Source organism: Dendrobates tinctorius, unplaced genomic scaffold (assembly GCF_039654945.1).
Source record: "Dendrobates tinctorius isolate UK_male_01 unplaced genomic scaffold, ASM3965494v1 ptg000011l, whole genome shotgun sequence".
Lineage (NCBI taxonomy): Eukaryota > Metazoa > Chordata > Amphibia > Anura > Dendrobatidae > Dendrobates > Dendrobates tinctorius.
The window spans coordinates 31,609,009-31,681,097 of NW_027361679.1; positions in this window are offsets into that span (position 1 = coordinate 31,609,009).

Consider the following 72,089-nt stretch of genomic DNA (forward strand, 5'->3'; position numbering starts at 1 on the left):
GTAAAAAAATGTCTCTTAACTGTTAATAATCGCAAAAAACGATTAACATCACATAATATCTGAAACAGGTCTCCTCTGCATGTTGGAACAAAGGAAAGTCCCCTCTTCAAAACACTCAGTTGAGCTTCGCTCAGAATAGTAGCTGAAATGTTAATAACTGTAAACTCATCAGAAGCAATAATGTTACCGCCTATTTCCTCCAACGATTCGTGTTCTGCAGACCATATTAATGTTTTCTTCTTACGTCGACGTCCTCCTCTCCTTTTTTTCTTTGATCGTTTTTTGCATACAATGTTTGTTAAGGGGAGAATATATGGCACATGAATATATACAAGAATCAAAACTGTACCACTATATAGTGGCTTTGCTGAATAATAGGACCATGTTGCTTTAAGATACTTCTGATTTTCTGCTGAATTATTTCTGTGCATGACCCACCTAGGCTTCATGTAAAACCGCAATACTGGGTGGATCGGGCTAAAGAACAATACTTATGTACACGGTGATTATGTAGCATATGAGAACAGTAAACAGTAACTCAGAAACGCACATAGTGATATGTAGCGACATGGGAACAAAGTAAATAGTAACTTGGAAATGCACTGTTGATGTAACACAATGAGATAGCATAATTTCTGTTATAAAAGCTGCGCACTCTGAATTAAAGACAGAGAAGAATCATACTGACACGATACATCTTGTCTTGTGTATTCTTTTCTATGTGCACGTACAATCTCTACCAAAGATCCAATTTGGCCACAGACAATTAAGACGGGCCACACCCTAGTGCGGCAGAATCAACAGTTGGCGCCCAACGTGGGGCTCAGGACGATACCAGATGATCACAGCCGCAGCAAAATCTCCCCCCAGGGCGGACGTCTTTCCAGCGGGACGAGGCTGCAGCTCGAGACCTGGTGAGAAAATATATCATCTTACCTAACCTTCTGTATTCACGTCCGGCTGGGAGGAGATAGTTGGCTGTCTTCTCTGAACCCTTAAACTGACCACGTTTGAAAGTCCTGAGCCTACGGACCCGGTCAGGTATATAATTCCTTAATTGTCTGTGTGTATTGTCCGGTCTATCCAATTCAGAGGGTGTGTCTAGAATCTGTCAAGTATCTGATAAAAACTATTTCATACTGCACTAGCGCTACTAGAAACAAAACAGAGCAGAGTACAAAGGGGGTGTTCACACTGGGTTATCACCCTGGTTCCGACCTTAGAAGGTCGAAGAAGTTAAGGAAAGAGGTGATTACTAAATTTTCCCCCCTCTGCTGAAATATCAACCACCTATCTAGAGGTGATTACCACTATTTACTATACCTAAAGTGACAAAAAGCCCAGCCCTAGTTGCCTTGGTAACAAAAGAACAGTGAAAGGGATAAGGAATACATTCATAATATTTTTTTTTTTTATGTTTGAAGTATTGATGCATTGTTGTGACACGCCTGTCCGCAGCTCTCATATTGAATATACTGCCATACTGGTTAGACTGCTATTTCAGCTGCATTTCCTGAATGCAAAGTGTTTAACAATCACGCTACATTATCTGTATTCAGTCCGGAGGATATAAAATATAGAGTGTAATAAGTTGTTTTATAGTATACACACAGTAACCCTTCAAGCATATTTATAATTACGGTAATCTAAAAGTTTAATTGTCTGCCTTATCTGCTTTGCCTGTCTGCTTTGCTGTTTTGGTTGTTTGCATACGTGATTGTTACCTCAGCCAGCCTGAAAAGGAAAAAAAAAAAAAAAATATAGATAGGGAGACGTACTGAGCAAATTCACTGTCACTCTGGTTCCGGTCCTGCTCTCGGCTTGACCGATGATCGCAGAAGTCTGAACTGTGTCTCTCCCAGTGGGCAAGTGGGAGTAGGGGCTTGATTACTCTCAGTGATTTTCCAACCTCTAAGTGGTTGGTGACTTCTTGCGGGGTTCCCACCGGACATCACCTGGCTAAGGTGATGGTGTTTTAGCTGCAGCATAGGTTCATAAGTTATATGGGTGGAAGGGTAATTTCAATTACCGTGTTGATGTGACTGAGTGATTGCTCTCTCCCTGAAAAGTATGGTTTGTCCAGGTGTAGATTTTTCACCTCTACAAATCAGGCTGGCATATGGATAGGTAAATTGTGAATTGTTTTGGTGTCAAGGATTCACAGTATTTGATGTCAGTACCAGTTTTAAATTCATTGTCTTTTGTCTTTTGTAGTGTGTATAATTTGCAGGAGGCGTACTAGCATGTGGTTAAAAATTTTTTAATACATTCTATGTGTGTATACATATATATGTTGTGAAATTAGAGAATTGGATAAACTAGTTTTGTTCTGCATACTATAATTATAAGGTTCGTTGTTAAAAAAAATTTGTTCAGGTAGAAAGAGAATTACTTGAATGGTAATTGCTTGATTTGTACAGATATCTCTGTGAGATCCGAGGTCTATTGTTACTTTTTAGTTATTGTTTTACTAATGTCACTACATTTCTCTGTGAGATGTTTTCTTTGCAATGTTTTACAGCGAAAGTTTTGAGGAAACAGAAATTTTAACAATTTATAAGGTATTTTTATACTACGCAGTTTCTGGATACACAAGATTTGTGAAATACTCTGGTGTTAGTTGTTGGTTAATTCCCTATATTACTGTGTTCAAGATAGCTATACATCACTATGTTCACTGACGACCCCTTTACTCGGACATAAGGAGTACATACAGCTTTTACAGTAACATATCCAACTGTTCATAACCCCGTGAGAATTTGTTTTAAGACGCACACATACACATGTTTTTCAGATATACTCAGAATTCAGATGATAGAATGGGTGGGAGCAGTCAGTCAATATCTATAAGACAGATATGACCCATAGTGGAGTGAGAAAGAAAATGTACGTTAAGAAACCCTCCGATCACGAGGGGAGGAGCATTAGATAAGAAGGGATGGAAGAATGTGTTAATGAGTGGAGAGCAGCGTCCCAGCCTCAGGTATTATGAGGTGTTACAGGACCCTGAAGCATTTTATAAGATGGCAGAGGAAGTTAGGAAAAAAGGGCATGAGGAGAGGAATATAACAAGATTGCTGAATTTTGTGCAAAACAAATATTTACACAGGAAGATGTGTCAGTTGCAATATCTGCATTACATTCATTTATACTTATATACATTCCCGATGACTGGACGTGTGCCAGCTGTCAAACGCAGAATGCAGAATATCGTGAGACTTGTTCTGACTGTCAGATGAGCAACCCAAAGAGCCGTACCTTCTTTCCAACTATTTATATAGACGGCACGTCTTATGCTACATCCTGTCCAGCATCCATTATAGTTTTATTAATTAATGTAATTTATGAAAAGAATAATGAAGAAAAAGATGAATATGACATGGAGGTATATAATTAAACAGAACAGGAGGAGACAGGAAATAAATAGCTCAGACTGATAATCTACAGTATTTATCGTTATATGGTGAGGGGACATAATTATCATCATCTTTTAAGCCTCAAAGCTCATACTTTTATACACAATCTACTACATGCAAGGACTCCTGGAAATGCCAGGAGACAGATACCCTAGTAAGCAGCTTGCCAGACCCCCATTCTCCAGGATGTCATGCAGGGAAAAGGAGAACCTGTGGATAGTTTCTTCCACCGATGTAACAAAAAGTTTCTGGATCTCAGATTTGAAATGCAAATTAGTTCCAAGTTGGAAGAAGCTTGACACCCACCAACATCGAGCTCCAGATTTTAATAGGGTATTGGCATACTGATTCCACAACCCATGAAAGTACGTATACTCTTGCAGCCCCCCCCACAAAAATACAGTAGAGAAACAACATCTCTCACCCAGACAGAGGTTGAGGATACTCCTCTCAAATTCCTGGTGGGTCCCGATGCAATCAGAAGAGTAATCAGGGATATTGATCTACTTGCTGAAGAAGTATGTAGTCTTTTCTTTTTTACAAAACACATCTGTAGATCATGTGGGCGTTGAACTAATGGCACTGATCCCAGACTCAATATTGGCAGGCTGAAAATCCAGTTTGTAAAGGTGGGGCCGAAGCCAGTAGCCCTGCTGCCAAGGAAATTGCAATATTCATCCTATTTCACCCTCCATTTCATAATTTGCAATTATTTCTATGAAGTTATGGATAATACATGACTTATGTGCTGTCAATGAAGTTATAGTACTGAACACATCTATGGTATCAAACCCACACACTATGTTTTGTTTTTATCAATTCTATTTATTTTTCTATGGTTCACGGTGATTGACCTGGCCAATGCTTTCTTCAGTTTATTTCTACATGCTGCAAGCCAGTACCTGCTTGTTTTCACACGAGGGCCAGCAATATATTTGGACTATGATGCCTCAAGGGGCACAGTATAGCCTCTCTATGTTCACCCGAGCCATGACCACGGTCCTGGAGCCCTAGAAGAGGATACATCCCACAGCCACTTTTTTTTTTACAATACATATGGATGACCTCCGACCCTGACTGAAGACAGCCAAGACAATACTGCTCTTCTACACATGCAACCTTTTTATAATTATTTCAAGACTTTCCAAGAAGGTATCAATGCGTTTTATATGCTAAATTGCAATCACATTTTCACAGCTCTAGGACTGCCACGCTATACTGAACTGTTTTGTCTGTTTGTCATGAAGAAGCCTGACCATGTAAATGGAGTCCTAACACAGCTTCACGGAGGAAGACAATGCCCTCCTGGCTTCTACTCTCCAAAACCTGACCAAGTGACTCGTGAAGTCCAAACCTGCATGAGAACCGTGTTTGCAACCCACCTGTGCTGGATAAAGCTTCTGATATTTCTGTCTGCAATGCCCTACTCTGCTCCCGGACAACGTCACCATCTCCAGATGTGCTGTCCATAATCCAGCTACTCTTCTACCTCTGCCAAAGGGGGGAGGAAGATGGAGGATGAAAACAACATCTCTGACACATTAGTGGAAGAGGTAGTCGACTCTGAAATGGCTGAACGCGATTGTCTTGCTGTCATGAGGCAAGAGAACACCTGGAAGATCCTGACCTGATGCTCTTTGTGGCTAGACCAAGGTATGCAGACCAAGAAGGCCGTTCGCACACTGGTATAGCAGTAGCCACAGAAGTAACTTGCTGCCAGCAAAACCACTGCCTACATCCAAAGGCAGGACTGCGGGCCTTGACAGAAGCATACGAGAGGTCCACTCAACATGAAGCTGTCAAAATCAATCTGGAGTACATTCATAATATTTGTTTTTTTTATGTTTGAAGTATTGATGCATTGTTGTGACACGCCTGTCCGCAGCTCTCATATTGAATATACTGCCATACTGGTTAGACTGCTATTTCAGCTGCATTTCCTGAATGCAAAGTGTTTAACAATCACGCTACATTATCTGTATTCAGTCCGGAGGATATAAAATATAGAGTGTAATAAGTTGTTTTATAGTATACACACAGTAACCCTTCAAGCATATTTATAATTACGGTAATCTAAAAGTTTAATTGTCTGCCTTATCTGCTTTGCCTGTCTGCTTTGCTGTTTTGGTTGTTTGCATACGTGATTGTTACCTCAGCCAGCCTGAAAAGGAAAAAAAAAAAAAAATATAGATAGGGAGACGTACTGAGCAAAGGCAGGACTGCGGGCCTTGACAGAAGCATACGAGAGGTCCACTCAACATGAAGCTGTCAAGATCAATCTGGAGGGAAAGAGGCTTCATCATGGCTAACGGAACGCCAGTCTGACACCACAAAGCCATACAAGAATTAATGGAGTCCTTGTTGATGCCAGGAAGAGTTGCGGTGGTAAAAGTAAAAGCACACACACTGGAGACACTTCAAGGGAAGCAGTGGGCAACAGACTAGCTGAAGTAACAGCAAAAGAAGCAGCAGTAATACCGGTTGACACGGAAACAGAGGAAAAGGAATAACACTCCAGAAACAAGTATCCAAGGAAGAAAAGAAGAAATGGACCTAAGATGAAGTTATACAGGATGAAATACGCCTAAGGATGAACAAGGAAAATTTAAGGCCTCGAACAGAACTCTACATACTTGATGCTATACAGGAAACAGGGGTCATAGCATAAGAGTTTAGTCTTTCCCTTGGGTCACATACACGCACAAGTATAATTGCCTATATGTAGACTAAGTTTAAAAACATGTGACTAAAATGCATTTTCGAGTCTTTTCATCCATCCCAGATCCTGAGGACATAGGAGCCCACCAGATGGTAGCACCTGGTTGGAATCCATTGAGCCCTCAGATGTGGTAGGTGAGTTAAATGACTGTTCACATGAGGAAAAACTGGCATTATTACTGCGGAGTGACCTCTTTTAAGAATAGATCTAGGCTTATAAGGAGTGAATTGCTTCCAAGCATAAACCATGTTAGAGTCATAGTCCCTGCGATCACGCAAGAACTTGTTCTTCTTAGATTTAGTAATGCCACTTTCCAGATTATCAATATTAGCATGTAATCGTTTGTAGCTTTTTGCAAATGTCACATGATTAGAAAATTTTTCCAAAGCTGACTCCAAATCCTTAATGGAAGCTTCAATATTAGTCAATTTGACAGATTCTTCTTCCACAATGAGAGACATTAATTTCAAAGAACATTCGCTCAGAATGTCATTCCATTTCTGTAAGAAAGTGTCATTATAAATCACAGTCAGTACCTTCTTTAATCTTAGACCTCGCGGTATCATTTTGTGACTAATGTATTTCTCAAGAGTCACTGAGTCCCACCAGGTCTTAAGGTGGGAGGTCATCTTTCTCTCCAACTCAGAAAAAAGTGAATTCATGTCCATACTGTTCTTATCCCCATTGACAGAAACAATGCCAAATAATTCATCAGCTTTTTGTCTTCTTAACAAGCAAGTTGCTGTAATATTTTTAGTCCGGGCTTCCATAATAATAAATACACGGCTTATTGGGAGCACAATAAGTCAGTATAAACTTGAAAAAATGGGAAAAGGGAAATGGATTTGTGCTCACCAAAAATAGTCCTGTAAGACGGTCGTGCCTATGGATCAAATGGCTGACAACCATTTGTAGCAAATGTAAGAAGAGAAGGAAGATCCGGCACTGAAGACTTCATAAAATCCACAGGAAACTTTATTCACATATTTTCATAATAAAAACAGAAAAGGGAATGAAATCATATCTATGTTATCAGATGCTAATACGTATCGTCCCCTGAGTAGTGATCCTACCAGCTGTGTTCAGCAAGGTTTATCTGTGGTTTTGCAAGAGAGTCTTGCGTTGGGGATATTGGACAAACGTATGGCAGATTTTTTATACGTGGATAAACCAGTGTGTCCTGTGTTCCACGTCTTGCCTAAAACTCACAAGAGCGTGTTCCCTCCACCCTTTAGGCCCATAGTGACTGGCATTGGAGGGGTTAATGAAAGATAAAAAAATACAACCTTTGGTTTTGAGAACACCAGGTCACATTAGAGATACTAAACAGCTACTGCAGGCACTTCAGGAGGTCACATGGGGGCCACATCATACATGGATAACATGTGATGTTGTTGCTTTATATTCATGTATATCTCACGATTTGGCATCATCTGCTGTCTCCACTATTATGACTGAGAGAAGCAATTTCAGTTCTGATCTTAAAAGAGTCATTATCATGGCATTGCAACATCATTTGAGCACAATTTTTTTTAAATTTGATACTCAGTACTATCTACAGGTGTGTGGTTGCCCGATGGGGTCTAAATTTTCTCCTACTTTAGCCAATATATGTCCTTTTGGGAAAATAAATATATATACTACAGATAATCCCTTTTTGGATAATGTATTGTGGTGGGGGAGATACATTGATGACGTGATCCTGTTATGGTTCGGTTGCAGCGATGTATCTCCCTCTCCTGGCATGCTTGATTTTTTCAGATACATTAGAAATAATTCCTTGAATATCAGGTTCACCTATGAAATACACGGTGCTTGTGCCACATTTCTTGATGTTAAACTTACAGGAGATGTTAATACGGGGAATTTACATACTTCCATATTCAGAAAAGAAATTAGTGGCAATGCCATATTGCATGCGGATAATTGTCATCCGCCACATGTGATACATAATTTACCGTTGGGTGAACTAATCTGTGCCAAGAGAATGTGTTCTAAAGATGCTCTTTATAAATCTGAAAGTCGCAATATTTGCACCAGGTTATCAAAAAGGGGTTATAAGGACTGGATGTTGAACAGAGCCATTAAGAAAGTGGATAGTAAAACTAGGAATAGTTTTTTGCAAAGTAATACATCACATATTAATCAAAACAAAAATATTCCCACTTTCTCAACCGCTTTTAGTTCAGACTACAAAGGTGTTATTAAAATTTTACATAAACATCATCCCCTGTTGCACCAAGATCCGGATTTATCGCCAATATTAGCTGGAGGATATGGGTGTGTTCCAAAGAGGTCTAAAAATTTAAGTCATTTTTTGTCCCCCTCGTTGTATTTGTCTGATCGCACTAAACCCACATGGTTAAATTATTTGGGTAATTATAAGCGTGGCGAGAAATTGTGCGGCTTGTGCCGTTATATGGATATCACAGATAGATTTGTTAATCATAGCACACAACAATCCTATAAAATTAAAACCTATATGAACTGCAATACCACTCATTTAGTGTACATGGCAGAGTGCACAGTGTGCGGTATTTATTATATTGGTTGTACCACACGCTTGAAGAGGAGATTAAGTGAGCACATTACTGCCTCTAATCCAGAGTCCATGTCCAGTCGCCAGAATGTGTCTGGTTTATCTAAACATTTTCTAGAAATACATGGGGGCAATTTATGTAGTCTCAAAGTAAAGGGAATAGAACGGGTAGCGAAACCCCCTAGAGGGGGTGACTGGGAACATTTACTACATTGTTGGGAAGCGTTCAGGATACTTGCGCTTGATGCACGGTACCCGCAAGGTTTAAATTATGAATGATCTCAAGTATTTTTATTGAGCACTGAGGTTTTTTCTTTTTTTCTCTTTCTCTTTTGAGGATTGTGGATTTCTATGTATTATGAATAAGATTAATAAGTTATTTATAATTTGTCATGTATTTGCATATTTATACGTATGTAATGCATACATATTATTGTACATTTTATGTGTTTTGTCAATTGGTGTTCAGGTGTTTTTTCAAGCAAGGGAGTGACTTCACCGGTAATCTGAGGGCTTAATTGCCTGCCTCCTTGATTATACACATGTGTGAAGTCTCTCGGTTGGTTGAGAATGTTTATAACTAGTTTGCAATTTATTTTGTTTTATGCCTCTGAAGAAGAACCTGTTGTGGGGTTCGAAACGCGTAAGGCATGGGGGTCCTCTTCCCCTTTCTGTTTTTATTCTGAAAATATGTGAATAAAGTTTCCTGTGGATTTTATGAAGTCTTCAGTGCCGGATCTTCCTTCTCTTCTTACAACGACCTTAAACACACCAGTAAATGAATAAAATTTTGGTTCCAGTTCAACAAAATTGAAGTTATAATGGTAATGGTAATAATGGTATATGGTATGATAATGTATATAGTTATTTCAACTCACCCTACTTGTCCCCTTATGCTATTGAGTTCAAGTAACTTTTCAAAGTGGTTTGTGATCCATGTAGGCCTGGACACTTGTTTATCTGCTAAATACATTTATTGTGCCCTGCTGTCCTAACTTAGTTTGATTGATTGCTAACGAGCTAGGAGGGAAAAAAAAAAGAAAGATCTTAAAACTGGCCTTCTATAAATTCAGAGCTAGCCTGGGGAAAGCATTTATGCAGGGGGGCATTTATGCACATGTAATCGAAGTACATGTTTCAAAGTACGCTAGCAGTTATAACATGGCAGTTAGACAGGGCAGGAGACAGGTAAGACAAATAAATAAATCTATTCTCTGTACATTTGGACTACCACAAATATTTACCATATGCATTTGTATAATTTATATCCTGGCCACTGCATTTACACACATCCACCGCCCTGGTGTTAACTCTCTACACTCCATCCATATTGGCCCCTTACTCCTTTCCTCTCCTATGTATAGCACTCACGCTCTTTTCACATTGCTACACAGCACAGATCCATTCAGTCCCACCATTCAACATCAGAGACGCTCTCACAAATCACTTAACCATCTGCTCACTCTTTCTATCCTCCTTCTCCTAGTCGCAGGAGACATTGCTCCCAACCCTGGTCCCCCATGTTATAGAAAGTCAACCCCTCCAACTGCTACACTCAGAAACTCCTCTAATCTTATTAATATTCCCTGCCTGCCATCTGTCTCTCTTAATTGTGCCCTTTGGAATTCTCGCTCAGTGTGTAACAAACTCTCCTTCATTCATGACTTTTTCCTTTCTAATTCTCTAAACCTTCTGGCTTTTACTGAAACCTGGATCCAGCAGTCAGACACTACCACTGCTGCTGCTCTTTCATATGGTGGACTACACTTCTCCATACCCCAAATTAGACAATAGAGCAGGTGGAGGCGTTGGTCTGGTCCTATCACCAAAATGTACCTTTCAGGTTATCCCTCAAGTACCCTCACTTGTCTTCCCTTCTTTTGAGGTCCATGCTGTCAGACTCTACACCCCCTTCTCCATGCGAGTGGCGGTGGTATATCGTCCTCCTGGCCCCTCCCATCAGTTCCTGGATCATTTTGCCACTTGGCTTCCATATTTTCTCTCCTGTGACATCCCTACCCTCATCACGGGCGATTTTAACATCCCCATTGCTCTTTGCTCTTCCCCTCTCCCCATCTGCTACTCACCTTTTATCTCTAACCTCCTCGTTGGGCCTTTTGCAGCTTACTAATTCTCCAACGCATGAAGACGGAAACTCCCTCGACTTGGTCTTCTCTCGGCTTTGTGCAGTGGATGATTTTGCAAACTCCCCTCTCCCGCTCTCTGACCACAACCTTCTTTCATTCTCTATCAAGAACTGCCAGGCAGCTCAGGCACCCCCACTGTCCATATTTATAGAAACATACAGGCCATTAACACCCAGAAACTAATGAAGAACTTGCAGTCGTCTTCATTGGCCCCTATCTCCTCCCTCTCATGTCCTGATTCTGCCTTGAAGCATTACAATGAAACACTTCAAAGTGCCCTGGATGAATTTGCACCTCCTATACATAGAACACCACAACACAGATGGCGACAACCCTGGCACACCCTGCAAACACATTTCCTGCAGCGGTGCTCCAGGTGCGCCGAACGTCTGTGGAGAAAATCCAACTTACCCGAAGCTAGGAAGAAAAAAGGGGCAAGTGCTCAGTTCCATGCCACAGTACTATGCCTAGAATTTATGAAAAAACACCAAAAGGCATACACCTGTCTATATAAGACTAATACCTCACAGCTCACAGTGCATGTCAGACCAAATGAGAATCATGAGGTCAAAGGAACTGGCCAAGGAGCTCAGAGACAGAATTGTGGCAAGGCACAGATCTGGCCAAGGTTACAAAATAATTTCTGCAGTACTCAAGGTTCCTAAGAGCACAGTGGCCTCCATAATCCTAAAGTGGAAGAAGTTTGGGACAACCAGAAGTCTTCCTAGACCTGGCCGTCCAGCCATACTGAGCAATCATGGGAGAAGAGCCTTGGTGAGAGAGGTAAAGAAGAATCCCATGATCACTGTGGCTGAGCTCCACAGATGCAGTAGGGAGATGGGAGAAAGTTCCACAAAGTCAACTATCACTGCAGCCCTCCACCATTCTGGACTTTATGACAAAGCGGCCCAACGGAAGGTTCTCCTCAGTGCAAGACATATGAAAGCTTGCATAGAGTTTGCTAAAAAAACACATGAAGGACTCCCAGACTATGAGAAATAAGATTCTCTGGTCTGATGAGATGAAGATAGACCTTTTTGGTGATAATCCTAAGAGGTAAGTGTTCAGAAAATCAGGCACTGCTCTTCACCTGCCCAATACAATCCCAACAGTGAAACATGGTGGTGGCAGCATCATGCTTTGGGGGTGTTTTTCAGCTTCAGGGACAGGACGACTGTGTCATGCTGCAGCACCAGCACATCCGGAAAATTCAGAGTAATGCAAACTCCACTAGATGGCAGCAGAGGGGAGAGAGGGCTGAAATCCTGCTCAGAGTAGACCTGCAGAACTGGAGCGTGGCTACCACCAGGTGGCAGCAGAATAGTCAGACAAACCGGGTCGATACCAGAGAGTATCGTAGTACCAAGGGGAATCCCAAACACAGAGTCAGAGGAGCGCCAAAAGGTCATTACCGGTCCGTAGCAGAAGTACCAGAAGGAAGAGACAGAATTAGGTCAGAGCCAAAGTAGAGTCGAGCACCGGTGAATCCAAATACACAGGGACATACAGAGTCGGGATGGGTAGGTGAGGAAAGAACAGGCACGAGCAAAGTCAGCTAAATTCAGGAGAACAAATCAGGGTTTCACCAGAGCCAGCTACACACACCGCAGACAGGAAATATAACTGGCACTGCCTGCAGGATGCAGTGCAGAGGAATAGCAGACCCAACACAGGAACGAGGCAGAGAAAGTTAACCCCTTACATGGCCAGAACGGGAAATGAGAGACAAGACCCAAAACCCGGTCTGGATCATGACAGACAGGTTGCCATTGAAGGAAACATAAATTCATCCAAGTACTGAGATATCCTGCAATGAAACAAAGAGTGAAAAATTTAAAGGGGTCTGAATACGTTCCCTACCCACTATATCTCATATAGTACTATGTTCCACAATGTGAATAGAAATATATATCAAATATATATATATATATATATATATATTAGCAAATGCTAAGTAATAGATCAATTTTAAAATAAAATATACAGTACTGTGTGCTACAGTGTATACAAAGAATGTGTATCATTGTGAATCTAGATATGTGCAGCAACATGTGCCATGTCCCATGGTCAGTTTGGAAGCTCAGGAGAAGAGGAAAGAATGGATGTATATGAAATGTGGAGGGAGTACAAAAACTTAAAGTGGAACAGGTGGATATTTGTGTAACGAATGTCAGCTCAAAATGATGGAGTTAACTTGATAATGCTAGATAAACCTTGATAACACCAGGGCTGAGGTGGATAACAGTAAACATCTTTATTATGAGACAAAAAGAATAAGTAGATAAAGTGCAGATAGAACCATGATGGTAAAAAAGGAAAGGGGAAGGAGATATTCCAGTCCACAGAATGAAGACTGAGAAAGGAGGTGGAGGTGTAGGTGTTAAGACTTATTATCATCAGCATTTTCTATCTGTTTGACAGAACATCTGGATGTAGACACCACAAAGCACTGGAGCCTGTCAAGCCACCCTAGCTCCCTGTAGGAGTCTTCAGCATTGACGATTGGCCAGTCCTGTGGTTCCTCCTGAATGTACTGAGAGAGATTCCAGTGATGAATGTGTAAATTACTACAAATGGATAGGTGAACCATACTCTGCAATCCAAGACTGTAAACACTATTTTCCAGAAGAGTGTAGTCCATCAGCAAGCCCATGCTGTCACCAGCAGAAGAGTTTAGAGAAAGCAGAGTTACCAAGTGAAGAAATTACTGTTATGAGAACTGAGTCTCAAAGTCAAGAGCTTGTTGTCGATAAGGGGGTTCATGTTTTACACACTTGCACACTCATCCCAAAACGAGACATTAGGCGCCCCATGATACTAACATATGACCAGATGGGGCTGCCCCCGCAAGCGACGTTACTGGTCTCTGAAGGCTGGGTATCCTGACAACGCGCACTGACAGTATGTGCTGCTCTGTTGACCACTCATTGCTACTGATCTGGCAAAACAGAATGTTCTGTGATTGTGCTCACTGAGAATTACTGTTAACTAGAGATGAGCGACTTTGCCTTTTTTTAGGGTTGAGTCGGGTTTCATGAAACCCGACTTTCGCAAAAGTCGGGTCGAACGAAATTGGCCGACTATAGGGAAATGTCGGAGGCCGACTGAAACACGAAACCCAATGCAAGTCAATGGGGAAGCAAAGTCAACAGGGAGTGGAGGACAGTAAACACACCTACAGTTCCCATTTCAATGCCAAAAACATCAATTCTTATTACTGAAGCTTGTCAACCTTAATTTACTTCATAATAATAGTTACGCATTGAAAACTGGGGGTTATTTGGCTAAAGTTGTGGGGGGTAGGGCTGGCTCCAGGTTTTCGTGTGCCCTGGGCCAAAGAGTGTCAGTGCGCCCCTGTAACACACACCACAACTCTTGATGCTCCGATACGGCACAGAAATATAGGTATAGTACAATGACAAATACTTCACTACTTACATGACATGACTGTTCTATTTTAAATTGTACAATAGCTCAAAAAAAGGGCAGTATATTACTCCATACAGTATTAAGGCCACCACATTGTGCACCATACAGAATAATGAGCCCCATATATTTCTCCATACAGAATAATTGGTCACTCACATATAATGTTCCATACAGTATATGATGAGCTCCACATAATGCTCCAGTATATGATGGGCCTTATGGATGATGCTCCAGTGTATGATGGGCCCTAATAATGCTCCATATATAATGGGCTCCATTTCTAATGCTCCAGTGTATAATGGGCCCCGTAAATGCTGCTCCAGTGTCTGGTGTCCCCAATCTGGAATGCTCCAGTATATGATGGGCCTCATGGATGATGCTCCAGTGTATGATGGGCAATAAAAATGCTCCATATATAATGGGCCCCATTTCTAATGCTCCAGTGTATAATGGGTCCCATAAATGCTGCTGCAGTGCCTGATGTCCCCCATTTGGAATGCTCCAGTATATGATGGGCCCCATTTTTAATTAACGAGGGCATGGTATGTGTAAAGAGCTCCATGGAGTAATCTGAAGTGTGTGCTGCCACATCATTCACTTCTGAGGTGGGTGAAGGACACAAGGAAAGGAGTTGCTCCTGACCAGAAGCCTGCACTTACGACTCAGTGCTTGCATTTTTTTAAACTTCAGAAGAGGAGGCGATAGAGCTGGAGGCTGTTTCAGCAATGTAAGACTAAAACAGTTCCTGATGCTCCGGCTTTAAAAGCAGTCTACCTACTCCCAGAAAACGGAGCCTTACAGGCCTTCCAGAGCTACACCAGGATGCAGGCTCAACACCTCCTGCCTTAGCTGCTATTGTGTTTTTGGCACTACCAGCAGATGCACCACCACCACCATCAGTACCAGGTGGCCCCCCACACCCACGTCCACGTCCTCTTCCACCATACTTCCTCATGTTTTGGAAAATGGACCCAAAATACCAGCAGATAAATGGTACTGTATCAGAAGCGTACAGCTCTATACAGTCTAGGGATAACAGTAAATCTACGTATATATTTCATGAGTCATACACAGATGCTCACAGGCTCAGTATGGATTACCCAATAAAATAAAAAGTTGAAAAAGGGTACATTATCACCAGATACAAGGTATATATAGTATAGTGTAAACATTCTGAATCTCCGTATACATTTCAGGAGGCAGGCACAAACGCTCTCAGGCCCAGTATGGATTACACAAGAATATGAAAAGCTGTAAATGGGTAATGTAACACAAGCGTACAGCTGTATACAGTGTTGGGGTAATCTTAAAGCTCCTAATATATTGCCAGAGTAACAGACAGACATTCACAGGCTTATTGTGGATTACACCAGAATCTAAATAGCTAAAAAGGTTACTGTATCAGAAGCGTACAGCTGTATACAGTGTTGGCCAAATTTGAAATTTCGGTATATATTGGCGGAGTCACCCTCACACGCTCACTCAGTCTGGGTTTGACCATAATAAAAAATGTTGTAAAAAAGGCACTAGATAATAATATAGCAAGTATATATACATTATTATAGGGTACAACTGAAACCTCTGTATACATAGTTCCGTAGTCACTCTCAGATGCTTACTCAGTATGTATTTGACCGTAATACCAAATGTCGAACAAAGGCACTGTATAACAAGATACAAGCTGTATCAAGTATAGGGTAAAAATTGGTATCTCCAATTCACCGTATATATAGAAGGCGTAAACCACACACGCTCAATCACTATGGATGATACCGTAACACAAAATTTTGAACAAAGGTACTGTATCAGCATATACCAGGTGTATCCAGTCTAGGGGTAATTGTAAATTTCCGTCTATACTTCTGGAGTCAGACACAGACACTCACAGGCTCACTATGTATTACACCAGAATTTAAAAAGTAGAAAAAGGGAAAGGTAGTCGAAGCGTACAACAGTATACAGTGTTGTGGTACTTTTAAATCTTTGTATATATTTCAATCTCAGTAATCCAGTCCAGACCCTCCGCTACTGGAAACTACATGGATACAAGTACTGACGGAAAGTCGAGTGTTAGCAGAAATTTGGGAATTACTCATCGCGGGAAAACCTCCCGGTAGAAGTTGCAGAGGCGATGCAGACCCTCAATTACTGTGTCTGTGGAGACAGTGAAAACGGTTCTTTGTGAAGAAAGAATTGCTTTATTGTAGTAGCGTGGATCACATCACCGTTACTCATCTCTATCAAATTGTGATCACAGGGAGAGATGTAGACATGGTCCTCACTGCCTATTATGATGTGTCTGGTCATTTTGGAGTGCAAAAGACAGAAGCCACAGGCCGTAGGCGATTCTATTGGCTTGGCATGAGAGGAGACATTGAAAAATGGTGGCAGGAATGTCACACGTCTGTGACTATCACAACTGTGAAAGGTGATCATAAAGCACCACTGTATCCGCTTGTAAGTTGACGTCCATTACAAATGGTAGCCATTGATAATCTGAAGGTAGAGGCCAGCAGGACAGGCCATAGCTACATCTTAACCATCATCGATCAATACACCAAATTTCTAGTGGCCGTCCCTGTGAAGGATTTCACTGCCCAGACTACACAGCGGTGGAGCAGGGAGAGGTAAGTATTGCAACTTGCAAGTGCTGTGGCCATGACCTAGCAGGGGGGGCATACTCGAGGTCGATGGTACTGGCACAGGACCCCTCATAGTACGCTGGTGTGTCTGACGGAGAGTGGGCCCCCCCACCATCAGAGACACTGTATTGTACTATGAGGGGCCCTGTGCCAGTGCCGTCAGCCATCAGTGGGCCCATCCACCTGTTCAGAGCAATGGCACTTGCCTGGGTGTGCCTGGTGTTGACCCCAGCCATTGGATCAATCCTGACAGAAAAAAGGACCCAAATCATTCCACAACATGGTCATTAAACCCCTGTCTCCAACGCCACTTCAGCTGTGTGCACCACGAACACCTCTTCCATTGTGCCCACTTACAGCTCTTGGGAGTACCAGCACCGCTGCTGTGTGCTGGGAAAGCCTCAAACAAATGGTTTACCAGAGTTGCTTGTTTGCTAGCTAATATTATCTCTAGGTTCTCCTGTGGCATGATGTTGTGCAATTTGCATTTGTAGCGTGGATTGAGGATGCTGGCCAGCCAGTAGTCATCATCCCTCATCATTTTGGCAATGCGGAGGTCCCTTTTTAGGATCCGCAAGGCATAATCACACATGTGGGCCAATGTTCCAGGTGTCAATGCTGTACTGCCACTGCTGGGTGGAGGAGCACTTTCTGGCAATTCCACATCCCTACAGTCACGCACAAACGCTGTACCTGACCTTGGAATGCCAACATTTTCTCTTGCCACCTGAGAAGCATCCTCCTGCCCAAAATAATCATCCTCCTCATCCTCCTCCTCTTCCTCATCTTCCTCCACCTCGTCCAGGACAGTTCCCTGACCAGACAATGGCTGACTCATCAAGTCTTCCCTCCTCCTCCACTGCAGGTGCCTGATCCTTAATGTGTGTCAAACCTGGCATGACCAGACGCATAAGTGGGATGCTCATGCTTATGATGGCGTCATTTGCGCTTACCAGCCGTGTGTATTCCTCAAAACACTGAAGGACTTTACAGAGGTCTTTCAGCTTTGACCACTGCACACCCAACAATTCCATGTCTTCCCTCAAACTGCCTGCCCGTGTATCCTCCCACAAATGCATTACAGCCTGCCTCTGCTCGCACAGCCTCTCAACCATGTGCAGGGTGGAGTTCCACCTTGTTGCAATGTCTATGATTAGGCGGTGCTTGGGGAGGTGGAAGAATCGCTGCAGCTTCTGCATACGAGTGGAGTGGACGTTTGAGCGATGGATGTGCGAGCACAGTCTTTGCACCTTATGGAGCAGGGATGTTAACTTTTGATAATTATTAGGGAAGCACTGCACCACCAGGTTCAAAGTGTGACCCAGGCAAGGTATGTGTGTGAGCTTTGCACGGGCTATGGCTGCCACAAAATTATGGCCGTTATCACTTGTCTGGCTCAAGATGTAGACTGCCCAGCCATGACTCAGTTTGTCGCTGCAAGTAGTCGGCCAGTACCTCCGCGGTGTTGTCGCCCAAAGACATCATCTTTAACACAGCCTGCTGACGCTTACCACTAGATGTTCGATAGTGGGACACCTCGTGTACAACTCTGCCAGCTGCGGATGGAGTGCTCGTGTGCGCAGTGATGGACACGTAACAGCCCTGGCCATGCCTACTGGTCCATGCATCTGTTGTGAGGTGCACCTTTCCACTCACTGACTGTTTTAGTGCATGGACAATGCAGTCTTTCACATGCCGGTGGAGGGCAGGGATGGCTTTTCGAGAAAAGAAGTGCCGACTGGGTAGATCATAGCATGGGACAGCGTAGGCCATGAGCTCACGTAAAGCTTTGCTTTCAACCAAACGGTAGGGCATCATCTCTAATGAGATTAGTTTGACAATGTAGGTGTTCAAACACAGTGTTCGCGGATGAGAGGATGAGTACTTTCTTGTCCTACTCAGAGTGTCTGGTGTTATGATGAGTCACCGAAGGAGGAAAAAACAAAATACCAGCTAAGTCCAGAAAAACCAGAGAGGTTGGCAGCTATCGGATTGCAGACCCCTGAACCTATCCACAACAACTAGCAGTAGCCGTGGGGGGTTCCTACGGTGCCCTAGACCCCTAGATCACAGCCGGAGAGCTACATAGCCTAAAGACAGAAAGGGGAAAAACTAAACTGCCCCAGAGCAGACCCCAAAGCAATAGGCAGCCCCCAACATATAATGACGGTGAAGCAAGATGAAAACACTAACAGATAGAAAGATAGGTTGAGCAAATGATGGAGCCCAAGCTAACTACATAGGACAGGATAGGAAAGCTGTTGTCTGCCATCCGCAAAAACCCTATCAAAATGAGCCAACCGACTGATAGGAAAAACAGGCCCTGAAGTCGCTAGGCTTCAAAAGACTATATCAGCACTCAGGTATATTCTGAAGACAGAGCAAAAGATCAACAGATCAGAGACAAAAATGGAATTCAGCTCACCCCCGGCCGGGGATGGCAGAACTCCCAAAAAACAAGGCAAAACAAAAACAAAACTGAAGAGTACAAAGCAGAGCAGAAAAACTTAGCTTTGAGAAGCAGGAATCAGACTGGTCTCCAAGAATCCAGCAGGAAAATCACCAGCCAGGAAGAAGGGCGTCGGCAGCCTTATATCCAGTCCTCAATTCCAGCCTCCCAGTTATCATCTAGCTGCCCAGGTGTTTAGTAATCAGTATCACTACCTTCCTTCACCAGAGGAGGGAGTTCATCAGACCTCAATGGTGAAGGGAAAAATGAACTCACAACAGTACCTCCCCCTTGAGGAGGGGTCACCGAACCCTCATCCATGCCACCAGGGTGATCCAGGTGAGCCCGATGAAAGGCATGCACCAATCTTTCGGCATGAATATCAGAGGCAGAGACCCAGGAATTATCCTCCTGACCATAACCCTTCCACTTAACCAAATACAGGAGTCTCCGTCTAGCCAGACGGGTATCCAGTATCTTCTCTACCTCATATTCCATGTTACCTTCAACCAATATAGGGTCAGGAGTTGCCACCACAGGAACCACTGGTTCAACAAACCTCTTCAACAAGGACTTATGAAACACATTATGAATTTTAAATGTGACAGGAAGAGCCAACCGAAAAGAGACCGGATTAATAATCTCCAAAATCTTGTAAGGTCCAATAAATCTAGGCTTAAACTTAGGAGAAGCCACCTTCATAGCGATATTTTTTGATGACAACCAAACCATATCACCCACCTTAAACTGGGGACCAACGGTCCTACGCCGGTTGGAAAACCACTGGGCCTTTTCCTGGGAGAGAGACAACTTATCCACTACTTGGTCCCAGATCTGGTGCATTCTCTCCACCACAGTGTCAACACCTGGGCAGGCAGAGGGCTCCACCTGCCCTGAAGAAAATCGAGGGTGAAAACCAAAGTTACAAAAAAAAGGTGACATCAAAGTGGCAGAACTAGCTCTATTATTTAAAGCAAATTCGGCCAAGGGCAAAAATGAAACCCAATCATCCTGATCGGCAGAAATAAAACATCTCAAATACGACTCCAAAGTCTAGTAGGTTCTCTCCGTCTGCCCATTGGTCTGAGGGTGAAACGCAGAGGAGAAGGACAACTGAATTCCCAGCTTGGAACAGAAAGTCCTCCAAAATGTAGACACAAACTGAACTCCTCTGTCAGGTACAATGTTCTCAGGAATCCCGTGCAAGCTAACCACCTGTTGCAAAAACAAGGGCACCAACTCAGAGGAAGATGGCAACTTAGGGAGTGGTACAAGATGGACCATCTTAGAGAATCTATCACAAATCACCCAAATAACAGTCATTCTCTGAGAGACAGGCATATCAGAGATAAAATCCATTGAAATATGGGTCCATGGCCTCCTGGGCACCGGCAAAGGCATCAACAAGCCACTAGAGCGAGAACAAGGTTTAGACCGGGAGCAAGTCCCACAGGACTACACAAAATTCCTGACATCACGAGACAAGGCGGCCCACCAAAAAGACCGACTCACCAGATCTCTAGTACCAAAAATACCTGGATGACCAGCCAATGCAGAGCAATGAACTTCAGACATCACTCTCTTCCTCCACTGGTCAGGAACATACAACTTTCCACTGGGACAACGCTCAGGTTTGTCCTCCTGAAACTCTTCCAGAGCACGTCTCAAATCGGGCGAGATGGCAGAAAGAACTACCCCCTCGCCTAAGATGGTAGCAGGCTTAGTCACAACAGGAGAATCAGCAAGGAAACTCCTAGAGAGGGCGTCTGCCTTGACATTCTTAGTGCCCGGAAGAAAAGAGACCACAAAATCAAAACGTGTGAAAAACAAGGCCCACCTAGCCTGTCTAGGATTCAAGCGCTTGGCCGACTCCAGGTAAATCAAATTCTTGTGGTCAGTAAGGACCACGACTTGGTGTTTGGCTCCCTCCAACCAATGTCTCCACTCCTCAAATGCCCATTTCATGGCCAACAGTTCCCAATTCCCCACATCTTAGTTACGTTCGGATGGGGAGAACTTTCGGGAAAAGAAAGCACAAGGATTCATTTTAGATGTCACAGGATCTTTTTGGGACAACACCGCTCCTGCACCAATCTCAGAAGCGTCCACCTCCACCTGAAACGTGAGTGAGACATCAGGTTGCCGCAAAACCGGTGCAGAAGTGAATCTTCGCTTCTGCTCCTGAAAGGAAGAAACAGCCTCCGGAGACCAATTCAGCACATCAGCACCCTTCCTAGTCAAATCTGTCAATGGCTTGGCAATACCAGAAAAATTAGCTATAAATTTCCAATAAAAATTAGCAAAACCCAAAAACTTCTGGAGGGCCTTCAAAGAAGAGGGCTGAACCCAATCATAAATGGCCTGTACCTTGGCCGGGTCCATTTCAATAGTTGACGGAGACAAAATAAATCCCAAAAATGAAACCCTCTGTACCCCAAAAAGGCATTTCGATCCCTTGACATACAGGGAATTCTCCCTCAAAATCCGGAACACAGTCCGAACATGTTCCACATGAGAGTCCCAATTCTTGGAGAAGATCAAAATATCATCCAGATAGATAATCAAAAATGTATCCACAAGGTCTCGGAATATATCGTTCATGAAGCACTGGAAGACAGAAGGGGCATTAGTGAGCCCAAAAGGCATCACCAGGTACTCAAAATGTCCCTCCGGAGTATTAAATGCCGTCTTCCATTCATCCCCATGCTTAATGCGAATAAGATTATACGCCCCCCTGAGGTCAAGCTTGGTAAACCAGCAAGCACCTTTAACTCTGGAGAATAGATCAGAAATCAGGGGTAACGGATACTGATATTTAACAGTAATTTTGTTGAGGGCACGATAGTCAATACAAGGCCTTAATGAACCATCCTTTTTAGCCACAAAAAAAAACAGCACCTAAGGGTGAAGAGGATGGTCTAATATGACCCTTCTCCAATGACTCCTTAATATAGGATCGCATAGCCTCGTGCTCGGGTACAGATAAATTGAAAAGCCGACCCTTGGGGAATTTACACCCCGGGTTCAGCTCAATTGCACAGTCATAACTCCTATGAGGAGGCAAAGACGCAGACTCATTCTCACTAAATACATCATAAAAGTCAGCCAAATAGTCAGGAACATCATGCGACTGGGGAGAGGTGGAGAAAACAGGAGCATCACCAAGGGCACACCGACAACCCCAACTCACCACAGACAAAGATTTGCAATCCAGAACTGGATTATGGATTTGCAACTAGGGAAACCCCAGAACAATGGTATCATGCAAATTATGCAACACCAAAAATCTGCAATTTTCTTGATGGTCTGGGGCGACCAGCATTACCACCTGGGTCCAAAACTGAGGTTTATTCTTCGCCAAAGGAGTAGCATCAATACCCCTCCAAGGGACAGTCGTCCGCAGAGGTGTCATAGGAAATCCACAACGTTTAGGCTAAGTGCACACGTACCGGAACTCTCGCGGAAATTACCGCGAGAATTCCGGAATTCCAGTCCGCGGGAAAATTGCAATTTAAATTCCCGCGATTTTCCCACGGAAAAACTAGCATTTTGCAAGCGTATTTAGCTTGCAAAATGCTAGCGTTTTCCAAGCGATCTGTAGCATCGCTTGGAGAACTGATTGACAGGTTGGTCACACTTGTCAAACATAGTGTTTGACGAGTGTGACCAACTTTTTACTACTGAGGCTGCCTATGCGGCATCAGTAGTAAAAGATAGAATGTAAAAAAAAAATAAAAAACGGTGTTATTCTCACCCTCCGACGTCCCGCGCATCCGTTCCCAGTAATCCTTTGCGAAAATGCCCGCGATGACGTCAGTTCTCGCGGGATCGCGACGTCTCGCGGTTATTCGCGATGACGTCGCGCGAATGACCGCGAGACTTCGCGATCCCGCGAGAAGGGATGCCATCGCGAGCATTTTCGCAAAGGACTACTGGGAACGAGAGCGTGAAGAGAAGCGGGAAGGCTGCGCGGGACGTCGGAGGGTGAGAATAACAATATTTTTTATTTTAAATTCTATTTTTTACAGGGATATGGTACCCAAATCCCGGAGGACAGTCTTCTCTCCTCCGGACCATCCGCAATTGTTCTGCTTACTTTTCGCATGTTGTGCACAGCCACATGCAGGAAGTAAGTGGAACAATGCATTCCTATGGGTGCGGGATCGCCGCGATTCCGCAAATTAATAAGCATGCTGCGGTTTTTACCGCAAAGCGATTCCACCGTGGTAAAAACCGCAGCATTAGCACAGCATTGCGGAATCCCATAGGAATGCATGGGATGCTTATTTTTCGCGTTTTCGCGGCAAAATCGCGCGGTTAAAACCGCCGCGGAAACGCGAAAAAAACGCCACGTGTGAACGCAGCCTTAGCAAAATCCAAGTCCATCAGGTTCAGAGCTGCTCCTGAATCCACAAAAGCCTTGTCGGAAAATGTGGACAGGGAGCAGATCAGAATAATTGCCAGAAGAAACTTAGGTTGAACACCACCCACAGAAAACGTGTGTGCACAACGTTTCTCTCGTTTAGGGCAGACAGAAATAATATGCGAGGCATCTCCACAAAAAAACACAGCTTATTACGCCTTCTGAACTCCTGACGTTGCACCCTAGACAAAACTCTATCACATTGCATAGGTTCAGACATTTGTTCAACAGGTGGCAACATCTCTCGTGTAGTTTTGCGTTCACGTAAACGCCGATCCACCTGAATGGCTAATGACATAGAATTGTCAAGACCAGAGGGAACAGGAAATCCCACCATAGTATCTTTTACAGTTTCTGACATACCCTTCCGAAAGAGGGCTGCCAAGGCACCATCATTCCAGGTAGTAAGGACCGCCTACTTTCGATTTTTTGACAGTACAACTCTGCCGAATCCCGACCCTGGCTTAATGCCAACAGGGTCTTTTCAGCCTGATCAATAGCATTAGGTTCATCATACAACAACCCCAAGGCTTGAAAAAATGCGTTCACATTATTCAGAATAGGATCATCAGATTTCAAAGAAAACGCCCAATCCTGGGGATCACCGTGCAGCAAAGAGATGACAATTTTAACCTGCTGCACGGAGTTCCCCGACGAGTTAGGCTTCAAGGCAAAAAATAATTTACAATTACTCTTGAAATTCAAGAATTTAGACCGATCCCCAAAAAACACATCAGGAGTAGGAATCTTTGGTTCAGCAGCATGTGAATGAGCAAGATAGACGGAAATTCCCCGCACTTCAGCAGCGAGCTGCTCCACATGATCAGACAATTGCTTCATCTCCATTGAGAGAAAAATTCCCCCTACGGCCTCAGAGATATAGAGGAAAAAATATGCACACAAAAAAAAAAAAAAAAATTCTGACACTTTTTTTCTCCTTTTTTTTTCTTTACAATTCTCTCCTGCTATTGAGTACCCTAGGATCTGCGGTATGGCTGGTGATTCTGTTATGATGAGTCACCGATGGAGGAAAAAACAAAATGCCAGCTAAGTCCAGAAAAACCAGAGAGGTTGGCAGCTATCGGATTGCAGACCCCTGAACCTATCCACAACAACTAGCAGTAGCCTTGGGGGGTTCCTACGGTGCCCTAGACCCCTCGATCACAGCCGGAGAGCTACATAGCCTAAAGACAGTAAGGGGAAAAACTAAACTGCCCCAGAGCAGACCCCAAAGCAATAGGCAGCCCCCAACATATAATGACGGTGAAGCAAGATGAAAACACTAACACAGATAGAAAGATAGGTTGAGCAAATGATGGGGCCCAAGCTAACTATATAGGACAGGATAGGAAAGCTGCTGTCTGCCATCTGCAAAAACCCTATCAAAATGAGCCAACCGACTGATAGGAAAAGCAGGTCCTGAAGTCACTAGGCTTCAAAAGACTATATCAGCACTCAGGTATATTCTGAAGACAGAGCAAAAGATCAACAGATCAGAGACAAAAATGGAATTCAGCTCACCCCCGGCCGGGGATGGCAGAACTCCCAAAAAACAAGGCAAAACAAAAACAAAACTGAAGAGTACAAAGCAGAGCAGAAAAACTTAGCTTTGAGAAGCAGGAATCAGACTGGTCTCCAAGAATCCAGCAGGAAAATCACCAGCCAGGAAGAAGGGCGTCGGCAGCCTTATATCCAGTCCTCAATTCCAGCCACCCAGTTATCATCTAGCTGCCCAGGTGTTTGGTAATCAGTCTCACTACCTTCCTTCACCAGAGGAGGGAGTTCATCAGACCTCAATGGTGAAGGGAAAAATGAACTCACAACAGTCTGGTAGGGTGAGCTGGACTGGAGAGCTGCATCTGGGGGGAAGTAGCGGTGGACCGGACGGAGATGATGGCCGAGATTCAGTGTTGTGTTGCAAGACCATTGTGATTCCCTGAGTGCTTTGGCCTTGCGACGACACCTCCACATTTAGAGCTGGTGGTGTGCTTAACGGTGGTGGTGGTCTTACAGTGGGGGAAGCGATGGAGCGTTGCTGGCTACATTCAGTCGGAGCTGGGGCACATGTGCTACCTGAGATTTTGTAGTCTATCCATGCTTGCAAGTGCATGTTGATTAAATGTCTAAGCATGCAACTGGTATTCAAACTTCTGAGCTGTTTACCTCGGCTAAAGGTCCATCCGCACTTCTTACAGGTAACCTTTGCCTCATCAGTAGGATTTTGGACAAAGAAGTGCCACACTGCACTCTTCCTTCTATGGTATACATTTTCCGGCCTTGCATGCTGTGCTAAGTTGACCGTCTGGCCAAGCTGTCCTGCATCTCTTTTAGATTTTGGTCCACATTTTTGGACAGCTACGGGCCTGTCAGATAACCGCTGCTGCGATGTCAATGCCCGCTGTGGATCCTTCTCCATATCTGAACTATTGCCAGCGCCACCCTCCTGCCCCAATGGATGCCAATCAGGGACAAGAACTGGGTCATCCATCCATCACCTCCTCTTCAAAGTAATCTGCACCTTCCTCTTTACCTTCCTCTGTGTCACCGTGTAAGGTGGTATAGTATGCGGGAAGGGGCACCTGAGATTCATCAGGGTCAGATTCTGGCTCAATAGACTGCGAGGGCAATGTAGTGCTCTGGGTCAATGTACCAGCAGAATCATCTAGCAGTGGCTGTGCATCAGTGTACTCCATGTCAGATTCATCTTGGACTGGGGAATTCAGGATTTGACTGGATAACCCAGGCATGGTATGTGAAAAGAGCTCCATAGAGTAATCTGAAGTGTGGGCTGCCGTATCCTTAACTTTTGGTGGGGGTGAAGGACACAAGGAAAGGTGTTTTTCCTGACCAGAACCCTGCACTGACAACTCCGTGCTTGCAGGTTTCGAACATTCAGAAGAGGAGGCAATAGAGCTGATGGCTGCTTCGGCAATGTACGCCAAAACCTGTTCCTGAGGCTGCAGCTTTAAAAGCGGTTTTCCTTCTCCAAGAAAAGGTAACCTTACAGGCCTTCTTGGGCCAGATGATGACACAGGCTCAACACCTCCTGCCTTAGCTGCTATTGTGCTTTTGCCAGAACCAGCCGATGCACCACCACCATCAGTACCAGTTGCGCCCCCCTGCCCACGTCTGCGGCCTCTTCCACCATACTTCCTCATGTTTGGGAAAATGTACCAAAAATACCAGCAGAGAGATGGTACTGTATGAGGAGCATCCACCTGTGTAAGGTGTATTAAAAAATTAAATCTACGTATATATTTTGTTAGACACAGACGCTCTCACAGTATGTATTTGACCGTAATCCAACAAGCAGATATACGGAACTGTATCAGAAATGTACAGCTGTATACGTTTTTTGTGCAACTAACAATATCCATATATGTATTTACGGAGTAGTCACACAAACACACGCTGACTCTGTATAGATGTGACTGTAATGCGAACGGCAGATATACAATACTGTTTGAGAATCAGACAGCTGTATATGGTGTGTGTATGGAAAATTGTCAATCTCCATCTATTTTTATACGGACTGACACATGCTGTCTCTGTCTAGTTTTGACCTTAATCAAACAGCACATATACGAAACTGTTTGAAAAGCGGAAAGCTCTCTAAGGTGTAGGTCTGGAAAAATGGAAAATCTCCTCAGCTTGTTTTTCCAGAGTCACACACAGATAGCTTCTATTTGTCCGTGATACAAAGCGGTACACAGTAGTGTGTGAGGAGCGTACACTGCTATATGGTGTGTGTATGGAAAATTGTCAATCTCCGTCTATTTGTATACAGACTGACACCGCTATATGGTGTGTGAAAAAATGAACGCTCAGTAACTCACTGGAACAAAATAATAAAAATTTGGAGAGCTTTGAAAAAAGCAGTTTGAACAGCAGTGTGCACACAGCAATGCAGCTAGCAGGTAGCCTTAAAAGGTATCCTAATCATTCCCCTTATTATTGTACGATTCCACGGGCTCTGCACTCTTATTCTGTGAGCGTTATTTAAAATTTTAACATTTACATGCACCGGGTCCTGATGCCCACTCTTTTGCCAGCTACCAACATGTCCGCCGAGAGGGTGAGCATGCGCGGGTGGCTCCATAGTCTCACGTTTCATAAGGCCGCCACACAGTGATCGCGCAGGCCATTGACGTCATGGGAGATTTCTCCGGACCTGCGCTGTCATTGGGAGGACGGCGGTGACGCGGTGTCGGCGGAAGTTCCGCCCCTCATGCGCCGCTAGACCGCGGCTGATTTCATGCACCTGATGTTGGGGATATTTATACCTGGTCAGTACACCTATCCACACTGCCCCCTGAGGAAGCCAAAACGGCAAAACGTGCATCGGGGCACTTCCTGGAGCCAGACATTCACCCACATGGGTAAGCACTGAATGGCACTTGAACCTGCACCGTCACTTTATATATTTTGGGATATGACCTTGATATACAGACTCTCCTCTGAGAGAGTTACATTAGGGTAGCCAGATGTACTATCTTTTCATAGTCCTGTCACCCTGCGTTGGATTTTTTACCCTTGACTCATATGGGACTCTTATGGATATTATTAATGGCAGGATGATGTTTTGACGTTGAATTACAGTATAGTCAGATTTTGTGGTTCACTTTACTATTATCTTTCTCCCGTGTCTAGGCTGTGAGTGGCTTCGGGAGGTATTTTCTGTTTGTCTCCCATAACCGACCACCTCATCTATCATTACTATGTTTATTGTGGTTTTATGTGATGATTAATAAAAGGTATATTTTATATTCATTTTGTGTCATGATCTATGTAGGGCTGGATGCTCCTTTAATGTGTATATTCTGATTATAGTTGGAGTTGCCCATCCCCTTTGGGGATTTTGGAAACTATTTATCACCCATTGTATCGGTAACCATTAGAGAGTCTGGTGAAGGAACAGTAGGGAATTTTTAATGCAAGCATAATAGAAATTAGTTTACATTATAGCACTAAATAGATAGGGATTTAGATTAAAATGTATTTGACCTTCGGACCACCTATTTAAGTGTTCAGAGAGTCAAGACAACCCCATGCAGATGACCCTCCTGCATCCCAATGCGGCTCCCAGCAAGATTCGGGTGGAGGCACTGCGCCATAATGAGGTGAGAACTAGCCGACACCCTGCCCATGGAGGCAGCTTAAAGGGGTGTTATGCTTGACTGACATCCAGCTCTGCACACTCACTCTACTGGGTGCTGAGTGTTCATATCCCGCGATGCTACTCTGATGACAAGAAGCGAGCGATCTGAACATGTTTAAAACATCATTTACCTGCAAATGTCCAGTATGGCTACAGGTAAACATCATTTCTTTCTGTTGACAGTTTCCCTTTAAGAATGTTTGTAACATGTCTTTGAAGCAGGTGCATGAAATGATATAATAATGAGTCATGCTTGTCCTTATAGTATAAAACAATTCATCACCTAGATAAAACTATTTTATTGATGCTGCCACCCTAAAAATATTAATCCCTCTTAATAGTTTACTGCATGAAAGACCTAAGTAAGAACTAGGGTTGTCCTCCAGTGAAGAGCACGACTTTTCTTGCCTTTACACTTACTACCCTTGGTGTAAATTCCAGGCAATCATTTTATAATATATTATTTTAACGTTAACACATGACATTTTTCCAGCTATTCAATCCGTTTATCAAGGCGACCTTGACAAGTTATATAAATTATATCCAGAAAACTAAAGGTACATTGCTAATTCTTTGTCCTTTGAGGAAGGAATGATATTTGGGTGGTTATGTCATTATTATTAATTATTACATTGGATACTGGAATTACATAGTGAACCTGAACTTGTACAATCTGCTGTGAAATAATGACGGCAGTGGGTGTCCTTGGGGCAATTTATAATAAAGGTATTTGCAAACATCGGATGGTGGCCTCGCAATCATAGTACAATGGAGTAGAATGTCACATGGCTTTACATCTGTTCTCGTAGAAACGATTTACAATTGTAAAGCTTATCTAATATGTTTTCTGTTAGTATAATTAAAACAACGAGAATATACAGTATACATATGCATAGGAAGTTATCTTCCATTAATTGTAGCATAAGGGGAGGCTGCAGACACACTAAATAAACTGGGGCAATCATGTAACACACGGTAGCATCAAAATGGTTTTCTGGTTTTGGAAAACCCCGATTCTCTTGTTGCATTACACTTTAAAAAAAAAGGGCTTTTCACACATTTCTGGGTCTAGTGCTAAGTCTCTGCTGCTGCTCCCAGTGTTTGCTATTGTCTGCAGCATTGATGTCACATTGACAGCGCTGCAGGCAATCAGTGAGCATAGCGGCTCTGAACAGCTTGTGCTGTTAACAAGGGCAGAGCTGCTGAATACACATTGGCCGTAGCAATGTCTACATGACATCAGCATAACGGATACCGGAAGCAGCAATTGTGACTGAGTTCTGAAACTGGGCAGGGTAAATAAAGCGTTGTTTATTATTTTAAAGCAAATAGCAGCCAAGGGGCAGGGGTTTCCCCATTCCCCAAAACTCCTTAAAGCGAACCTGTCAGCAGTAGAGTTGAGCAAAACAGGTCGGTCAGATTCAAAAGTCGCCGACTTTCGCCAAAGTCAGGTTTCATGAAACGAAACCCGACCACAGTGTGAAGTCGGCCATGCGGTCGGCGACTCAAGCGCCACAGTCGGGTTTCGCCGAGTGCTTGCACATGACTTTTTTCAGTCAATGAGAGAAGCGGAGCGGAGCGTAGCGGGAGCGGGAGTGGCAGTGGGAGAGAGAGAGAAGGAGAGAGAGAGGGAGAGGGAGAGAGAGAGAAGAGAGAGATTTCGCCATCTCTAGGGATAAAATTCATGCCAGGTGTGTTTACAGTTCTCCACTCACTGCCAACTTTTCTCCCCATTGACTTGCATTGGGTTTCATGTTTCACGACTTTTCACGACTTTTTCCTATAGTCGGCCGATTTCGTTCGACTCGACTTTTGAGAAAGTCGGGTTTCATGAAACCCGACTCGACCCTAAAAAAGGCAAAGTCGCTCATCTCTAGTCAGCAGGGTTTTCCTGACAGCCAATTTTTTTTCCTCCAACAAAATTGCACCACCGGCGGCACGTGCACAGTAGCAACTATTGGCAAGCCATAGATGCTACTGCGCATGTGCCAGCACCATTTTGCTGAAGTTAAAATCTTTTTCAAAGTGATAGATGCTACTGCGACAAGCCATAGATGCTAGTGCGCATGCGCCAGCAAGTTTGCTGAAGTTAATTTTTTTCAAAGCAATAGATGTTACTGCGCATATGCCGCAGGTGCCATATTGTTAGCCTCAAGTTTTGTTTAATAGCCATGAATACGTTGTCCAGTGTGATTTTGCATCTTCTTTCAAATTGTAAATTGCCAATGATATGTCAGAAATTAGGTTTATTTACATCACTAAGGCTACTTTCACATTACCGTTTTTTAGCGCAGCTCTTCGTGCGCAATAGAAACGCATGCAAAAAACGCATAATGCGTTTTCCATGCGCTTGCGTTTTTTAGGCCCAAGCGTTTTAACCAGTTTCAAGCCATGTTATCTCTTAAAATGCATGCGTTAAAACGCAGTCCCACAGACTGTAATGCGTTATTTTGTCCCATTCCGTGCGCAAGTGTGCACATGCATTTTTTTTGTGCCATTGGATGGACCCAAAAATGCAACAGGTTGCGTCTGGCGCGCCTAGGCGCACACTGCAAAAAACCGCATGCGCACGAAAACTCATATGAACGCGTTTCAAACGCTAGACCATGCACCCCCATGTTAAACATAGGTGCGCATGACACCTGCGCATGGACGTGCACGATGCGCTGCACAAAAAATGCTAATGTGAAACCAGCCTATCCAGAAAGATTGTGTCCACTCCACCACTGAACTCCGACTATGACTTTCAGAAATGCACAACTAGATCTAAATCCCAATCCACAATGACCAGAGAATGGAAAGGTAAAACACAGATACACAGACATTGAGGGGAGTAGCTGTACTCAGTTTCTGAAAGCACATTCTGTGGTGTCCTTATATTTAAATGTACCATTTTGTGCATCAATGAGCATAGCATATTCACTCCAATAAGTGCTGCCAATACTGTATAGAGATACTTAATAAGACATATTCTTATCAGTTAAAGGGATTACTTACTGAAAAAAAAACATGTTAGGGTATGATACTTAAACGCTGCGGGATGGATGCTGCATACTATCCCACTGCAAATCGTTCATTAAAGGTCTAAACCACAATCTGTATAACTTCTGACTTACCTCAACGATCTCTGAAACTTCAGTTGACTTCTTGGATCTCAAGCTCCAGATTAACAACTCGGGCATCACCACTTGTTTATTCCGTAAGGAAACAGCAACAAACAGTTTATTGCATTTTTCTAGTTTCCTTCCAAATCATTTGAAGAATGGCATACCTTAAGGCCAATTTCTACGACTCAAAAGAAACTGTAGTTTCTCTATGGATTTTCGTAAACAAGCTAAAGATCTCATTTCTCATTTCAGGGACAGGGGCTATCCAAAGAAGGTCATTTCCAGAGCTTTTCATCGGCCAACAACAGCGATCGACACAGTCTATTTACTAAAAGAGTGCGAGACTGCAAAAGACCTCTTTCCTTAATTACTACCTTCAATGATCAATGGTCTGATATTAGAGACATTTTGAGTAAGAATTGGAACATCCTAATGAGCCACAAGAAAACCCAATCATTGGTCTCCTCTACCCCCACCATGGTAGCCCGTTGGGCCACATATCTGAGGGACAGACGTTGCCACAGTCATTATCAACGAAGAACTCTCAGTTTAAATCGTGAGGTTAAAATCTCCGGGTCCTATGCCTGCAGGAATGGGGCAACATATGCCAATTCATGATTGCCAAAAATCATGTGTCCATCCCTGCTGCCCCTTTCTCCAACCAGCCCAAAGGCTATTTCAATTGTAAATGTCATAATCTGGTTTATACCCTCCTGTGTGGCTGTTCCAAAGTTTATGTGGGTCAGACAACACAGGAGTTGAGGAGACGTATGCAGCAACATCTCTCCAACATCTCCACAGCACACCCTGATCGGGAGAAAAATAAGAGTATTTCCTGTGTTGCTGCCCTCTTTTTAGAGTTTCATGATGGCAAACCCAGGGGATTCAGGGTTATGGGTTTAGAGAGCATCCGCATGAACCTCAGAAGTGGGAATTTCACTAATTTATTACTTCAATGTGAATCTAAGTGGATTTATCGATTACGTAGTCTTTCACCCAGTGGGTTAAATGAAGAAATCTTGTATACTGGTTTTTATAAACAACTATAAACAACTTTATTCTTTCTCTTATTTCTTACAGATTGGTATGCTGGTGTTTTTTTCCCCTTTATCTATAATGGGGCTTGGTTGGATTGAATATTTCTTTGTCACCTGGTCTTGTTTTGTTGATATTGTGGTTTCCGCCATTGATCGCTCCCATGGGTCCTTTTCCTTTGATCATCTTCTGCTTTTCATTTCGTCTGACGTTCAAGGTCTCTCATTTATTCTAGACTAGTTGCATGTTCTCCCAATCCCACTTGGCCAAGTGTTTATTCTCCTTTGTACCATTCTCTATTCCTTGCTGCTTATTTAGCATGTCTCATCAAACCAAGGGGTGGAAAAGAGTTTGCATATACGAAGCTTGATTATATTTCATTAACATCATTTGTTGCAATGATATCAGCTACACTGTTCTTTTCTTCTTTTTATTATATATACTGATGACTCTGATAATAATTTTTTCCATGCTCATTCATGAGTTTAATTTATTAGCACTTTTGGAGCCGTTTTGTAGGACCACAGAACTCTTGTTGCAGTAAACATCACTTTCATGTTGATGCTTAGCTCATTACCAAGGTGTTTTTTTATGTGTTACATTTTTTTGTTCTATTGTACATATGCGTACAGATGGGCACTCCAGTAGCTCATGTAACTGTGAGGCTAATGTGCATGTATGCAGTTGGGCATTATCTTACATCGAATCTATATGGTCTGCACTAACTGCTCCATTTTGCATTTCCCCCATGATATGTGTTACTTGGAGGGCGCATGCACTTATATGGCACTCTATATCTTTTACTATTCCATTTTTTGGGGGCTCCCCTCTTACTAGGATACGTTTTAGCGCTTGCGCAGTTGATGTACGTACGTATGCACCATGTCTTCATATGTTTGACTTGTATATGATTACTGTGTATCTGTAAGATTATGATTCTTGTTTCTTGTACACATTGATTTTAGATGTTTTTATTGAATATTTTGGTTTGTTTGTACACTCTAATAAAATTATGATCTTTTAAACATATTGCTTCAGATCTGGTGTTCCCTATTTGCTGTGACATGTCTCTTTTTCATTGTTTGGCTTCATATAGTGACATGTTTGTAGGTTGGTCACCTACTTGTTTATTTGACTCTAATATTGATGGTGCCCTCCATTTGTCTTATTCCTTGTGCAGTGTCTAATCCGCAGCGTCCAGCTGTTACAGCATAGTGGATGGGTTTTCATCCGCGGAGACAGACATGGGGCGTGTCTTTCCACTTAAATGTTTTGGATCACCAAACAAGTATAAATATTAGACAAAGATAAAATAAGTAAAGACAAAATGCAGTTTTTAAAGGGAGTCTGTCACCTATTTTTTGCCCTATGAGCTGAGGTCACCGCCATCAGGTTCTTATCTACAGCATTCTGTAATGCTGTAGATAAGCCCCAGATGTAACCTGAAAGAGAAGAAAAATGAGTTATATTATACTCACCCAGGGGTGGTCCAGGTCCGATGGGTGTCACGGTCCGGCACCTCTCTTCTTCTAGCGATGACATCCTCTTTTATGCTTCCCGTCGCGGCTCCGGTGCAGGCGCACTGCTCTGCCCTGTTGAGGGCAGAGCAGAGTACTGCAGTGTGCAGGCGCCGGACCTCTCTGAACAGGGCAGAGCAGTGCGCCTGCGCCGGACCGGACCGCGACACCCATCAGACCCGGACCAGACCCTGACCGCCCCTAACTCATTTTTCTTCTTTCAAGTTACATCAGGGGCTTATCTGCAGCATTACAGAATGCTGTAGATTAGCCCCTGATGATGGTGGCCGCAGCTCATGGGGCAAAAAATAGATGACAGATTCCCTTTAAGTTAATGTCTTTATTATTAAGGGGAAAAGACATCCAAACCTACAGGGCCCTGTGTGAAAAAATGATTGCCCCCCTTAAAACATAAATGAATGGTGGTTTATCACATCTTTGGGAAGCTCAGTTCAAATTCTGTAGCCACACCCAGGCGTGATTGCTATCACACCTGTTCTCAATCAAGAAATCACTTAAATAGGACCTGTGAAGTTGACCAAAAGTTCCTCAAAAGCTTCATCATACTGAGATCCAAAAACATTCTGGAACAAATGAGAAACAAAGTAATTGAGGCCTATCAGTCTGGAAAAGCATATAAAGCCATTTCTGAAGCTTTTAGACTCCAGTAAATCACAGTGAGAGCCAATATCCACAAGTGGTGAAAAGATGTACCACTGGTGAACCTTTCCAGGAGTGGTCAGCCAACCAAAATTACCCCAAGAACAGTGAGACAACTGATCCAAGAAGTCACAAAAAACCCACAACAATATCCAAAGATCTGCAGGCCTCACTTGCCTCAGTTAAGGTCTGTTCATGACTGCACCATTAGAAAGAGACTGGGCAAAACTAGTCTACATTGCTGAGGTCCAAGATGAAAACCATTGCTGAGTAATAAGAACATAAAGGCTCATTTCAGTTTTGCCAGAAAACATCTTGATGATCCCCCAAGACCTTTGGGAGAGTACTCTGTGGACTGATGAGACAAAAGTTGAACTTTTGGAAGGTGTATGTCCCAATACATCTGGCATAGAAGTAGCACAGTATTTCAGAAAAGGAACATCATACCAACAGTAGAATATGGTGGTGGTAGTATGATGGTCTGGGGCTGTTTTGCTGCTTCAGCAACTGATAGAGCAACTAACTAAAGATGGTGAGAGAAAACCTGGACAGAGCAAACCGTGAGCCAAGATTTAATATGTAGTGAATAAAAAATTAAAATCAGATAATTTTCTAAAAAGTAGCCTTTATTAATCACAATGGCACAACAATAAAAATATCTTGTTGGTACATTTATACATAATAGGCAAAAAAAACGCTTTAATATATTAGATGAAAAGAATCTTACTAAAGAAATTAGTTATACATATATACTAAATTCAAATAATGCTAAAAAAAATACCTATACCACCCAGGCCTGTAGCAGGTAAATATATAGATATAAGCACCAATGGTTTGGCCGTAAAAGAAAGTGCATAAAGTGCTGAGCACACTATAATCAGTATGCTAGTGAGAACAAATATTATAAACGCAAATAGCAAATAGCATATATATATATATATATATATATAGTGAAAAAAATACAATCAAACTTAGTAGTGACTGTGCAAACTTGCTAATTAAAAAACGTTGATATAACACAAGAACAAATGTGCACACGTGAACTGAAAAAGAAATTCTGCTCATGAAACTACCAATGGTGATGATTAGAGTTGAGCGATACCGTCCGATACTTCAAAGTATCGTATCGGATGGTATCGGCCGATCTTTAAAAAAAGTATCGGTATCGCCGATTCCGATACCGGAAGTCCCATTCAAGTCTATGGGACTTCCGGTATCGGAATAAGAAAAACCCTTTCCTGCCCTTGTACAGCCTCTCTGGGGTCTGTACGGGCCTTTCGGGGGGCTGTGCCGGCCTGCCAGGGGTCTGTGCAGGCTCCGGTGGTCTGTGCCGGCCTGCCGGTGGTCTGTGCAGGCTCCGGGGGGCTGTGCCGGCCTGCCGGGGGGCTGTGCCGGCCTGCCGGGGGTCTGTGCCGGCCTGCCGGTGGTCTGTGCAGGCTCCGGGGGTCTGTGCAGGCATCGTCCGATGGGACTACAAGTCCCATCGGGCGATGCCTGCTACCATGACAGTGATTGACACATTAGCCAATGATGGGACAGTAGTAGTCCCATCATCCGGCTAATGTGTTAAATGTAAAAAAAAAAAAATTACATGCTACATACATACAACATGCATACTACATACATGCTACATTCATACTACATACTACATACATGCTGCATTCATACTACATAAATACTACATGCAACATACATACTACATATATACTACATGCATGCTACATACATACTGCATGCTACATACATACCACATATATACTACATACATACTACATGCATGCTACATGCATGCTACATACATAACACATATATACTACATGCATGCTACATACATACTACATGCTACATACTACATATATACTACATGCTACATACTACATATATACTACATGCATGCTACATACATACTACATGCTACATACTACATACATACTACATGCTACATACTACATATATACTACATGCATGCTACATACATACTACATGCTACATACATACTACATATATACTACATGCATGCTACATACATACTACATGCTACATACATACTACATATATACTACATACATACTACATACATACTACATGCATGCTACATGCATGCTACATACATACCACATACATAACACATATATACTACATGCATGCTACATACATGCTACATACATACCATATACATACTACATGCATGCTACATACATACTACATGCATGCTACATACATACTACATGCTACATACATACTACATATATACTACATGCATGCTACATACATACTACATATATACTACATGCATGCTACATACTACATGCTACATACATACTACATGCATGCTACATACATACTACATGCATGCTACATACATACTACATGCTACATACATGCCACATACATACTACATATATACTACATGCATGCTACATACATACTGCATGCTACATGCATGCTACATACATACTACATACATACTACATGCTACATACATACCACATATATACTACATACATACAATACATTCATACAATACATACATAGACATACAGTACTGCTGCGTGGGAATTTCCCACGCAGCAATGGCATAAAGTGAGACTAGGGACTTTTTTTTTTTTAAGTGGCGGAGGAATACAGTGCGGAAGGATACCTACCTTCCGTCATTGGATTCCTGCAGCCCGTAGAGAACGGCAGCATCATCTGATGCTGCCGTTCTCTACCCAAGATCGTCGTGGGACACACTCGTGGACTGCTTCGGATCGTGGGTGAGTATTTTTGTGGTTTGTTATGTTAATATTTATTCCGGAAAAGACAATGGCTTCGGGGAACAATGTGACAAGTATTGGTAAGTATGTTACTCTATGTTATATGTACTGTATGTCTATGTATGTATTGTATGAATGTATTGTATGTATGTAGTATATATGTGGTATGTATGTAGCATGTAGTATGTATGTAGTATGTATGTAGCATGCATGTAGCATGTAGTATGTATGTAGCATGCATGTAGTATATATGTAGTATGTATGTAGCATGCATGTAGTATATATGTAGTATGTATGTAGCATGTATGTAGTATGTATGTGGTATGTATGTAGCATGTAGTATGTATGTAGCATGCATGTAGTATATATGTAGTATGTATGTAGCATGTAGTATGTATGTGGTATGTATGTGGCATGTAGTATGTATGTAGCATGCATGTAGTATGTATGTAGCATGCATGTAGTATGTATGTAGTATGTATGTAGTATGTAGCATGTATGTAGTATGTATGTGGTATGTATGTAGCATGTAGTATGTATGTAGCATGCATGTAGTATATATGTAGTATGTAGTATGTATGTAGTATGTATGTGGTATGTATGTAGCATGTAGTATGTATGTAGCATGCATGTAGCATGCATGTAGTATGTATGTAGCATGCATGTAGTATGTATGTAGCATGCATGTAGTATGTATGTAGTATGTATGTAGTATGTATGTAGCATGTAGCATGTATGTAGCATGTATGTAGTATGTATGTAGCATATATGTAGTATGTATGTAGTATATATGTAGTATGTATGTAGCATGTAGTATGTATGTAGCATGCATGTAGTATGTATGTAGCATGTAGTATGTATGTAGCATGCATGTAGTATGTATGTAGCATGTATGTAGTATGTATGTAGTATATATGTAGTATGTATGTAGCATGTAGTATGTATGTAGCATGCATGTAGTATGTATGTAGTATTTTTTTTTTTTTTTTTAACATTTAACACATTAGCCGGATGATGGGACTACTACTGTCCCATCATTGGCTAATGTGTCAATCACTGTCATGGTAGCAGGCATCGCCCGATGGGACTTGTAGTCCCATCGGACGATGCTTGCACAGACCCCCGGACATCAGCACAGCCCCCCGGCAGGCCGGCACAGCCCCCCGGCAGGCCGGTACAGACCCCCACAGGGTGCACAGACCACCGGCAGGCCGGCACAGCCCCCCGGCAGGCCGGTACAGACCCCCACAGGGTGCACAGACCACCGGCAGGCCGGCACAGCCCCCCGGCAGGCCGGTACAGACCCCCACAGGGTGCACAGACCACCGGCAGGCCGGCACAGCCCCCCGGCAGGCCGGTACAGACCCCGGGCAGTCCACACAGCCCCCCGGCAGGCCGGCACAGCCCCCCGGCAGGCCGGCAGAGACCCCCGGAAGGCCCGAAATGACGGCGCATCATGATGCGCACACACCGCGCATCATGATGACGTCAGTCTGTCAATCAACTTTGAACTTCCGATTCCGATGCCGAATTCCGATATTGAAAAAATATCGGAAGTCGGTATCGGAATTCCGATACAGCAAGTATCGGCCGATACCCGATACTTGCGGTATCGGAATGCTCAACACTAGTGATGATATACCTGTAATGCTAATAACTGTGCAAAGTTGCTGAAAAAAAGCTGTTGGTGTAATTAGCAGAAAAACACAGGAACTTATGTGCGCATATAGACTGAAGTGATCCCGATAAAGAGGCTGCCAGCGGTGATAATATAGAATGTGAAATACCTGCAATGCCAGGACAGGGGAGATGAAGCGGTGTGCCTGAATGACGGCGCGTGTGCACACTTGTTCTTGTGTTATATCAACATTTTTTAATTATTAATAAATAATTATTAATAAAGGCTACTTTTTAGAAAATTATCTGATTTTAATTTTTTATTCACTACATATTCCATCTTGGCTCACGGTTTGCTCTGTCCAGGTTTTCTCTCACCATCTTTAGTTAGTTTCTCTATTTGATACCGGATGGTCAGCCATCCACCACTTGGGAGAGGGCACTTCGGCTATATATACATGAATTAGTCATTGTATTTCATTTTTGTGCTCCTCTTTTTAATTGCTTCAGGAACTGGAAGAATTGCTGTGGTAAATTGAACCATGAATTCTGCTGTCTACCAAAAAATCCTGAATGAGAATGTCCAGCCATCTGTATGTGACCTCAAGCTGAAGCGCACTTGGGTTATGCAACAGAACAATTATCCAAGACATACCAGCAAGTACACCTCTGAATGACTTAAGAAAAACAAAATTAAAACTTTAACCCCTTTCCAACATCGGGCATAATAGTATGCCGATGTCGTGCTCCCACCCTTTGATTTGGGCTCCGGCACTGAGCCCACATCTTTTCCGGAACATGTCTGCTGGTTTGAACAGCTGACATGTGCCTCTAACAGCCGCGGGTGGAATCACGATCCACCCATGGCTGTTAACCCATTAAATGTCATTGTCAATCTCTGACATCGGCATTTAACTCATGCATCCTGCAAGTGCACTGGAAATCCAGCCCATCGGTGACCCCGTCACATGATCATAGGTCACTGATGGGTTGGCATGACAACCAGAGGTCTGACAAACCTCTATGTTTGTCACTGCTGGATTTCTATGAGCGCTGCCCGATTGCTATGAGCGCTGCCCGGTGGCAAGCACCCATAGCAAGTCAGCAATTCTGCTACATACAGGCGATCTGATCATCGCCTGTACATAGCAAATCCGATCATATAATGGCAGCTTCTGGTCTCCCATGGAGACTATTGAAATATGCCAAAAGTTTAAAACAATGTTTTTAAAAATATTAAAAAAATAAAAGTTCAAATCACCCCCCATTCGCACCAATCAAAATAAACAATAAAAAAAATCAAACATACACATATTTGGTATCTCTGCGTTCAGAATTGCCCGATCTATCAACATAAGAAAATAATTAACCTGATTGTTAAACGGTGTATTGAAAAATGTCAAAACGCCAGAATTATGTTTTTTTGGTCGCCGCAACATTGCATTAAAATGCAATAATGGGCAATCAAAAGATCGTATCTGCACCACAATGGTATAATTAAAAATGTCAGCTTGGCAGGCAAAAAATAAGCCCTCACTCAACCAGAGATCATGAAAAATTGAGACGATATGGGTATCAGAAAATGGCACAATTTTTCTTTTTAACAAAGTTCGGAATTTTTTTTCACCACTTAGATAAAAAGGAAACTATAAATATTTTGTGTCTATGAACTCAATTTACAAAGAAGAGAGAAGATATAGGCCACACATTGGGGATCACCCAACATAGGATTTAGGAAAAATATAACAATCTCTATTTAGACACACAAACCAAAACACCCAATCGTTAAAAACATTAAAATTGGTCACACATGTGACATGAAAATCTAGGCTCAAAATAGAGCCAATCCCACATGGCTCCACATTCCACATGAAATAACTCAATAGAGAACCAAATGCGTATATAGATAGCATACCACAATATAAAGGCTTTGCATAAAGACCAGTTCATAAGAACAAATGAATGCACATACCGTAAATACAAATGATGGCAAATGGTCACAAATGAGTTAAACAGCACTAAGACAGCATGTATTGTGCATACAGATGAAAACGATTTAAACCATGTAGCAGAGAATATAATATACCTGTAAAAAACATGCTAACAAGCCCAAAAACACTATCCGGCTTGAGTAGCCCCCTAATACAATGATATTAGCAACATCCTAAAGGGGTATGCATGCTTCCCTAAGAATAACTCAAATTGTCACGATTAATCAGGCATGCTGAAATTAGATAGACAGGCTAACAATAGCCGCCTGCAAAGAATACTGAGCTCAGCTTTAAATTAATTATATAAAAATTACGAATCAGAGGTGGAGTGGAGCCTGCGCGTCCTGAGACTCGTCTATGAACTCGTAATGGCCTGAAGAATCATAATGGCAGGTCAGTTTTAGCATTTAGTGAACATGGTAAAAAAAAACAAAGAACAACTGTAGGATGGCACTTTTTTGCAATTTCACCACATTTGAAATTTTTTTCCCATTTTCCAGTACATGATATGTTAAAACCAACGGTGTCATTCAAGATTATATCTTGTCCCACAAAAAACAAGCCCTTGCATGGCAATATTGATGGAAAACTGAAAAAGTTATGGCTCTGCGAAGAAGGGGAGCAAAAAAAGAAAACATAAAAACGAAAATACTTCTGGGTGTTAAGGGGTTAAAGTGACCTAGTCAAAGTCCTGACCTTAATCCAATTGAGATGCTGTGGCATGACCTTAAAAAATTGGTTCATTCTCAGAAACCCTCCAATGTAGCTGAATTACAATACTTCTACAAAGATGAGTGGGCCAACATTCCTCCAGAAAGTTGTAAAAGGCTTATTGCCAGTAATCACAAATGCTTAATTGCTGTTGTTACTGCTAAGGTGGCCCAACCAGTTATTAGGTTTAGGGGCCAATTACTTTTCACACAGGGCCCTCTAGGTTTGGATTTCTCTTTCCTTTAATAATAAAGACCTTCATTTAAACTGCATTTTGTGTTTACTTGTGTTATATTTGCCTAACATTTACATTTGTTTGATGATCTGAAACATTTAAGTGTGACAAACATGCAAAAGAATAGGAAATCAGGAAGATGGTAAACTCTTTTTCACACAACTGTATACATATTTTTATATATTTATGTATATAAACAGGTAATTCATTCCATCATCCATGTGTGCTGTCTGACAAGTGTGAACTGCATCATATATTGCCAGATATTTTTATGGTAATTCATTCCATCATCCATGTGTGCTGTCTGACAAGTGTGAACTGCATCATATATTGCCAGATATTTTTATGGTAATTCATTCCATCATCCATGTATGCTGTCTGACAAGTGTGAACTGCATCATATATTGCCAGATATTTTTATGGTAATTCATTCCATCATCCATGTGTGCTGTCTGACAAGTGTGAACTGCATCATATATTGCCAGATATTTTTATGGTATTTCATTCCATCACTCCTGTGGTGGGTCTTTCTTTTTTTATCTATTTGGTTTCTGCTTTGAAGTGTAGAAAGGTGTTTTGTTTTTTTTTGCTTTTTTTCCCTTTCTCTGTTTGATGGCCTTGTCCAGCATTAGTTATTTACCCTGCATAGTAATGCCTGCTCTGGCCTTGTGCTAATTGGTTAATTACTGATTGTGGCCTTTTGGTGGCTGAAGCTAGCAGACATTTCATTTCATATATATTTAGCTCTGGCTGGGATAGCACGCGTGCAACAGATATTAAGTGCAACAGGATCAAGTGTTTTGCAGTTAGACAATGCAGTTGGACAGGGCAGGAGACAGGTAAGGTGCATAAATTTTACATGCACGCATGCTTCTTGGTCAGTCGTACTACATATGCATTGATCATATCAACCTGCTGCTTTTTTGTCTTCACCTCTGCTTTCTAACAACTCGCCTGCCCTTTTACACATTCTGTGCACTCTCTGCATATCCACCCCTCCCTTTTCCCCTCTCCCATGTATAACTCTGAGGCTCTATTGACATTTCTTACCCACACCAAACCATCCAAAACCACCATGCAGCACTCAAAACGTTCATACAAATCATCCCACCACCTGCTTTTTCTGTTTTTTCTCCTTTTAATAGCTGCAGGTGACATCTCCCCCAACCCTGGGCCTCCCTCCACCAGCATACGTTACTCTCCTCCAGCTGCATATAGAAATCCTGCTAATCTTATTAACATTCAGTGCATGCCTTCTCCTCTCACTTTCCAATGTGCTCTCTGGAATGCACGGTCTGTGTGTAACAAACTGACTTACATTCACGATCTTTTTCTCTCTAATTCCCTTAACCTTCTGGCTATTACAGAAACCTGGATCCAGCATTCAGACACCACCGCTGCTGCCGCTCTCTCGTTTGGTGGGCTGAAATTTTCACATACCCCCAGACCTGAGAACAGACAGGGTGGAGGTGTTGGTTTGCTCCTTTCATCACAATGTGCTTTCCAGGTCATCCCCCCTGTTCCCTCACTTACATTTCCTTCCTTTGAAGTCCACGCCGTCAGACTCTTTAAGCCTTTCTCCTTACGAGTGGCGGTTGTTTATCACCCTCCAGGCTCCTCCCGCCAGTTTCTAGACCACTTCACCACCTGGCTTACTCACTTTCTATCCTGTGGCATACCCACCCTCATCATGGGAGACTTTAACATCCCCATCAATGATCCGCTCTCCCAGTCTGCCTCTCATCTTCTTTCTCTAACTTCATTCGGCCTCTCACAGTTTACTAATTCTCCTACACATGAGGACGGGAATACTCTGGACCTGGTTTTCTCCCGTCCCGGCTCACTGCACGACTTTACTAACTCACCTCTCCTGCTCTCGGACCACAACCTTCTTTCCTTCTCTGTCAAGAATTGTCTCCTCACCCGGGACACCCCCACTTACCACACTTATCGGAATACATGTACCATTAATACCCAACAGCTTAGGGACAATCTCCACACATCTTTAGCCCCCATCTCCACCCTCTCCTGTCCAGACATAGCATTGTCACACTTCAATAATACACTGAAGAATGCCCTAGATGAAGCAGCACCTTCTATACGCAGAAAGATCCGACACAGACAACGGCAGCCCTGGCACACAACGCAAACACGCTTTCTTCAGCGCAGCTCGAGGTGTGCAGAGCGGCAGTGGAGAAAATCTCTCTTAGCAGAAGACTTCATCCACTATAAGTTCATGCTCAAAACCTATAACTCTGCCCTTCATCTGGCCAAACAATCCTACTTCACCACCCTCATCACCTCACTATCCAACAACCCAAGACGACTTTTTGAAACCTTAAACTCCCTCCTGAAACCTAAAGTACAGGCCCCCATCACCAACCTCAGCGGTGAGGATCTGGCCACTTATTTCCTAGAAAAAATCAACCACATACATCAGGATATCTCAGCCCTATCTCCTCAGTGCCTGGATCCCCTTCCCTGCCGCACCTCAAGCTCAGTAGACATCTTTGAGCCTGTTTCAGAAGAAGAAGTTTCCAAGCTCCTCGCTTCTGCTCGGCCTACAACCTGCAACAGTGACCCTATTCCTTCACAGCTCCTGCAGTCTCTCTCACCAGTGGTCACCACTCACCTGACTAAAATATTTAACCTCTCTCTTTCTTCAGGTATATTTCCCTCCTCATTTAAACATGCCATCATAACCCCTTTACTTAAAAAGCCATCCCTGGACCAGAACTGCACTGCTAACTACAGACCTGTCTCTAACCTTCCCTTCATCTCTAAACTCCTGGAACGCCTGGTCCACTCCCGTCTAATCCGCTATCTCTCGGATAACTCTCTTCTCGACCCCTTACAATCTGGTTTTCGCTCTTTACACTCTACTGAAACTGCCCTCACTAAAGTCTCTAATGATTTAATAACAGCTAAATCGAAAGGTCATTGCTCCCTGCTGATTCTACTGGATCTCTCTGCCACATTTGACACTGTGGATCACCAGCTCCTCCTCACTATGCTCCGCTCTATAGGCCTCAAGGACACAGCCCTCTCCTGGTTCTCCTCCTACCTCTCTGACCGCTCCTTCACTGTATCTTTTTCCGGCTCCTCTTCCTCTTCTCGTCCCCTTACTATCGGGGTCCCGCAGGGCTCAGTCCTAGGCCCCCTCCTCTTCTCTTTATACACTGCCCCTATTGGACAAACAATCAGTAGATTTGGGTTCCAGTATCATCTCTATGCTGATGACACCCAATTATACACTTCTTCCCCTGACATCACCCCTACCCTAATTCAAAATACCAAGGATTGTCTGTCTGCTGTCTCTAGCATCATGTCCTCCCTCTATCTGAAACTAAATCTCTCTAAAACTGAACTTCTTGTGTTTCTCCCCTCTACTAACCTCACTCTACCTAACATCGAAATAACCCTGGAGGGTTCAACCATAACTCCCAAGCAGCATGCCCGCTGTCTTGGGGTCATATTCGACACTGAACTTTCCTTTACTCCGTACATCCGATCACTCAAGTCGCTCTTGTCACCTGCATCTTAAAAACATCTCCAGAATCCGACCTTTTCTCACCTTTGAAACTGCTAAGACTCTTACTGTCGCTCTTATTCATTCTCGTCTGGACTACTGCAACTCTCTTCTGATCGGTCTCCCTCTTACCAAACTTTCTCCTCTCCAATCCATCTTGAATGCGGCAGCCAGGGTCATATTTCTGTCCAGCCGCTTCACCGATGCCTCCATCTTGTGCCAGTCATTACACTGGCTACCTATTCGCCACAGGGTCCAGTATAAACTCATCTCTCTCACCCACAAAGCTCTCCACTGTTCTGCACCGCCTTATATCTCCTCTCTCATCTCTGTCTATCGCCCTACATGTGCCCTCCGTTCTACAAATGACCTAAGACTAACATCCCCCGTAATCCGAACCTCGCACCTCCGTCTCCAAGACTTCTCTCGTGCTGCTCCAGCTCTCTGGAATGCACTTCCCCAGACGATCAGACTGATACCTAGCCCTGACCTATTCAAGCGCGCTTTGAAAACCCATCTCTTCAAACAAGCCTACCACATCAACTACTCAGCAAGCTAACTTTGCCCTGTTCCCTCCTTCCAAATATTATTCTGAATCTGCACCCTACTATTCATCTGTCTCCACACCCTTCATGCACATGATAACTGCATTTAATACTTGTCTATTGCACTTAAACACACGGGCTGATGACCGGATCATGCAGCTTTATATGAAAATCCCTATTATAATTGCCAGACCTGAATTAACAAGCATTTCTCACCTACTGTGTCCCGCCATTTCCTTGTAGATTGTAAGCTTGCGAGCAGGGACCTCACTCCTAATGTCACTCTTTGAATTGTCTTAAATTGTATTGAATTTATTGTCTGTACATGTCCCCGCTTAATTGTAAAGTGCTGCGGAATATGTTGGCGCTATATAAATAAAAATTATTATTATTATTTATTATATACACTGTACTAATGCTACTTCTCTTGGGGTTTCCACTACTGGACATCTCCTTGCTTTTGTTATCATATTCTATACCGTGTGTCTCCTTCCACTGCCACTGTAATTAGGCAGCCACACACATTAAATGAACCTGATATTGCTACCAAAATTGATCATTTTCCAAATTTTTTTTTAAAGCAGCTATTGTTTCTTAACTGTCAAAATAAAAACCTAGTATTGCTCCCATAAAAGTGGATAATTTTTGGACAGATTGTTGCTTCTACAATTCACAAACAGCAAGCCTGCTGCTGATCTCAAAACTGGAATTGGAATTGTTTTTAGACAACTTGTTGAAAAATACAAAATTGCTTCTTTTTCCAACAGTAAACGTAATCCTAAAATTGTGATAATTTTTGGGAAAGCTTGTTAAAAAAAGCCATTACTTCACTTGTTTAAAAGCTAAACATGTTTCATTTAACAATTTAAGATTATTCATTTAACAAATAAAAACCTGTTATTATACTCAATTGCCAAAAGCCATGGCTTATTCCAAGAAGTTCTTGTGTATGAATATCGGCAGGGCAGTGATATGCCCCCAGAAGGGTTAAATTTTACAATGCACAAAAATTATGTCAGTGCAACATATTATTAAACAAGCTGTTGGTTACCACTAGTTACCAACCTTATACTTGTAGCCATACATACTGAAGTCACATGAACATTACTAAGGCTGCATGTGTGTTAAATCTCTTAAAAGGGATACAGGAGACTTAGATGTTTACACATCTTTTTGGGCAATTGGAAATTTTGCTATATTACAATTCACGGCAAATCGATTCATTGCAAATCAAATTTTCTTCGAACAATTTGACCAAGCAGGTGAATTCTAAATCAAATTTAAAATGTTTTGACTTAAAGTTTGAAAAGATTCTCATCTTTAGTTCTACAGTTGTGGCCAAAAGTATTGACACCCCTGCAATTTTGTTAGATAATACTCAGTTTCTTTCTGAAAATGATTGCAATCACAAATTCTTTGGTATTATTATCTTCATTTAATTTGTCTTAAATGAAAAAACACAAAAGAGAATGAAGCAAAAAGCAAAACATTGATCATTTCACACAAAACTCCCAAAATGGGCCAGACAAAAGTATTGGCACCCTCAGCCTAATACTTGGTTGCGCAACCTTTAGCCAAAATAACTGCGACCAACCGTTTCCGGTAACCATCAATGAGTTTCTTACAATGCTCTGCTGGAATTTTAGACCACTCTTCTTTGGCAAACTGCTCCAGGTCCCTGATATTAGAAGGGTGCCTTCTCCAAACTGCCATTTTTAGATCTCTCCACAAGTGTTCTATGGGATTCAGGTCTGGACTCATTGCTGGCCATCTTAGAAGTCTCCAGTGCTTTCTCTCAAACCATTTTCTAGTGCTTTTTGAAGTGTGTTTTGGGTCATTGTCCTGCTGGAAGACCCATGACCTCTGAGGGAGACCCAGCTTTCTCACACTGGGCCCTACATTATGCTGCAAAATTTGTTGGTAGTCTTCAGACTTCATAATGCCATGCACACGGTCAAGCAGTCCAGTGCCAGAGGCAGCAAAGCAACCCCAAAATATCAGGGAACCTCCGCCATGCTTGACTGTAGGGACCGTGTTTTTTTCTTTGAATGTCTCTTTTTTTCTCCTGTAAACTCTATGTTGATGCCTTTACCCAAAATGCTCTACTTTTGTCTCATCTGACCAGAGAACATTCTTCCAAAACGCTTTAGGTTTTTTCAGGTAAGTTTTGGCAAACTCCAGCCTGGCTTTTTTATGTCTCGGGGTAAGAAGTGGGGTCTTCCTGGGTCTCCTACCACACAGTCCCTTTTCATTCTGAAGCCGATGGATAGTACAGGTTGACACTGTTGTACCCTCGGACTGCAGGGCAGCTTGAACTTGTTTGGATGTTAGTTGAGGTTCTTTATCCAACATCCGCACAATCTTGTGTTGAAATCTCTTGTCAATTTTTCTTTTCCGTCCACATCTAGGGAGGTTAGCCACAGTGCCATGGGCTTTAAACTTCTTGATGACACTGCGCACGGTAGACACAGGAACATTCAGGTCTTTGGAGATGGACTTGTAGCCTTGAGATTGCTCATGCTTCCTCACAATTTGGTTTCTCAAGTCCTCAGAGAGTTCTTTGGTCTTCTTTCTTTTCTCCATGCTCAATGTGGTACACACAAGGACACAGGACAGAGGTTGAGTCAAATTTAATCCATGTCAACTGGCTGCAAGTGTGATTTAGTTATTGCCAACACCTGTTAGGTGCCACAGGTAAGTTACAGGTGCTGTTAATTACACAAATTAGAGAAGCATCACATGATTTTTCGAACAGTGCCAATACTTTTGTCCACCCTCTTTTTTATGTTTGGTGTGGAATTATATCCAATTTGGCTTTAGGACAATTCTTTTTGTGTTTTTTCATTTAAGACAAATTAAATGAAGATAATAATAACAAAGAATTTGTGTTTGCAATAATTTTTAGGAAGAAACTGAGTATTATCTGACAAAATTGCAGGGGTGTCAATACTTTTGGCCACAACTGTATGACTATTTTCAATGTCAATCTCCAGGCATTATAATAAAGATGGGTGAGCATGTGTTATATGATAGCAACCAGGATTTGTTCTTTGAAGCTGTACTCCACTCTGGTTAATATAAAGGGAACCTGAATTGTTTCAATCCAAAGTAGGCACCAAAAATTGTGACACATTAAGTACAAATTATGTGACTGAAGTTTTCAAGAATTATTTTTATTGGCAGCGGATTAAACTCTGTACTGTCCAGCCATTCAATAGTGTATATGTATTTATTGAGGAACAAAGATAACATAGCTTACAACTGATATTTCTTATAGCTTAAGGCCCCTTTACATTTAGCGATGTACCAGCGATCCCGACCAGCGATATGACCCGGTCAGGATCGCTGGTGCATCGCTAAATGGTCGCTAGTGAGCTCCCACACAGGCAGATCTCACAGCGATGCAGCAGCGATACAGCGGTCGTTACTTACCTTTCAGACGCGGCGATCCTGACATCCTCCCATCCGCCTCCACGCGTCGCTCATCGGTGCCAGCAGGAAGCGCCTGACGAGAAATGGAGCTGCGCGATCTCGCGCGATCAACGACAGACATCGTGGGAGCCGGTCGGAGGTAAGTATCACACATAGCGATATCGCGAGCGATATCGCTGCTGCGTCACCAAATCGGTGATGCTTTAGCGATATTGCTAGCAATATTGCTATGTGTAAAACCCCCTTTAGGATCTTAGCATTTTGTCTGTCAGCTTGTAAAAGTGAAAGTGTGCTCCAGCTACACAAACAGTGAACAGAAACTTCCTGCTTTTTTAACAGTGCTTTACAGACAACAAACATTGCTGGAGACAGAAACTCATGTGCTATTAAACAGTAGTTGATGCAATATATTCAATAATAAGCATTATTCCAAACCCCCCACTCAACAAATACTTAACCTGAGATATCCGGTTGAATCATAGTTGCCATGTGTAAAAGTGCACCCACTGCCTGTCTGTATGTAACAGATGATCTTGTCATAGTGACTGAGCCAATTTTGACCTTAATGACCTAGCCAACTTTTACAATTCTGACCATTGTCAATTTATGTGGTTATAACTCTGGAACACTTCAATGGGTCCCACTGATTCTGATATTGTTTTTTCATAACATATTCTACTTCATGTTAGTGGTAACATTTCTTCGATACAACTTACGTTTATTTGTAAAAAAAACTGATTTTTTTTTAAAAAAAATTAGAAAATGTTGCAATTTTCAAACTCTGAATTCTTGTGTCCTTAAATCAGAGAATTATGTCACACAGGATAGTCAATAAATAGCATTTCCCACATGTCTACTTTACATCAGAACAATTTGAGACTTTTTTTTGTTAGGAAGTTATAAGGGTTAAAAGTTCACCAACAATTTCTCATTTTTACAGCAACATTTGCAAAAACCATTTTTTTTTAGGGACCACATTACATTTCAAGTGACTTTAAGGGGTCTACAGGGGGTACGGAAGTATTCAGACCCCTTTAAATTTTTCACTCTTTGTTTCATTGCAGCCATTTGGTAAATTCTAAAAAGTTCATTTTTTCTCATTAATGTACTCTGCACCCCATCTTGCCTGAAAAAAATAAATGTAGAAATTTTTGCAAATTTATTAAAAAAGAAAAACTGAAATATCACATGGTCATAAGTATTCAGACCCTTTGTTCAGACACTCATATTGAAGTCACATGCTGTCCATTTCCTTGTGATCCTACTTGAGATGGTTCTACTCCATCATTGGAGTCCAGCTGTGTTTAATTAAAATGATAGGACTTGATTTATGAGAGAGGTAAAGAAAAACCCCAAGATCACTGTGGCTGAGCTCCACAGATGCAGTAGGGAGATGGGAGAAAGTTCCACAAAGTCAACTATCACTGCAGCCCTCCACCAGTTGGACCTTTATGGCAGAGTGGCCCAACGGAAGCCTCTCCTCAGAGCAAGACATATGAAATCCTGCTTAGCGTTTGCTAAAAAACACACGAAGGACTCCCAGACTATGAGAAATAAGATTCTCTGGTCTGATGAGATGAAAATTGAACTTTTTGGTGATTTTTTTTCACCACAGTAGAAATAGAATAATAGGGACTGACAGGTCTTCCACTACGCCCAACCCAGCAGATGGACACCCAACCAGGAGTGTTCACATTTAAATAAAGTAGTGGCAGACACTAACAAAGTGGCATCAATTTTATCACAGTATAAATTGTATAATAGGGACTGACAGGTCTTCCACTGCAGCCAACCCAGCAGATGGACACCCAATCAGGAGTGTTCACATTTCCAAAAATTATTGGCAGACACCACCAAATTGGCATCAATTTCACCACAGTATAAATAGTATAATAGGGACCGACAGGTCTTCCACTACACCCAAACCAGCAGATGGACACCCAACCAGGAGTGTTCACATTTACAAAAATTAGTGGCAGACACCACCAAAGTGGCATCAATTTCACCACAGTATAAATAGTATAAGGCTATGTGCGCACGTTGAGTATTTGCTTGCAGAAATTTCTGCAAGGTTTCTGCAACTCTTGGCAGGAAAAAAGGCTGCGGAAAAAAAGTGCGTTTTTGCATGTGTTTTTTTGTGCAGCAATGTATGCTTTTTTGACCTAACTAAAAATATTTAAAAAAAAGTTTTGTGACGTAATTTCTTGGTTCAACCCCACCTTTTTAATGCTGATTCAGTAGCATCAGAATAATGGGATTAGGGCTTGGTGTCAGCAGCTGTCAGCCATATAGGTACTGTCACACTAAGAGATATCGTTAGCAATATCGCTATAACTTGTGACGTTATAGCAATATTGCTAGCGATATCGCTGTGTCTGATACTTACCTACGACCCGCTCCCCCGCTGCTTATCACTGATCGCGCGAGAACGTCCAGGACTGTTTCTCGTCGTCAGCTTCCTGCGGCGCTTCCTGCTGTGACGACGAGCGACGAGCGTGGAGCCGGGCGGGAGGACGCAGGATCGCCTGGTGTGACAGGTAAGTAGCGACCCCGTCCCCAACGATGTCGCTGGTGAGATCTGCCTGTGTGGCAGCTCACTAGCGACCACTTAGCGATGTACCAGCGATCCTGACCGCGTCATATCGCTGGTCGGGATCGCTGGTACATCGCTAAGTGTGACAGTACCTTATATCCTCATTACTAAGCCGTTAAGTAAACACAAACACACACATTGACACCAGCTTGTGTAGGAGCGTTAACAGAACGAATGTACATAGGCTGTAGCCAGGCAGCAACTGTTAATTTTAAAGAAAAAAATGAAAAAAAAATTGCATGGGCTCTCACATACTTTTAATGACCAGCAGAGGGAAAGCTGATGTTAATATTCTGGGATGGAGCCAATAGCCATAAAGGATCTATTAATACAGCCCTCACCAGTTTGCTTAGACTTTACTGTAAAAAACACAAAAATAGAGCTTGGTTTGACACAAGCCGGTAAGCCGGTAAAATGCAACACAAAAACTCAGCAAATCAGCAAGCATTTTTATACCTACGTTTTTTGTTGCGGTTTTGACTGAATCAATTGAAAACAATGGGGGCAGAAACGCAAAAAGAATTGACATGCTGCAGAAAAAAATACACATGTAATATACATGTAAATAAGTACAGAAGTGTACTGATCATGTGCACAACATTTTTGGATTGTTATTGAATTACCCTGCATAAGGATTACATTATGTGCACATAGCCTAATAGGGACCGAAAGGTCTTCCACTACACCCAATCCAGCAAATGGACACCCAACCAGGAGTGTTCACATTTTGAAAAATTATTGGCAGACACCACCAAGTGGCATAAATTTCACATGTGTGAAAACAGTATAAAAGGGACCAACACGTCTTCCTCTACAACCACCATTACTTGTTCATCTTAATGAAAGTTAGGCAGTCTACACTTTCAGGGGACAGCCTGCTGTGCTTATCCATCAGGATACCACCAGCAGCACTGAAAACACGTTCTGAGACAACACTGGCTGCTGGGCATGATAAAACCTCCAAGGCATGTGAGGCAAGCTCAGGCCACTCACCCATTTTGTGTCACGCCGTGCTGACATACTCACCCAGCCATTGCTCCCACGCCACTGCCCCCGCCGCCCGACGGCCACAGCGGTCACCTCTGACAGGCGCGTGGCCGACGGCGTCTCTGCATGCAATGCGCATGCGCCATAAGCCGTGGCCGCGCCTCCCTTCTGCTTCTTGTGCTCCGGCTAAGCCCTGACCTGGAAGCACCCCCTGACCAATGGCAGACCAGACAGGGGAATATCAGGCCGCTTCTCCCTGAGGGAGGCGCCTGACCGTTGTGTTTCCTGGCACACTGGGCCTCACTTCTTCGTGTGCTCTCTGCAGTCTCACTGTTCCTTTCTCGTGTGCTCCCTGCAGCAGCCTCGCAGTCCGGCTATCTATGTCCCCTGCTGTGCTCCAGTCCTGCCTCCGGTTTTCCTGTTCCATCCTGCTCCAGTCCTTCCGTCCTACTCCAGTCCTGCCTCCGGTGTTCCTGTTCCATCCTGCTCCAGTCCTTCCGTCCTACTCCAGTCCTGCCTCCGGTGTGCCTGTTCTATCCTGCTCCAGTCCTTCCATTCTACTCCAGTCCTGCCTCCGGTGTTCCAGTTCCATCCTGCCCCAGTCCTACCGTTCTCCTCTAATCCTGTCTCCTGTGTTCCTGCTCCAGCCATCCCTCCACGTTCCAGTCTACTGTCTTACTCCATTCCTGTCTCCTGTGTTCCAGCTCTGACATATCATCTACACTTGAGTCCCTCCACGTTCCAGTCTACAGTCTTACTCCACTCCTGTCTCCTGTGTTCCAGCTCTGTTCTGTCATCTACACTTCAGTCCCACACTCCTACTCCAGTCCATCCTGAGCCGCCCCTCTCGGTACCGGCTACCGTGATACTCGAACCCCTGGGCCTGCTCCTAACGGTCCCTGTATAGGGGCCAGTTCCACCTGGCAGCTCGCCTGGGGCCCCTCGGTGCCACAGCCCAGAGGGTCCACTCAGGGAGATTCCGGCTCCAGTCCAGCCACGCTAACAGTACGATCAGGCCATGGACTCCGCCGGTACTACTGCTGCTACCCAGAAAGAGTTACTCTTCCTGCGGGAGAATCAGGGACGCATTATGTCTGTCATGAAGCCTATGGACACCCTTTTGTCGGCCCTGCAGGTGGCCAATCCTGGAACTGCCAATCTACTGACCAGTCTTCAACAGGAGATGGGCCAACAACAAGATACTCAAGCCCATATTTTGTCTTACATGGCCTCCTTTGATAGCCGCTTGTCGGTCCTCCAGTCTGCCGCCGCAACTCCGACTCCTCGACTCCTGTCAGCTCTCCCGACACCCCGCCTCGCCAAACCACCTCGCTTCACTGGGGATCCCAAGCTCTGCAGGGGGTTCTTAAATCAGTGTAGCCTCCACTTTGAATGGTTGCCGCAGCAATATCCCTCTGACCAGGCCAAAGTAGCCTTTATTATGTCCCACCTGGAGGGCTAGGCCCTGTCCTGGTTGAATCCTCTCTAGGAACGTGACAATCCCGTTGTCTCAAGTCTTCCAGTTTACTTGGATACTTTTTGCAGGGTCTTCGATGAGCCGGGTCGGTTAGCTGCTCTCACCGAGTCACTCTTTAACCTACATCAGGGTTCTCTCACAGTAGGACAGTACTGTATGCTATCCGCTTTCTCCTCCGAGCTCGGCTGGAATAATACGGCTTTGGTAGGGGCGTTCTGGCGCCGTCTTTCAGGCAGAATAAAAGATGAACTCGCAGGTCGAGATACCCCAACCACCTTAGAGGACCTTATCTTGCTGGCTACCCGCATTGACCTACGCTTCCAGGAGCACGATCGGGAGTCAACGAGGGACTGGAGGTCCACCAGGCCAGCTCCCCTTCTCACCCGTTCTGCTAGTCCTCATTTGGCTGGGTCCCCTTCTTCCTCCTTGCTCGAGTCCATGCAGATAGACCCCCTCAAGTTGGCCGAGTTGCGTCAGCAAGAGAGGCGGGCACAAGGTCTGTGCCTTTATTGTGGAGGTTCATCACACTATATCCGCACCTGTCCTAAGAGACAGGGAAACTCCTCCACCTAGGTCAGGTAAGAGAGGCCTCCCTAGGTGATGATGATCCCTCTCAACCTCTTACTATTTCTGTTCTTTTGCTTTTAGGGGAGAGATGTGGGTCCGAGGTGGCCTACGTGGACTCGGGCTCGTCAGGTAACTTCATTCGGCCAGAAGAAGTGGACAAATACCAAATTCCCGTGGTTGCTCTATTTAACCCTCTCCAGATTGCCGTGGTGGATGGCAAACCGCTACAGGTGACCGTTACCTTGTCACTGAAGAAGTGCAGTTGCAAGTCGGTGCCTTACATCGAGAGAAGATAGCCTTTTACGTTTTGCCTAAGCTCTCCCACGTCATTCTACTCGGTCTCCCATGGTTAAGGGCTCATCAGCCTGTTTTCGACTGGTCTTCTGGGGAGATACTCCGCTGGGGGCACCCATGAGAAGCTTGCTGTTTGCCTCCTGTTCACCGGGTGGCCATTCCTTCGGCTACCCACAGACCTTCCTAGTCTCCCTCCAGCCTACAGTTCCTATACCGATGTCTTTGATAAGAAGGAAGCAGAGGTCCTTCCTCCACACCGGCCTTTTGACTGCTCAATTGAACTTGTTCCCGGTTCAACCTCCCCAAAGGGCAGAATCTACCCCCTGTCTCCTACTGAGACCACAGACATGTCTGAATACATCCGGGAGAACCTCGCCAAAGGCTTTATATGGAAATCCTCTTCGCCCGCGGGAGCCGGGTTTTTCTTCGTCAAAAAGGACGGAACTCTACGCCCGTGCATTGACTGTAGGGGCTTGAATGAGATTACCATCAAGAACAGGTACCCTCTTCCACTCATTCTGGAGTTGCTTCACCGTCTCAGAGGGGCCTGGGTCTTCTCCAAGCTGGACATTAGAGGAGCCTATAATCTGGTCCGTATCCGTGCTGGAGACGAGTGGAAGAAGGCTTTCAACACTTGAGACGGCCATTACGAGTACCTGTGTTTCAAGAGTTCGTCAATGAGATCTTCCGGGACCTCTTGTACTCCTGTGTGGTTGTGTACTTGGACGACATCCTCGTCTTCTTGCCGGATCACTCGTCCCATAGAAAGAGTGTCAACTTGGTGTTACAGCGTCTTCGGGAGAACCGCCTGTATGCGAAGATAGAGAAATGTCTCTTTTCGAACAGACCTCTCTGCCGTTTCTGGGATACATTATCTCCGACGCTGGACTGAGGATCGACCCCGAAAAGTTGTCTGCCATTCTCAAATGGCATCGCCCCGTCGGAGTAAGGGTGATACAACGATTTCTCGGATTCGCCAATTATTACCGGCAATTCATCTCTCACTTTTCTGCAATCACAAGACCTATTTCTGCTCTCACCCATAAAGGGACTACTCCCAAAGATTGGCCTCCGGAGGCTGAGGCCTTTCTGACCCTAAAACGGGCTTTCTCCACGGCTCCGGTCCTGCATCGCCCGGAGAGCAACCGACCTTTTGTACTCGAGGTGGACACTTCCTCGACAGGTGCTGCGGCAGTATTGTCCCAGAGATCCGCCTCCGGTCGTCTGCACCCTTGTGGCTTCTTCTTTAAGGCCTTTTCTCCATCTGAGTGTAACTACTCGATAGGCGACCGGGAGCTTCTGGCCATCAAGTTGTCCTTGGAGTAATGGCGTCACCTCGTGGAGGGAGCTGTCCATCCCTTTGTCATCTTCTCGGATCACAAGAATCTTGCCTATCTCCAGTCTGCCCAGAGACTCAACCCTTGTCAGGCCAGATGGTCCTTATTTTTCGCCATATTTGACTTTGAGCTCCGTTTCCTTCCCGCAACAAAAATACCAAAGCCGACGCTCTGTCCAGGGTCTTCCAGCCACACGAAACCACGGAGGAACCCTTGCATATCATTGACCCCACTAGGATCATCACAGTGGCTCCAGTGAACTGACTTGCTCCTCCTCCTGGCAAAATGCTTGTGCCTGAGAACCTCAAGCAAAAAGTCCTCCTATGGGGGCACTCCTCCAAATTGGCCGGCCATGCCGGGACTAAGAAGACCCTGGATCTCATTGCGCGTCACTACTGGTGGCCCACGCTTCACCAAGATGTACTCGATTTTGTGGCTTCTTGTCCATCCTGTGCAAAAAACAAAGTGCCACGAAGACCTCCGTCCAGCTTGTTGCTGCCATTGCCCGTCCCTGCGGTCCCTTGGGAAAACATTGCCATGGATTTCATCACCGACCTACCCTGTTCTTCTGGCTGCACAGTCATCTTGGTGGTGGTGGATCATTTTTCCAAGATAGCCCACTTCGTCCCTTTGCCTGGTCTCGCCTCGGCTCCGGAGCTGGCCAAAGTCTTCATCCACCAAATCTTCAGACTCCATGGACTACCTCAACGCATTGTGTCTGACCAAGGGGTTCAGTTCACCCCCAAGTTCTGGCGATCACTTTGTAAGCTCATGAACGTTTCCCTTGACTTCTCCTCGGGCTACCATCCACAGTCCAACGGGCAGGTGGAGCATACCAACCAGACATTCACTGGGTACCTACGTCATTTCTCCAACGCCCACCAGAACGATTGGGTTGACTTACTTCCCTGGGCGGAGTTCGCGTACAACAACCATGCTGGCGAGTCCTCTGCAAAGTCTCTGTTTTTCATTGTGTTCAGCAGACATCCTCGTGTTCCCCTTCCGATAACCCATGCCTCCGAGGTACCCACAGCCAACGCTTTGTCCTCCGAATTTTCCAAGATTTGGGCCGAGACCAACACGTCACTCCAGAGGTCCGCTGATCGGATGAAGAATTATGCCGACAAGAAGAGATTGGATCCTCCACCCTATCATGTTGGAGACAAGGTCTGGCTCTCGTCCAAATTCATCTGGTTGAAACTGCCCTCCTACAAGTTGGGGCCACGCTATATCGGTCCGTTTGAAATTCTTGGATGTATCAACGAAGTCGCCTACAAATTGAGGTTGCCTGCATCGCTCTGGGTCCCGAATACCTTCCACGTCTCTCTCCTCAAACCTGTGGTGCTGAATCACTTCCATTCCTTGCCTGATTCCGGTCCTCAGCCGGTGGGTGTCGAAGAAGTCTTTGAAGTGGAGGACATTATCGCCATGAAAAAGGTTAGAGGTAGGACATTTTTTCTTGTTGACTGGAAGGGCTTTGGTCCTGAGGAGAGATCCTGGCAACCTTGGGAGAATATCAATGCTCCCCGTATCCATTTAGAAATTTCTTGCTAATCTCCGGGGAGGGCAGCTTAGGGGAGGGGGTACTGTCACGCCATGCTGACATACTCACCCAGCCTCCACTCCCACGCCGTTTCTGCATACTCACCCGGCCATCGCTCCCACGCCACAGCCCCCCGCCGCCCGACGGCCACGGCGGTCACCTCTGACAGGCGCGCAGCCGACGGCATCTCTGCATGCAATGCGCATGTGCCATAAGCTGTGGCCGCGCCTCCCTTCTGCTTCTTGTGCTCCGGCTATGCCCTGTCCCGGAAGCACCCCCTGACCAATGGCAGACCAGACAGGGGCATATCAGGCCACTTCCCCCTGAGGGAGGCGCCTGATCATTGTGTTTCCTAGCACACTGGGCCTCGCTTCATCGTGTGCTCTCTGCAGTCTCACTGTTCCTTTCTTGTGTGCTCCCTGCAGCAGCCTCGCAGTCCAGCTATCCGTGTCCCCTGCTGTACTCCAGTCTTGCCTCCGGTGTTCCTGTTCCATCCTGCTCCTGTCCTGCCATCCTACTCCAGTCCTGCCTCCGGTGTTCCTGTTCCATCCTGCTCCAGTCCTTCCGTCCTACTCCAGTCCTGCCTCCGGTGTTCCTGTTCCATCCTGCTCCAGTCCTGCTGTCCTACTCCAGTCCTGCCTACGGTGTTCCTGTTCCATCCTGCTCCAGTCCTGCCGTCCTACTCCAGTCCTGCCTCAGGTGTTCCTGTTCCATCCTGCTCCAGTCCTGCCATCCTACTCCAGTCCTGCCTCCGGTGTTCCTGTTCTATCCTGCTCCAGTCCTTCCGTCCTACTCCAGTCCTGCCTCCGGTGTTCCATTTCCATCCTGCCCCAGTCTTTCTGTCCTCCTCTAATCCTGTCTCCTGTGTTCCTGCTTCAGCCATCCCTCCACCTTCCAGTCTACTGTCTTACTCCATTCCTGTCTCCTGTGTTCCAGCTCAGTCCTGTCATCTACACTTCAGTCCCACACTCCTACTCCAGTCCATCCTGAGCCTCCCCTCTCGGTACCGGTTACCATGGTACTCGAACCCCTGGGCCTGCTCCTAACGGTCCCTGTATAGGGGTCGGTTCCACCTGGCAGCTTGCCCGGGGTCCCTCGGTGCCACGACCCAGAGGGTCCACTTCTGGAGATTCCGGCTCCTCCAGCCATGCTAACATTTTGGAAGACAAAAATGTGAAAGAGTCCAAACACTCCCTGATGGTATTGATATTCAGTTCTAGAAACTACGGCACCATCGTCTTCATTTGTTCACCACATGTAAGACTTGGACTCTGTTGTGCTGGTGCACAAGCTGGTCTAAAAAAAAGTGTAGAAGAACTCACAGAAGTTGCTTCTTCCACTAATACTACTGCTGCTAATGTTTTGGTGTTGACGAATTTACGTGCTGGACATTGAAAATATAGAACTGTGATGCCCACTGCGTGATTCACTGCTGTCTTGGGGAAAACTTCTCTTAAGGTTGTGTAAAAGTCTGTTTTGATACTCCAGCATTCACGAGTCCCTTTCCAGGGTGGGAAGCATCTGGCAAAATTTGGCTTTATAGCGTGGATCTAACAGAGTAGCAACCCAGTAGTCAGCACTATTTCTAATCATAACTATAGGGGGATCATGTTGCAGATAGGGCAGCAAGAAGGCACTCATATGTCGGGCTCTACCATGAGGTCCAAGCCCATGCTGTATTAGTAGTTGTGCAACACTGATGCTTGTTTCCTCCGTCCCCTCCCGCCAACCACGAACAACAGAGAAGGGATGATAATTCTCTTTATCTCCTGACAGTTGCTTGCCCATTACCTCTTCCTCCTCCATTTTTTCCACAGATCTTGCACCTTCAGTAAGAGTTTGTTATCATCAGCCCACCTCAATCGCAGTAATCCACCCACCCTTGGCAGTTGCCTGTGTGACGACAGTCTGGGACTTTGAGACAATGTTATCCCTTCCGCATCCTCCTCTGCTTCCTCCTCTTCCTCTGGGACCACCACCTCCTTCTGCAGGCTATTCAAAGTCTGCTCCAGCATATAGATGACCGGAGTAGTGATGCTGATGACGGCATCGTCAGCGCTAACCATCTTAGTAGCCATTTCAAAACTGTGCAGAAGGATGCAGAGGTCCTTAGTCTGTGCCCACTCTGTAAACGTGATATGTGCCACATCCATACTGCGTTGGCCCAGGCTATACGACATGACATACTGCGTCAGGGCTCGTTGCTGCTGCCAAAGTCGCTGTAACGTGCAGAGTGTAATTCTACCATGTTGGCAAATCGCATATCAACCTGTTAGCTGGCATGGACAAAGACCACTGTATCCATGCAAGTCGATGACCTGAGGGGTGCGAACAGCAGAAGTGAGCATACAGCTTCCGTGCTTTCTGCAGCAGCTCACCCAGACTAGGATAGTGGCAGAAAAAACATGGCACCACCAGGTTAAGGACGTGAGAGATACAAGGCACGTTTGTGAGCTTTCCTTACCATAGGGCTGACACCAGGTTTGCACTGCTATCGGACACGGCCTTCCCTGGATGCAGGTTCAGCAAAGACAGCTATTGCTCAAACTCGGCCTCGAGAGCTGTCCACAACTCTTCAGCTGTATGACTGCGATCTCCAAGACATATCAATTTTAACACTGCCTGATTGTGGTGAGCCCTGGCTGCGCAATACGGAGGTGGTGGTGATTCACTCTGCACTGTCTCATTAAGGCAGAGGTTGAGGGTGCAGGAAGAGACCCTAGAGGAGATAGAGGAGGAGGCAGAATCAGTGAAGGAAGTGTTAAATATAGAGGTTTAACCTGCAAGCCTTGGGGATTCCAAGAGTTGTGGAGCAGCGCCTGCCCCCACAGCCACCAGAGTCACCCAGTGCCCAGTCAGCAAGATGTAATGCCCTTGGCCATGCTTACTCGATCAAGTGTCTGTGGTGAAATGCACCCTAGCAGACATAGATATAGTCAAGGAACAGGTGATGATGTCTGCTACTTTCTGGTGTAGCGCAGGCACAGCTTTATTAGAAAAGTAATTGTGACTGGGCAACTTTTTGTGACACAAAAACAGCAGGCATGTCCACTTTCGTAACAGTTGAGAGTCTCTCACTCTCCCCGACTGTAGGGGGTAAACAAGTAGAGCTTCTGTGACTGGAGACCTGTGTGCGAACACTTGGCATGGTAACGGAGAAAGAAGAAGCAGCAGATGGAGTTGATGGGATTACCGGTGGACGGTGAGGCCTGCTAGTCTGCATTTTGAGATTCCCACACTAAGGCATATGGATCACGCATGTGCAGGTTCATGCATGTAGTTAACAAATTATTGCAATTTTTGCCTCTACTGAGTTTTTTTTGGAAACTTGGCAGATAACATGAGTTGGGTCATCATTTGTGGTGTTGAAAAAAGGCCATGGCTTGGCAACTCTTGCCGCCCCTGCAAACTGCACACTTGTGCCAGGTGCAGGCAACAGCCAGAGTTGGGGCTGAGGATGCAGTGCTTGTCATAGATGCATGGTGTCTGTGTGGGAAGCCACAACATAACCTCCTCGTCTTCCTCCTCCACCTCCTCTGCTGAGCTACTTAGCTGCGTACCTCTGGGTTCACATCAAGTGGGATCTACAAAATCATCATCCTCTCTTTTCTCACACTCCTCACACTGAGAGCAACCCGCCTTCTCTTCCTGCCCTGACAGAACAGTACATTTTGCGTACACCTCTGCTATCTGAGTCTCATTAGCATCACCTCCACCCCCTGTGGTTAACGTCTGAATTCGAAACATGAAAAAATTTTGGCAGTCGATGCAGATACTTTCCTCATCCAGATTCTGTGAATCTTTGGAGCAGACCTCTGTTGCTCATGGAATAGAATGTGTGAACAGCTCTTCAGAATATCCTATCTGTTTCCCCATAATCAGTTAGGCATTTGGAAATTTGTGATGCAGGGGGAAACCAGGGTAATTTGGGTACCACCTCTTCGGATTGTACAATGTGTGTGATGTTAAGGTGGAGGAAGAGGAGGAGAGGCCACTTGATGCAGCGCTTGCCATCTACTGGACCACATGCTCTTTCTGGCCCTCATCTACAAGGTGTACTGCTGTGCGGCTGCCAAAGAAAGGGAGTGGAGTTGCCAGTCCAGTAACAGATGTTGTCATTGGTCTTTGCATAGAACAAGACTGTGTTTGTTCAATTGAGCTTTCCTTAACATCAACACCTAACCCATATACACGTTGAACACCAAGCCTATTCCCCTTTCCACCACAACCTCGCTTTTTCCCACTCATGTATGTACCCTTCCCCTCTTGTAACCTGCTGTTTCACAACCTAAGGGTCCCGTTTCACATAGCGACGCACCAGCGATCCCGACAACGATGCGACCTGTAGGGAATGCTGGTGCGTCGCTACATGGTCGCTAGTAAGCTGCCAAACAGGTAGCTCTCTTTAATGACGCACCAGCGATCCCGACAACGGTACGACCTGATAAGGATCACTGGTGCATTGTCACACAGCATCCATTCTGAACGATTCCAGCCTGCATCCCTGAGTTCTGCGTCGCCAACGAGGTCACTTGTCGGCTTCAAACACAACGATGCATGCTGGCCAGCGGGACATCGATGATGAAAAATGGCCCAGGACATTCGAGCACAATCAGCGATATCCAGCGGGGGGCCAGTCGCCGCTATGTGTCACATGTAGCGAGATCGCTGGTGAGTTCGCTGTTGCGTCACAAAATCGGTGACGCATCAGCGATCTTGCTAGCGATCTCGCTATGTGAGACGGGACCTTTAGTCCCACACCTGTCAGTCACCTGTCACTAAGTAAGCAATCACTATTTATTTTCTTAAATAGTGTGCCTGAACAACACTGTTATACCTAACGATTTTTAAGAGGAAATGTGGCCTTCAGATTTCTGACCACTGAAACAAAATTTTATCACAAGCAAATTAGATTAGCAAATTGGCTTCCTGGCTGCACCCCAATATTAGGCCTAAGAATTTTTAAGTGGAAATATTGCCTTCTGATTTCTCACTGAAACACAGTTTTAACACAAACAATTTGGATTTACAGATGGGGCCTCCTGAGACAGCAACACAGTTTTAGCACAATCTAGTTGGATGCTGAAAGATCGAATTCACACAGGAAAGGATTCTATCTAAATGACAAGTTCAACTGCAGCAGGAGCGACCTCTCTGCACTGTGACACTGAGAAAATGGCGCCAGCAAAACAAGGTGTCCGCTTTTTATATGGCCAGGTACATGTGACTTCGGCAGCCAATCACAGAAGACCTTGTGTCATGACGTTGTGGATGGGTTGTGCGCCCTGAGCTGCCGGAATATACACACATTAAGTTATAAAAGAAAAAAAAATTACACTCCGCAGCTCTGACCTAGACATCCACCCTCCACTCACCACTATCCTAGCCAAAGTCATAACAAATGCATTAGTAGAAACGCGATGATTTACCAAACTGTAACCGAATTTTGCCTACTTTACGTAGAAATGCTGGTGAAACCGAACACGAATCTGAATTTGAGATTCATCGCTAATCATAACTTAGAAGTAAAGCATCTGACACGGTGGGGCTTGGATGAACAGAGAGCATGAGTATTTTAGGCAACTAAGTTGCATTTGAACAGTGAAGAATGATATATTTTTCATGTTAGCAAGCTAAAATTAAGACAGCTTGTTTCTGGGAAAAACAAACGTACTTAAACCGAAAACTAAAGGAAAAGTATAAAATTGACTAACTATCTATAAACATTTTGAAATTAGTTTAACCAGTAGAGTAGTCTAAAGGCCCCGTCACACACAGCAAGATCGCTAGCAAGATCACTGATTTTGTGACGCCACAGCAATCTCGCTAGTGATCTTGCTGTGTGTGGCACGCATCAGCGACCGGCCCCCTGCCGGGTATCGCTGATCGTGCCGTTTTTTCATCGTTGGTATCCCACTGGCCAGCACGCATTGCTGCATGTGGCAGCGGGAGAGCAACGATCAGTGATGCTGGGAGCTAGTATTCAACGTAAACAGCGGGTAACTAAGAGCCGCACGGCATGGGTTCCCCTTATTTCTGCTAACCAGCCAGACAAAACTCACAGCTGGAGGCTTTCTAATATCACTTTTTACTAAGTGTACTTTTGTCCCCTCCTTTTTACATGTTTATTAGGACTTGATCCTCTTTTCTGTGGTGGTGTTTTGTGGCTGCCTCTGACATCATAGAACCTGTGCATGCAACTTTGCACTTATATTTGGGCTCTTTGATACCTTTTTTAGCCACTCACACTATTGTTATGAGATGGTATTGATCTATTACATTGGGCAAAGTGCAATAATAATAATTTTTTACAAAAACTAGTAATGAGAGGGATTATTTGCTTATATCTATAGCTTCTGTGCATGGAAATATTTTTTTTTATATATTTTTTGATCTATCTACCCGTCAGTAGGCTATCCATCTGGATATCATAATTATTATTCAGAAGCTGATCTGTTTGTTCTATTGGTTCTGGGTTATTCACTTATATGATGCCTTATCCATGTATTTGTCGTGTTCTCTTATACAGTATGTGTCTTTTTTGCTACAATTATAATATTTATGATATTTAAATAGTTCTGGACTCCATTTATTCCCCCTTTTTTTCATAGTTTTTTGGAGTCGTCTCTATTGCAAAAAAAATTTTGAGGCATATTTAGGTATTTACAGATGATGGATTGAAAATGTCTTTTTGAAGTATCTTTTTCATTCTTATGTAAAAATGTAAAATCTGGGGTTAAAACAAAATTTTGTTGTTAAAAATGTAGTTATTTTTTCTTCACTGCACAATGGAATAAAATTCTGTGACACACTCATGATGTCAATATGATCACTGCACCCCTAGAAGTGTAGTTTGTAAAATGAGGTCACTTAGGCCGGTTTCACATTAGCGCTTTTTCAGCGCGCGCACGGCCGGGGGTAGCTCCGCCCCCGAGCCGGCTCTCTGCCCGGCGTGCCCGCCCCTTGCTTGTAGCGCCGCCTACTAGCGGACAGCGGCGCCTGCGATCGGCGCACCCTATCTTTAGCATAGGGTGCGCAGATCGTGCGCAGGCCGTGCGCTAGTTGCGCTTTGACCTGCGCTGCGCACTTTTGACGGTACGCCGTGCGCGCCAAAATCCGAAAAGTTTGATTTTGGCGCGCACGGCGCACCGTCAAAAGTGCGCAGCGCAGGTCAAAGCGCAACTAGCGCACGGCCTGCGCACGATCTGCGCACCCTATGCTAAAGATAGGGTGCGCCGATCGCAGGCGCCGCTGTCCGCTAGTAGGCGGCGCTACAAGCAAGGGGCGGGCACGCCGGGCAGAGAGCCGGCTCGGGGGCGGAGCTACCCCCGGCCGTGCGCGCGCTGAAAAAGCGCTAATGTGAAACCGGCCTTATGGGAGGTTATGCTGTTCTGGCACCTCATGGACTCTCCCAGTGGGTCATGGCACCTGCAAACCATAACAGAAAAATCTGGCAATCCTTGTCTTCTGAGCTTTGCACTGTGCCTTAAAAATATTTCCCGATTACATGTAGGTTATTGGTGCACTCAGGAAAAAATGGACCACAGTTTATTGTAAAAAATTTCCTATTGGCCCTTGGAAAAATTAAAAATTGGTGCTTTTAGTGGTAAAAATGTAATTTAATCTTTCTTCATCGCTCAGTGGTATAAAATTCTGTGAGACACATGTGGTGTTAATATGATCACTGAACCCTTAGATTAATTAATTGGGGAGTGTAGTTTGGAAAATGAGTTCACGTATAGGGGGTTTCTGTTGTTCAGGCACCTCAAGTGTTCTGCCAATGTGACATGACACCTTCAAACCATTCCAGCAAAATCTGAACACCACTATGGTGCCTCTTCCCTTCTGAGCTTTGCACTGTGCATCAAAAGTAGTATTCCCCCACACAAGGGGTATTGCATACTCAGAAGAAATTGCACAACAAATTGTATGGTGCAATTTTTCCTGTTACCCTTATGGAAATGCAAAATTTGGGGCCAAAATAAGATTTTTGTGGGGGAAAATGTGTTTTTTTATTTTCACGTCCCAATGTTATAAAGTTCATGTGAAGCACCTGTGGGTTCAAGGTGCTCACCACACATCTAAATACATTCCTTGAGTCACTTGTGGGGGGTTTCCATTATTTAGGCACATCAGGGGCTCTCCAAATGGGGCATGATGTCCGCTATTGATTCCAGGAAATGTAACATTCAAAAAGTCAAATGACACTCCTTCCCTTCCGAGCCCTGCCGTGCACTTAAACAGTGGTTTTCTCCCTCATATGGGGTAACGGTGTACTCAAGAGAAATTGCACTACAAAATCTAGATCAGTTCCCTGAGGGGTCTAGTTTCCTAAATCGTGTCACTTGTGGGGGATTTCACTGTTTAGGTACATCAGAGGCTCTCCAAACTTGACATGACATCTGCCAATTGTTCCAGCAAATTTTGCATGCAAAAAAGTCAAATGGCGCTCCATCCTTTCCAAGCTCTGCCATGCGCCCAAACTGTTTTTTTCTCCCTCATATGGGGTATCTGCATGCTCAGGAGAAAATACACAAATTCTGGGGTCTATTTTTTCCTGTTACCCTTGTCAAAATAAATAAATTTGCAAATAAATTTTTTGTGGAAAAAAATTACTGTTCATTTTTTTCCACATTACAAAAATTCCTGTGAAGCATGTAAAGGGTTAATAATCTTCTTGAATGTGGTTTTGAGCACCTTGAGGGGTGCAGTTTTTAAAATTGTGTGGCCTATTTTCCGGAGTGAGTTGCTATACTATCATAACATTATCACAAGTCCCATCCATTTTGTGTGCTTAGAAGCCATTATGGTAGGTAGGTGTCAGATATCAAGTGGCAACAGCATGTGTTATCCGCCACTACACAGCTTTTACTCCACGCAAAACAGTCTTCTGTGCCTAAGGTAAATTTACCTGATTGTTTCGATGAGTACTGAAGTAAGTTTTCTAGCTTTCTTTCTTCATGTAAGTTGAATTTTCATCTTCGCCATGCCTTATCCAGAGGAGAAAGTCAACACGTAGGCATTGTTCTGTCGTTGCTCCGCTAGAGATCTTCAGGCTTGCAGGCTTGGGCATTTTATTTTCCTCCAGTGTTCTCCTCACTTGACACTATTTTCTCTGCTCTGTGGCTCATTTATGACGAACCCAATAAAATTGCTCTTGTGAATCAATGCTCCGAAGGTTGGTTCAGGGAAATTGAAAAGTGAAGGGCTTCTGCTCTCCGTTCAGACGCTGGTCAGTGGTAACCTAGTAGAATGACCCAGCTCTCCACAGTTAATTCTGCCAGGGTCTTTCTAGCCAGTTACGACATATGTCCCTGGATTAGATCATGTCACTGGCAGTGCATTTGGTCAGACCTCTTAGGGTCCCGTTACATTTAGTGATGCACCAGCGATCCCGACAATGATACGACCCGGTCAGGATCGCTGGTGCATCGCTAAATGGTCGCTAGTGAGCTGCCAAACAGGCAGTCATTACTTGCCTATCAGACGCGGCGATGAAGACGTCCTCCCGCCCGCGTACACGCGTCGCTCGTCGGCGCCAGCAGGAAGCCGCCGATGAGAAACGGCCCAGGACGTTCTCGCGGGATCAGCGACAGCCAGCGGGGGAGCCGGTCGGAGGTAAGTGTCACATATAGCGATATCGCTAGCAATATCACTGCTGTGTCACAAAATCGGTGACGATTTAGCGATATTGCTAGCGATATCACTATGTGTGAAGCCCCCTTAAGGGCTAAGAACACATTTGAAGGTGTTTCAGTGACTTCTCTCTATAATCCTATTGAAGCAGGAGAACCAATGTAAATTTGGTCCTGCAGATAGTCCATGGAGGGAATTGAACGTGGAACACTCACTCATTTCTTTCTATACTGTAGTCGAAGGGGTCATGTAATGATTCAGTGTTTCAGAAAATAATTTTCTAAAAGGTAAAGAGAGAGAAAAATATCATTAATATGTAATGGCACTGGTTCAAAAAGTTTGAAGTTATCTCTCTTGCATACTACGGGTTGTTTTCTACAAATGTCTTTGCCTACCAAATCTGGAGTTACAGTTACCTCTGCATTTGTTGACTCAGATTTCGTCTTAGATCTCATTGACAGTGATTTTGCTATCGAGTGTGGGCACACAGTTTCAACTCTCGGTCATCCTATTCAAGTATCTGCAATTGATAATTCTCCTCTTACCCAAAATCTTATTATTTCTAAGGTTCAGAATGTGTTCATGAGAGTAGGAGTGTTAGGGTACCGTTACACTTTGCGACACACCAGCGATCCCGACAACGATACGACCTGGTAAGGATCGCTGGTGCGTCTCTAAATGGTCGCTAGTAAGCTGTCAAACAGGCAGATTTACCCAACGATGCAGCAACGATCCAGCGATCCGTATAACGACCTCAGCGGTCATTGGGACCTTGTTACACAGCAGCGATTCTGACGACTTCCACCTGCGTCTATGATTTCTGAGTCGCTAACAAGGTCGCTCGTCGGTGTCAAACACAGTGATGCGTGCTGGCCAGCGGGACACCATCAATCAAAAAATGGCCCAGGACATTCGAGCACGATCAGCGACATCACAGCGGGGGCCTGGTTACCGCTACATGTCAGATGTAGCGAGATCGCTGGCAAGGTCGCTGTTGCGTCAAAATCGGTGACCCTTCAGCGATCTCGCTAACAATCTCGCTGTTAGATTCATGTTGTTTACTTCTTTACCAGCTAAATTTGTGTTGGGTAAGCCCTGGTTGCTGAAGCACAGTCCTACTATCAATTGGTATGCTCGGGAGGTTATGACTTGGGGGAATTTTTGTTTCTCCAGTTGTTTATCTAACTTCCTGGCATCTATGAAATCTCTTCTTACAGATTTTATTCAGGATTTTGACTGCGTTTTTTCTGAGACTGAATGTAAAGTTCTTACTCTGCATAGGTCATACGATTGTGCTATCGAATATATCCCAGGGACCAAATTGCCTAAATCTCATCTGAAAGAGATGCCTTGAAAGAGTAAATTCAAGACTGTCTCTCCAAGGGTCACATAGGGCGTTCCACCTCACCAGTCGCTGTGGGATTTTTGTTTGTTAAAAATAGATAGAGGTTTGTGCCCTTGTTTGGATTTTAGAAAGATGAATAAGATTACTGTACATAATCCATACCAATTACTTCATATTTCTGATCTATTTAGTCAGCTAGCGATGGCGAAGTGGTTTACTAAACTAGATCTGAGAAGGGCATATAACCTTATAAGTGTTTGCCAAGGTGAGGAGTGAAAGACTATCTTCAATATACCCGAGGGTCAATTTGAAAATTTAGTAATGCCATTCGGTATGACAAATGCTCCAGCAGTATTTCAGAACTTGATAAAAAAAATGTCTTTTTTGGAGACTAGATTTCTCATGCTAGACCTGGATGACATCTTGATTTACTCTGATTCTCGTGAAGTGCATCAGGAGCATGTTTGACGTGCTTCAGGTTCTTTGTGACAATCAATTGTTTGTGAAGCTAGATAAGTGTCAATTTGAGATGCAGCCAATTCAGTTTTTGGGTCATTTAGTTCCTGCTAAAGTTTTTCATATTCATCCCGTTAAGGTATAGAGCGTCCTTGTGTAACGTTAATGCCAGAGTCTTTGTGTATCTCTCTCCATCCTCTGGTGTCCTTGTTCCCTGCTGTAACTTCTGGCTTCTCTGGCCTGAGCACTTCGTGCACTTCTCCCAGCGAGGCAGCGCTCCCCGATTCTTAAAGCGGCAGCGTGCACACTTTGGAAATGTCCCCAGCCAATAGCTGGGAGGCATCAGATATATAAGGCACCTTTCCCCAGAAGAGAGGTGCCTGAGAAACCCCTGTAGATTCCTTTCTTAGTTTGGGCAACTAGTATGTTTCCAGATCCCTGTCCTTGAGTTCTGTGTTGTCTGAACCAGAACCTGTTCCTGAAACCCGTGCTGTTTAATCCAGAACCTGTTCCCGTTACCCAATATTGTCTTAACCTGTAGCTGCTCCGGCGGTACCTAAACCTGAAACCGATCCAGCGGTACCTGAACCTGCAGCTGCTCTGCCAGTACCTGAAACTGCAGCCACTCAGGCGGTACCTGAACCTGAAACCGCTCAGGCAATACCTGAACTAGTACCAGTGTCCATCCTGTCTAGGGATACAAAATCTGTACTATCTATACTGGCTCCAACATTTGTTACACTAGTATCCGAATCTTGCCCTGCCAGTCACTCCGAATCTGTGTCCATGACTCCGATTCTAACCCTTAGGGTCAGCTGCTGCAGTACCAGGGACTGCCCAGGAGTGTTGTCTGATGGCTACCTGCAGAGTGGGTACAACCTACTATCTTAAAGCTTTACAGTGGTTCTTAGGTTTTGCTAATTATTACAGTAAGCTCATTAAAGGGAACCTGTCAGCAGGATTGTGTATAGTAACCTACAGACAATGTCAGGTTGGTGGCGTTATACTGATTAAACTGATATCTTGGTTGATGAAATCTGTCTTGTGGTTGTTGTTTAGTCTTTACTTTCAGTCTTAACTTAATGATATGCTCAAGCTCCAGGATGGGCCTTGCTCCAGTATGGGCCTGGGAGAGGGGTCTTCATGTTGTGCTCTGATTAGGTATTCATAATTCAGACTGCTGACAGGTCACTGATCGCTCACGACCTTCCCCCTTGCTTGCATAATGAATATTTGTATATACTTAATAAAAACCTTCTGAAGGCAGGTGCCAGCCATGGCAACTGCTCTGTTGCATAATCACATGTTTAATGTCTCAATAATACATGTTCTTGATGTTATTCAGCTAGAAGAAAAAATCAATTTGAAAATGGCACCCTCGAGGCCTGTGCAGTAGCAGCTAACGGTGTATATAGAGGTGATCTGATAGCTGCTACTACGCATGCGCCTGCGGTGCCATCTTACTGGAGAGGAAAAAAAATTCCTCCTCCAAGATGGCACGCCATGTTCTCTTGGTCCAATAATTTTAAAGGTAGGTTAATTTTAACATCGAGAGATACAATATCAAAAATAAAATCCAGAAAATCACATTGTATAAACTAATATAAATTTATTTGCCTTTTGCAATGAGAAATTATTATTTGATCCCCTACCAACCATTGATTTCTGTCTCCTACAGACTAGTTACACACTCCTAATCAACTCGTTACCTGCATTAAAGACATCTGTGTTACATAGTCACCTTTATAAAAGACTCCTGTTCAAAGACTCAATTAATCAGTCAGACTAATTACTACA